Source organism: Heptranchias perlo, chromosome 35 (genome assembly GCF_035084215.1).
Source record: "Heptranchias perlo isolate sHepPer1 chromosome 35, sHepPer1.hap1, whole genome shotgun sequence".
Lineage (NCBI taxonomy): Eukaryota > Metazoa > Chordata > Chondrichthyes > Hexanchiformes > Hexanchidae > Heptranchias > Heptranchias perlo.
The window spans coordinates 4776753-4848841 of record NC_090359.1 but is presented as its reverse complement, the minus strand read 5'-3'; the positions used below and the strand labels follow the sequence as shown (position 1 = coordinate 4848841).

The window sequence follows — 72089 nt, the reverse complement described above, 5'->3', positions numbered from 1 at the left end:
GTACCTTGTCAAAGGCTTTGCTAAAGTCCATGTAGACCACGTCTACTGCAAAGCCCGCATCGATCTTCTTGGTTACCACTTCAAAAAACTCAATCAAATTCGTGAGACATGATTTTCTTCTCACAAAACCATGCTGACTGTTCCTAATCAGTCCCTGCCTCTCCAAATGCCTCTAGATCCTGTCTCTCAGAATACCCTCTAACAACTTACCCACTACAGATGTCAGGCTCACCGGTCTGTAGTTCCCAGGCTTTTCCCTGCCGCCCTTCTTAAACAAAGGCACAACATTTGCTACCCTCCAATCTTCAGGCACCTCACCTGTAGCTGTCGATGATTCAAATATCTCTGCTATGGGGCCCGCAATTTCCTCCGTAACCTCCCATAACGTCCTGGGATACATTTCATCAGGTCCCGGAGATTTATCTACCTTGATGCGCGTTAAGACTTCCAGCACCTCCCTCTCTGTAATATGTACACTCCTCAAGACATCACTATTTATTTCCCCAAGTTCCCTAACATCCATGCCTTTCTCAACCGTAAGTTGAAGTGAGAGTGTGGGTGTTAAAAAGTATCTGACTTGTGAGAGGAAATAAATCAGATCAGCCCAACCGAACTCAGTATTAACCATCCAATTGACAAATTTCAAATACAAGTGGTCTTTTTAACTATCCAAATGTTTCTGGTAAAAGTGCTGATCAGAAAACAAAACCATTTTCTGAGCTGCCCGCCTGAGTTAACAATGCAGCGTCTTGGCTGAATGGGTAGAAATTGTGTGCTGTTTTATCTCTCTCCTGACCACTGCCTGAGGCTGAAGCAGACTGTTCGAAAACTTGGCATTCTATTTGATTCTGAGCTGAACTTCCAACCCCACATCCGCTCCATTACTAAGACTGCCTACTTCCAGCTCCATAATATCTCTGGCCTCCAGTCCTGCCTCAGCTGATATGTTGCTGAAATCCTCATCCTTGCCTTTGTTACCTCTCGACTCGGCGACTAAAATACTCTCCTCTCCGGCCTCCCGCCTTGCACACTCCCTAAAATAGAGCTCATCCAAAATTCTTGCTGCCCGGATGTTAACTTGCACTAAATTCCCTTCACCCATCACCCCTGTGCTCGCTGACCGACATTGGCTCCTGTTCCGTCAAAGCCACATTTTAAAAATACTCGTCGTTGTTTTCAAATCCTTACATGACCTTGCCCCTCCCTTTTTCTGTAACCTCCTCCTACCCTACAACCCTTCGAGTTCTCTGCGTTCCTGCAATTCTGTCCTTTGCACATTCCCAATTTCCTTCGCTCCAACATTGCCTTCAGCTGCCGAGACCATAAGTTCTGGAATTCCCTCGCTAAACCTCTTCACCTCTCTCCGCCTTGTGACGCTCCAGAAAATCTCTCACTTTCACCAAGCTTTTGATCGCCTGTACCAATATCTCCTCATGTGGCCCGGTGTCAAATTATGTTTGATAATCGCTGATGTGGCGCCATGGGGCTTCTTACCACGTTATTGGCGCGATAGATAAAAGCAAGTTGTTGTTTTTAAGTATTTGAACGAGAGTACTCTCAGGTATCTGTCTCGTTGAGCATTGTACTCGAGGGACAGAGATATGTCAGTACCACGTATGCATAGATTGCAATGAAATTACAGCACAGGGATAGGCCATTCGGCCCAACTGATCAATGCCAGCTTTTATGCTCAACACAAGCATCCTCCCAAAATTTCGAATTTTATCAAACTGCTTCATTTGTGGCCTCTTAATTTTCAGAGTCCAAATACACGTCAGGGACCCTTTTCAAAATTCCAAGAAACGTGTTCAGGAGAATTCTAGCTTCTGTTGTACATGATGTTGGAAACATGGACAGTTAATCCATGAGTTCCACATCGCCTTGTCTGCGACAAACATTTTTTTTTCATTCGTGAGAACCAAATAAAAAAAGCACTTTATCAAGTGGCTAAAACGGTGAACCTTTCCCACACGGGAACTGGAAGAGGCCGCTCGACCTTTCAACGGATCATTAACTCTGAGCTGAGTCATTTCACCCGTTTACACCATGGCACCAGGCAGCATCTTTCCCTTCCCAATTTCCCAACACGACAGTTCAAAGCGACGAATATCTGCTTCACAAAATTAGGAATTTTGCATTTGTTTCTTTTCGATTTAAAGACCTGTGGCCCGCCCTTTCACCCAATCAATTGTCGCCAATCGCCCCACTCCCTCCTTAAAACAAGTAATACTGAAACGCTGTTTTAAAACTCTCATCTGCTATTGTAACACGGTAGGCCGGAGGATACTAAGAGTCCAGAGGGCAACACTAAAAATGCATTTACGAACACACCAATTGTATCGTCAACTAGAATGGTACAGATATGAGAGACTTCAGTCAGTGGAGGGAAGAGAGAAGCTGGGTATGTTCTCCTGAGAGCAGCGATGTTTAAGGGAAGGTTGATCAGATGTGTTCAAAATGATGAGGGGTTTTCATAGAGTAAATAAGGAGAAATTGTTTCCACTGGTCGGCGAGTTCGTAACTAGAGGACAATAATATAAGAAAATTGACAAAATAAACACGGGGCAGACGACAAGTTTGGTCTCTCGGGACAAGGAGTGGCCTGTACCGAGACAGAGGAGTGTGCTATAGCGGGACCCGGGAATGTGATATACCGTGATCTGGGGCTGAGCTATATCGGGACCCGGGAGCATGATGGATCGGGATCGGGGAGTTTGCCTTAAGGTGACCGGGGATCGTGCTGCATCTGGACCTGGGAGTGTGCTATTCCTGGATCCGGGGCCGTGCATTACCAGGACTCTGGATTGTCCTGTACCTGGATCCTGGAGTATGCTTATCCGGGACCCCGAGTGTGCTGTACAGGGTCCGGAGAGAGTGGTTTTCCGGGAGCGGGGAGTGTGCTGTGCAGAAACCTGGGAGCATACACTATTGGGACCCGGGAGTATGCTATGCTGGGACTTGTGATTTTGCCGTACCGGGACCGGGAATTTGCCGTATTGCGACAATGGAGCATGCTGTACCTGGATTTGGGACTGTGCAGTATGGAGACTTTGGACTTTATTGTACCTGGACCTGGGATTTTGCTGTAGCCGGACCTGGGAATGTGCTGCCCTGGACCCGGAAGTGTGCTGCACAGGGACCCGGGGGTGTGCTGTACCAGGACCGGGGAGCATGCTGTACCGGGGCGGTTCAGTGTGCAGTACCGGGATGCGGGAGTGTGCTTCACCGGTCCCGGGAGTGGAGCAATATTGATCTGCTACCGATCTATTTGTCCTCTTACAATCTCTGTAACGGTGGACCAAGTTATCACTGGGCTAAGTGTCTTTTAGTTCGATGAACAACCTGCTTTATTCAACCACAGGTAAAAGATACAGAACACTGAACACGATTAAATACATTTGATGCAATCAGTTCAACATCTGCACGGAAACTATGACAAATAAATAGAACACACTTGGACTAAGGCGCACGGGTTGATTTGAATTAACATTGATTCTTTTTCTCTATTTGTCGCAGTGACGCTGCACAGATTAATAACCTCCACAGTCTACCTGCTGCCTTGACTGTTTTCTGGTGTCTATCTTGGTATTCAAAAAGTCTTTCTCCAACGATTGGCAGGGATCAGAGAATCTTATCAACACTGAGATACTAAACATCCTCTGTTTGACCGGACTTTTTTCACAAATGGATTATTTTTTGGAAATAATCAAAACAAGAGGTCATTCCCAAAATACCCCGGACTGCGAGCTGAGCACAGGACTGTCTAAAGCAGCTAACCGCTATTGGGCAAGTGCACGGTCAAACCGCATCTGTCGACAGATCATGCCTGGGTCGTATCTGGTGAAGAATGGCTACATTAACTTACTGTTAAGACGGGACCAGAGCGTGAAATGTTTCACAAAATATTAAGAGTTAAAGATGCCCAATATTGGATTCTATAGAATATGAAACAAAATCCCTGAGAATGTTAGAAAGTGTGAGATCTTCTCATCTAATTAATTTGACCATCATTGCGAGGGGATATTTCACTCCATTCCTCAACTCCTCTCTGAATTTCCTTTGGGTCACTGCATAAATAAAAGTGTTCGTGCAGCAACTCAGGAGCTGGAGCATGAAGCCGATTTCTCCTACAAATGTGGGCAGGGGAACAGGATATCCCAAATAATCCAATCGTCTCAATACAGAACACACCATGAACACCACCCATAACAGGATGAAATTCCCCGATATAACAAACAGTACAATGATAGATTTCCTTCGGTTCTCCATCTCTGGGTCACTGGAACTCTCCCCACTGCTCGGACCCCGGATTCTCCTGCGGGCTCTGCTGGCCACTAAAATGTGTCTGACCGTTAATACATTGAACAGTACAATCAAAAGAAATGGAATGAATGGCGTGAAAATGTAATGCATTAATTCAATGACCGCCCAGGCCAGCGAACGAGATACTTCGGGATTCACGCTGCAAAACCAGGGACTGTTGGAAAGCCAATACTCATTTTGATACAGAAAATACCAGAAAATGTTCTTCAAGCCGCTCAGCACGGTCACTGTTCCGAGAACCACAGCCGCCGTCTTCTCGGTGCAATATTTAGTTTTCAGCTTCTGGCAACAAATGGCCACAAATCGATCAAAGGTGAAAGTGACCGTGAACCAGACTGAAAAATCCGTGACTGCATACAAAAGGACGGCGTGGATATTACACACTCTAATGACCCGCAGAAAACTAAATTGTTCCCAATAAACAATAGGAATCTGCCTTAACATCAGATCGATGATAACGACCAGTAGATCTGCCGCTGCCATGGCCACGAGGTAGCGAGTGACACATTTGGAGAGACCGCACTTTCCGCGAGACAGGATAACAATCGTCACCACGTTAACTGTAAGCAAGACGGAAATAGGGAAATGATTCACCAGACAAAGTGAAAAAAAACTAATTTGATGCGTTTCCAGTGAAATAAAGGAAGGATCAGATGATAGATCAGGGATATTAATGTCCTTCAAAATAAACTCAAATGCCCTAAGAATTTGCGGCTTGACTTTGCCTTCAGTGATGGAATCTGATTATTTTAGCTGTGACGGGTTTTGCAATCAGGGTAATGAATCGGCAAATACGTGAAGCAACGGGATCAAATGAAACATGGTTCAAAACAGAAATTTAATTTCGAATGAATACAGAAGTAACCAAATGGAAAGCTCGAGCCTCACCGACACCTGAGCCAGAGTGGGAAGGAAAAGCTGAGATGTTTGCATGTTTGAATTACAGTCTTTGCGCGTTAGCTGCTGGGGTGATACCTGGATTTCATGTCCCGAGGTGGGGAAGGGATATAAGCACCCGGGGTTGAAGAGGAATGATGGAATCGCTGATACCTTTTGTGAGGAATAGAGAGAAAACAACACCCATTGTTTTTGCTCATACACTGACTCTGGTCACTTGTTCAAGGCATTAAGAACATCATTGCAATTGCACAAATCACAACCGTCCACCCAATGTTTTAATATACATAAGGGATTGGAGTATAGGAACACAGGAATTGGTAGATCAAGAAACACCAAGGTCCATCGAGTGCACCTTCTACCTTCCCGGTAATCGCATGATGCAACGATAATGGAGTTGGCAACAAATCATAGCAATCAGTCTCTGTCAATTAATGTACAACAGACCAAGACAGGAGGAGAGGAAAGCCCCATGTTTGGGAACCATAGAAGCAAAATCACCTTTTTCCCTCCCAAGCATGTTAAACTAACCATACGTCATGTCTCATATTACTCATTTACTGTCCCCAAAAATTTATTTTCTGGAAGAAACCTCGCTAATGAATCAATACTAACTGCTTCCACTGCCTCCCGAGGGAGCCTGTTCCAGAGATTGGCCACTGAAACACAGAAATATTTTTTTTGCAGCTTACTTTTGACTTTATCCCCCAAACTCACCCTTCAATTGCAGGCCTTGCCCTCTACTGTCCTATCGTTGTGGACAAGGTGAAACGGAAACAGCCTGTCGTCGTCCACATTATCTCGTCTTGAGATAATTATTCCACTTTTCCTCTCCTGGTCAAAAATACTAAATATTTCAATCCCTGTTCGTTTTATATATTAGAAGTGAGGTCCAGTCTGATACTCTGCTCCCTGATTCCCAATGATCAATCATTGGATGAAAGGAGTTACAGTCACGCTTTGCTCCGTGATCGGCAATTAGATAGTCAGGGTCATGTGTGATGCTCCGCATCAAAAATACAAATGTAGAAAATGATAATATAATGTCGTTAATTTTGCAGGCAAGTTTTATAATTACATTAAAGGTAACATTTGTAACAAAGAGCATTTAAATTAAATTGTGGATTAATATGACTTGTAATATAATACACCATAGAATCATAGAATCATAGAAAGTTACGGCACAGAAGGAGGCGATTGGGCACATCGTGTCCATGCCGGTCGAAGCGAGTTAACCAGCTTAATCAGACTTTCCAGCACTTGGCCCGTAGCCATGTTGGTTACCGCACTTCAAGTGCAAATCTCTCCTGTTTAAATGAGTTGAGGGTTCTGCCTCCACCACCCTTTCAGGGAGCGAGTTCCAGTCTCCCATGATCCTCCAGGTGAAAATATGTCTCCTCAGTTCCCCTCGAATCCTTCATACCTATCTGTGATTACAAATCGATCTGAATTCTCGTCAAAAGTGTTAATCTTGCTCTTTCCCTTCAGTAGTGCGAATTCAATAAACTTCCAATTCATACAGGGATTAATGCACAATAAAATATTGAATGAGTTTCACTATCAGAATGCGATCCTTAAATTGATTGAGGGTCCCGATCAGAGAAACGAAGCACTGTACCTGACAGGCACGGGATTAGATTTTAATGCAGATTAATTATTAGAAATGAAACCATTAAATGATTTGAATAAAATAAATAGTAGCTCACTGAACCATTCTAATTTAACCATTCAGAGACAGTGACACCAATGTAGACCATGGAGCGGTGGAAAGCGAAAGAGTTGAACCAGATTGGATCATCAATGCATTCGTCATTTATCTGGTAGGACACATCTGTACAACTAAATAACTAACTATATCTGCCAAAATTGCAGACCGTGTGAGATAATAAAACATTTCTCACTTGTCAGTCGGACTCAGTATTTACAGCAGAATGCACACTTTTAATTAACAGAAAGATCCAGTCACATGACGTGTGCTGCAGTCTGAAAAAAGACCGGGATCTTAATAAGATCGCCTGGAATGTTACTAATAATGGCAACTAAGGGCACACTTTTCATTGAACTGACACCAATGAATGGGAATTCACATCAGTGGACCATGGGCCATTATCAAACACACACAAGAGTAACGGAAAGAAAGAAATAATTGCCCTTTAATAGCGTCTTTCACAATCTTAGAACCTTCCAAAGTGCTTCACAACCAATGAAGTTGGCAGTGCAATCACTGTTGTAATGTAGGGAAAGTAATAAAATAAAGAGATGAACAGGCGGACAAAGAAGCCGCGTGCAGATAAACTCGGCTTCCTGAAGTACCAGGTGCAGATAGTAACTTACCCGGGACACCGAACGCAGCCAGGATGGGGTAGTAAATCTTTTGTATGTCATTAAGCGCCCATAGAATCTGAAGCTTGATCATAAAACTCAGAGACATTATTTCCCCTCCAGTAAGAAGCGATGATTCAATGGTTGGTCCTGATGCTGGGATCAGTTCTCCGATTGACAACTGAGTGGATTTTCCTTAATTATAGCAGAGCGAATTCAACCGTTCGGAAAATGAGGTCCCGCGCTGACTGGGTTTAATTACAGTCACTGAACAAACACTCTGTTTACACAGGAGCTACTTCAGAACTTGTCTTCCTGGGGACGTGAATGTCCACGAAAAACCTAAATATATCGGTTGGTGATACTGGGCAACCACGAAAAACCTAGATATGTAGACTGGCTGCATCAACATACCCCTGTAAATCCAGATATATCAACTGGTAATCCCAGTAAACCCCGATAAATACAGATGTACAGGCTGGTGATCCCAGTAAACCCTGATCAACTCAGATATATTGGCTGGTGATCCCAACAAACCCTGATAAACCAGAAATACATGTTGTTGATCTCAGTGAACGCCGATAGACTCCTATATATAGGCTGGAAAACCTGATAAGCCCTGAAACTAATATATCCAGATATGTAGGCTCGTGTGTCAGCAAACTGTGATAAACCCAGTGATAGGAAACAAAGAGTCGTGGTGAACGGTTGTTTTTCGGATTGGACGGAGGTGTACATTGGAGTTCCACAGGGGTCGGTTCTGGGACCACCGCTTTTCTTCATATATATAAATTAATTAGAATTGGGTGTGCAGGCCACAATTTCAAAATTTGCAAATGACACAAATCATGGAAGGGTAGTAAACAGTGAGGAGGATAGTATTAGACTTCAAGAGGATATAGGCAGGCTGGTGGCATAGCGGACACGTGGCAGATAACATTTAACGCAGAAAATGCGAAGCAATACATATTGATAGGAAGAGCGAGGAAATGCAATATAAACTAGAGGGTATAACTCTAAAAGAGCTACAGAAAGAGGGAGATCTGAGAGTATATGTGCACAAATCGTTGAACGTGTCAGGGCAGGTTGAGAAAACGGTTTAAAAAGCAGACGGGATCCTGGGCTTTTTAAATGGAGGCATAGAGTACAAAAGTATGGAAATCATGATGAAACTTTATAAAAGACTGGTTCTGCCACAACTGGAATATTGTTTCCAGTTTTGGGCACCCCACTCTCGGAAAGATATGAAGGCCTCAGGGAGGGTGCAGAAGAGATTTCCCACAATGAGTTCAGGGGTTTTAGTTGCATGGTTAGGCTGGAGAAGCTGGGGTTGTTCTCCTTGGAACAGAGACAGTTGCGAGAAGATTTGATGGGCGTATTCAAAATCATAAAGATTCTAGACAGAGTAGATAGAGAGAAACTGTTCCCATTGGCGGAAGGAACAAGAACCAGAGGACATACATTTAATGTGATTGGCGAATGAACCAAAGGTGACATGAGGAAAAACATTTTTTTACACAGCGATTGGTTCGGATCCAGAATGCAGTGTCCAAGGAGGTGGTGGAGGCAGATTCAATCATGGCCTTCTAAAGGAACTGGATAAGTACTTGAAAGGAAAAAAAATGCAGGGCTGCGGAGACAGGACGTGAGCTGGATTGCTCTTGCATAGAGCTGGCGCAGATTCGATGGGCCAAATGGCCTCCTGCCGTGCTGTAATCTTCCTGTGATTCTATGACTCTATATTGTTCACAGTAATCGGTAATAAACTACGATATACACGGTGGTGATTAAAGTTAACCACAATCAATCAATATAAATATATATGTGTATATATATATATATATATATATATATATATGTATGTGTATATACATATATAGAAGTATATACATATGTTTCGGCTGGTGGCCCCCGCAAAACCTGATAATCTGAGGTAGAAAGCCTGGTAATCCCATTGAATCCAGTGATAAACCCAAATATATAGACTGATCATACAAGAAAACCCACAGATGAAGCCAGATACATCGGTGGTTATCCTAGTAAACCCTACAAGCCCGGATATATAAACTGGTGACCCAAGCAAACCCTGATAGACCCAGGTTTATAAGCTAATGATGCCAGTAAACCCGATTAACCGAGATATGTCGGCTGGTGATTTCAGTCAGCACACGAATCAACCCAAATATATAGATTTGTGAGCCCAGTAATCCGTCATAAACACAGATATAGAGGCTGGTGATCTCAGTAAACCCCGATAAACCGAGATAAATATGCTGGTAATGCCAGTGAACCCCGATAAACGTATATATATGTTGATGATCCCAGTAAACACCAATGAAGCCATATAAATATGCTGGTGATGGCAGGAAAGGGCCTTTTTAAACACAGATATATAGGCTGGTTATCCCAGCAAATGCCAATAAACGCCAATATGTAGGCTGTTTATTACAGCAAATGCCGATAAAGCCCGATATATACGTTGGCGATCCCATTAAATTCATCCCCTTCCGCCACCACCTCAATGAATTTCGAGCTCGACATTTTGCTGAGCTCTTCTTCCGTCGCCTTTGCCTCCGCGCCCACTTCTTTGGACAGTAATCCCCCCCCGCCCCGCACAGCGGACCGTTTCTCCCCTCTTCAGAATTCTCGTTCCACTTGGACCCCTTCCTCTGGCCTCTTACCCTCTCTTGAACTTTTCCTTCGGAACTGCCAGCGTGACATCGGCCGTTTGTAATTCTCTGCTTCTCCCATTCACTCTAACCTACCTCCACCTGAACTTACAGAACTCCGTTTTTTCAGGTCCAACCCTCAAATTGTCATTAAATCTGCTGAAAAGGGCAGCGCTGTTGTTGCGTGGCGACCAGACCTCCAACTTGATGAGGCTGAACGACAACTCTCCGACACCTCCTCCTACCTTCCCCTGGACTCCGACCCCACCGCCAAACACCAAGCCATAGTTTGCTGGACCGTCAATGACCTCATCTCCTCTGAGAACTTTCCCACACGTCATCAAACGTCATATTCCCCCAACCTATTTCCCACGATCGACGAACAGGACTGCCCCGGGAGATGCATCATTTCAGACTGTTCTTCCCACATGGATCTTATTTCTTCTCAGCTCGACTCTAATTTTTCTCCCCTTGTTCAATCTCTTCCGACTTACATCCGCGTCTCCTCCGACGCCCTCCGCCACATTAACAGCTTTTCGTTCCCAGTCCCGAATCATCTCCTTTTCACCATGGACATCCAGTCTCTCTACTCCTCCATCCCCCACCTTGATGGCCTGCGGACCTTCCGCTTCTTCCATCCACCACCACACTTCTCCGATTGACTGAACTTGTTCTTTCGTTGAACAACTTCTCCTTTGACTCCACTTAGTTCCTCCAAATAAAAGGTGTCGCCATGGAAACCCGTATGGGTCCTAGCTCTACCTGCCTTTTTGTGGGATACGTGGAACATTCCTTGTTCCAGTCCTAATCAGGTCCCAACTCTCAACACTTTTCCGGTACATTGATGACTGTATCAGTGCCATTACCTGCTCTCGCCCCGAACTGGAAAAATTCATTAAGTTTGCTTCCAACTTCCACCCTTCCCTCGACTTCACACGGTCCATCTCCGACTCCTCCCTCCCCTTCCTCGGCGTCTTCATCTCCATTTCCGGGGATCGGCTGTCAACCAATATCTGTTATAAGCCCACCGATTCCAACAGCTACTTTGATTACAGTTCCACCCACCCCGCTTCCAGTAAGGATTCTATTCTCTTCTCCCAGTTTCTCCATCTCAGTCGCACCTCTTCTGATAATGTCACCATACACACCGATGCTTCTGATATGTCTTCTTTTTTCCTCAACCGAGGACTCCCCTCCACTGTCGTTGACAGGGCCCTCGATCGTATCCATCCCATTTCGCGCAATTCTGCTCTCAACCTTTCCCCTCCCTGCCAGAACCATGATAGGGCCCCCCTTGACCTCACCTTCCTCCCCACCAGTCTCCACATTCAACATATCATCCTCCGCCATTTCCTCCACCTCCAGCGCGATCCCACCACCAAACATATCTTCCCCTCCCCTCCTCATTCAGCATTCCGAAGGAACCGCTCCCTCGTCCACTCTTCCATCACCCACAACGCCCGCTCTCCTCCCCACTGCACCTTCCCGTGCGAGTGCCGGAGATGCAATATCTGCCCTTTCACCTCCTCCCTTCCCACCGTCCAGGGCCCCAACCACTGCTTCCAAGTGAAACAGCAATTTAATTACACTTCTTTCAATTTAGTTATACTGTATTCGCTGCTCACACTGCGGTCTCATGTACACTGGGGAGACGAAACGTAGATTGGCTGATCGCTTTGCTGAACATCTCCGTTCTGTCAGCAAGCGTGACCCTGCCGGTTCTTGCCATTTTAATCCCCCGTCCAACTCCCACTTTGATCTCTCTGTCCGCGGCCTCTTATACTGTTCCAATGAAGCTCAAAGGAAGCTCCAGGAACAGCACCTCATCATTCGTTTCGCCACTTTAAAACCTTCTGATTTCAACATTGGTTACAATAATTTCAGACCGGAACCACTGCTCCCATCTTTTTATAAATATATGTATAATTTAATGGACTGCAGCTGCTGATCATGTTTCTGCTGTTGCCATTTACAGCTACTCCATACCGATCTTTTGCTTCTTAACTTGTCCCATTAAAACCCACCTTGCCTGGCACCATCATCGCTTTTGTCATTTAATCACTCTTACCCTCTATATCCAATCACGGACCTTCCCTTTTGTTCTTTCCTCCCCTCCTCTCTCTCCCCACTTTCCCTGGCTCTGTACTGGCTTAAAAACTTAACTCTTTAACATCTTCAAGTTGTGACAAAAGGCCTTCTACCTGAAAAGTTCACTCTGTTTCTTTCTCCACAGATGCTGCCTCACTTGCCGAGCTTTTCCACATTTTCTGTTTCTATTTCCGATTTCCAGCATACGCAATGTTTTCATTTTATGGCTTCGACATTGCCTTCCTGAGAAAAGAGCCAAATTACTTTGAATGGTGGGTGCTGAATGAATCAATGTCTGGTTTCCATGTTGTAATGGTGAGCACTCTGAACTCAATTCTTTTGTCACATGTGTTTGACACTTCGGGGCAAACATGTAAAAGACATCCAGGATTCAATCCCTGCTGTTGGTCAGTTCGCTGCCTCAATCAATGCGGATCGAGCTCCTGATTAGGATTTCCGTTCATTTGCTCAGCCAGTCTTTTCCTTTCCCGAATCAGCAGAAGAGAAAGTTGTTTTTTAAGCAATGCTGCTTTTCACTGCACCAAAGAATGTTGTTTGCAATTTTTCTTTGCAATTTGCATTCAGTAGGCAAACATGTCGATATTCAAATCATTATTTCTTGAAATGCAGGCATTGCTTGGATCGTGTTCATGACCGCGTGCAAAATTGACATATTCGTTTGACGCCCAACTTTATGCATCAGTGCTTTGCAATGTTTATACACTGATTATCTGGCAAGACTGTAATACGAGCTGCATTGAGCAGTGTGAAACAAAAGCAGCGACGAGTTAAGCGATAGATTTGACAGTAGCTGTGTGATTGGCTGAGCATCGATATTTAGCAGAGGAGAAAGAGAGGAAGCTGAAGGTATGGATGAGAAAGGGCAGAGCATAAGTGGGAGGGTGGAATTGTCCAGTGCTTGCAGTTTTGCTGGTGGGAGAGGTTTGCCAGTAGCCCCGAGGGTTCAGTGATGTATCGACATTGTCGGGCTGAGGAACGAACCCCCTGGGTACTGACCTCCCAACCCCGCCGCAGGGCACTAACACCGCAGGCTCTGACGCTGCACCTCGCTTCTCTGACACCCCAGAGCACTGACTCCTTGGACACTGATCCCCCGGGACATTGATCGCTAGACACTGTCCAATCCCCCCACGGACACTAAACCCGCCCTTTACACTGATCCCACCTCCCCACCCCCCACCCTCGGACACTGGCCACCTCCGGACATTGGCCACCCCCTCCCCCTGACATATATCAAGATGGAAAACTATAATTGGACAGAGACTTGAGAGACTGAGATTTTCCACTGGAGCAGAGAAGGCGACGTGGTCCTTTAAAAGGGATGACTGAAATAATGAGTTGTTTTGATGAAGTGGACGTGGAAAGAGTATTTCCTCTGTTTGGAGAGGCAACGGTTTAAAACATGTCAATTAGAGAGTTTGGAGGGGGTTAGGAGAAATTTTCTTTCACAAAGAGCACACAATGGAATGTTTTCCAACAGTTCCTGGGCAAGATTGACACAGTGGGATTAATTTTGGAACTTAGGAATAGGAAGAGGCCATTCAACCACTTGAGCCTGTTCTGCCATTAATTTAGATCATGGCTGATGTGTATCTTAACTCCATTAACCTTAGGAAGGATGTCATGGCACTAGAAATGGTACAGCCGAGGTCTACTAGATTGTCAGCAAGGATGAAGGACTTGAGTTATGTGGAGAGACTGGAGAAGCTGCGGTTGTTCTCCTTGGAGCAAAGGCGATTAAGATAAGACTTAATAGAATTGTTCAAAATCAAGAAGGGTTTTGAGTAAATCGGAAGAAACTGTTTTCAGTGGCAAAAGGTTTGCCAAACAGAGGACACAGATTTAAAGTACTTGGCATAGAATCAGAGACGAGATGAGAAGATTGTCTTTAAGCGGTGAGTTGTCATGATCTGGAATGCACTGCCAGAAAGGAAGTTGCAAACCGATACACAAATAACTTTCAAAAGGGAATAAATACTTGAAGATTAAAAATTTGCTGGGATATGGGGAAAGAGCAGCGGAGAGGGACTAATTGCATATCTCTTTCAAAGAGCCGGCACAGACAAAATGGGCCGAATAGCCTCCGTTTGTTCTGTATCATACTTTGATTCCATGATTCAATTCTGTGATTTATCCGTCTTGGTTCCATTTCCATTAAAAATTTTAACTCACAAAAATCTATCAATCTCAGATTTGAAAGTTTCAATTGACCTCCCTCATGAACTGCCTTTTGTGGGAGAGAGTTCCAAATTTCCACTAACCTTTGTGTGAAGAAATGCTTCCTGCCATCATCCCGCAATGGCCTAGATCTAATTTTAAGGTTATGCTGCCGTTTTCTCGACTCCCTCCCCGACCACCGAGGATAGGTTTCTCTCTACCTACCCCGTCAAATCCTTTAATCATCTTAAACACCTCACTTAGATCACCCCTTTACTTTTTTTTTTCATTCGTTCATGGGATGTGGACGTCGCTGGCAAGGCCAGCATTTATTACCGATCCTACTTGCCCTTGAGAAGGTGGTGGTGAGCCTTCTTCTTGAACCGCTGCAGTCCGTGTGGTGAAGATTCTCCCACAATGCTGTTAGGAAAGGAGTTCCAGGATTTTGACCCAGCGACGATGTCGGAACGGCGATATCGTTCCAAGTCGAGATGTGTTTGACTTGGAGGGGAACGTGCACGTGGTGTTGTTCCCATGCGCCTGCTGCCTTTGTCATCTAGTTGGTAGAGGTCGTGGGTTTGGGAGGTGTTGTCGAAGAAGCCTTGGCGAGTTGATGCACTGCATCCTGTGGAAGGTACACATTGCACCAACTGTGCGTCGGTAGTGGTGGGAATGAATGTTTAGGGTGGTGGATGGGGTGCCAATCAAGCGGGGTGCTTTGTCCTGGATGGTGTCGAGCTTCTTCAGTGTTGTTGGAGATGCATTCATCCAAGCAAGTGGAGAGTATTCCGTCACACTCCTGACTTGTACCTTGTGGATGGTGAAAGGCTTTGGGGAGTCAGGTGTTGAGGCACTCGCCGCAGAATACCCAGAATCGGACCTGCTCGTGTAGCCACTGTATATATGTCGCTGGTCCAGTTAAGTTTCTGGTCAATGGTGACCCCCAGGATGTTGATGTTGGAGGATTTGGAGACGGTAATGCCGTTGAATGTCAAGGGGAGGAGTTTAGATTCTCTCTTGTTGGAGTTGTCGTGCCTGAAAGTTATCTGGCGCGAATGTTACTTGCCACTTATCAGCCCAAGCCTGGATGTTGTCCTGGTCTTGCTGCATGCGTGCACGGACTGCTGCATTACCTGAGGGGTTGCAAATGGAATTGAGCACTGTGCAATCATCGGCTAACATCCCCATTTCTGACCTTATGATGGAGGGAAGGTCATTGTTGAAGCAGCTGAAGACGGTTGGGCCGAGGGCACTGCCCTGAGGAACTCTTGCAGCAATTTCCTGGGGCTGAGATGATTGGCCTCCAACAACCACGACCATCTTCCTCTGTGCCGGATATGACTCCAGCCACTGGACAGCTTTACCCCTGATTCCCATTGAATTCAATTTCACGAGGGCTTCTTGGTGCCACACTCGGTCAAATGCTGCCTTGAAGTCGAGGGCAGTTACTGTCACCCCACCCCTGGAATTCAGCTTTTTTGTCCATGTTTGAACCAAGGCTGTAATGAGGTCTACAGCTGAGTGGTCCTGGCGGAACCCAAACTGAGCATCGGTGAGCAGTTTATTGGTGAGTAAGTGCCGCTTGATAGCATTGTCGACGACACGTTCCAACACTTTGCTGATGATTGAGAGTAGACTGATGGGGCGGTAATTGGCCGGATTGGATTTGTCGTGCTCTTTGTGGACAGGACATACCTGGGCAATTTTCCACATTGTCCGGTAGATGTCAGTGTTGTGGCTGTGCTGGAAGAGTTTGGCTGGGGGCGCGGCTAATTCTGGAGCACAAGACTTCAGCATGACAGCCGGGATGTTATCGAGGCCCATAGCCTTTGTTGTGTCCAGTGCACTCAGCCATTTCTTGATATCAATTAGAGTGAATCGAATTGACTGAGGACTGGTTTCTGTGATGGTCGGGATACCGGGAGGAGGCCGAGATGGATCATCTTCTGTACTCATGGGAATATTAAAATAGACTAGGCAATCTGTCCTCATAATTTTACCCTTTAATAGTTACTGTCTTCTCGCCATTCAGATAATTCGAAAACACTCTGATCTGTCTTTCTTAGGTCCAAAGTGGATGGCATCGCACTTCTCCACATTGAACTCCATCTGCCAGTTTTGCGAACTCACTTCTTGTATCAAGGTCTCTTTGGAACTTTCTACTCCCATATACATTACTTATTGTGCCAACTAACTTGTTATCATCAGCAAACTTGGAAATAAGGCTCTCTATTCCTTCATCCAAGTCAGTTATAAATATAGTGAATAGCTGAGGCCCCGGTACAAACCCCTGGGAGACGCCATTTCGCATCCTGCCATTTGGAGCGTATATCCCTATCCCATTATCCCTACTCTCTGTCTGTTATTTTTTGTTAACATTCTCAGATAACGAATCTTATCAAAGTCCATATAAATAACAACTATAGACTCACCCACCATCAATCGATGGCGGTAACCCATCAAGAGGCGGATCCCTGCTGGAGGCCATTTCCACACTGACGGATTGTTGACGATCACTACGCCTGGACTGGAGGCTGTTGCTTTATCCGACGTTCCTGCTGACAGTGTTACTGACCCAGTGCTTGGTTAACTACTTTCTGCTTTTCTTTTGCAGTAATTACACGTGCAACAAAGAGCCCCCAGATCGATAATGTGTCCAAGAAATGTCCGAGACGGTTGACAATTTCGTCTGAGGGGTTGGGAAGTTCCTTTGATTCATCGCTTGCGTTGGTGCTTGGACTCATGTTAGGACAGCTCACGGGATGAAATGCCAGCCCCACATATCTCCTTTGCCGAGGATTAGTAAGTACTAGACGCGGTGTCACCGCGGGGCAAATGGGACTTTGCACACATCGATCAATTCAAATTCGAATGGCACAAAAGCGCTATTTTGTTTTCTTTTCCTTTATTGCCTTTTGTTCAATCCGATAGTAATCAATTAAACGCGGAAAGGTGATGAACCTGCTCCTCTCCCGCGAGGGATTAATCGAAAGGAGACAGGAAACAGAGAGCAGAGGTGAGTGTTTGTTTTTTGGATTGGAGGAAGGTATATAATGGTGTTCCCAAGGGTCGGTACTAGGACCAGTGCTCTATGGATGCATATACATATTTATATGGCTTGGACTTTTGTGTGCAGGGCAGAATTTCACAATTTTCAAATAACGCAAAACTTGTTAGTGTTCTAAGCAGTTAGGACGATAGTAATAGATTTCAGGAGGACATGGACAGGCTGGTGGAATGGGCGGACACATGGCAGATGAAATTTAATGCAGAGTGATATATTTTGGAAGGAAGAACGAGGACAGGCAATATTATCTAAACGTTACCATTTTAAAGGAGCAGATAGAACTGGCATATATGTGCACAAATCTTTGAAGGTGGCAGAACAGGTTGAGAAACCGATTAAAAAGCATACGGGATCCTGGGCTTCATAAATGGAGAAATAGAACACAAACGCAAGGAGGTTATGATGAACCTTTATAAAACACTGGTTGGTCCATAATTGGAGTATTGTGCCAAATCATAGAAACCTCACTTTCGTAACGATCTGAAGGACTTATAGTTGGTGCAGGAAAGTGCAGAACAGATTTACGAGAATGGTTCCAGGAATGAGGGAATTCAATTACGTGGACCGAATGGATAAGCTGGGGTTGTTCTCGTTAGAGAAGAGGAGGTTGAGAGGAGATTTGATTGGCGTGTTCAAAATCATAACGGGTTTAGATAAAGTAAATAATGAGAATTTGCTCCGATTGGCGGAAAGGTCAAAAAAACAAATGACACAGATTTATGGGGATTGGCAAGAAACAAACCAAGGTGACGTAAGGAAAAACTTGTTTTCCGCAGTGAGTAGTTTTGCTCTGGAATGATTTGCCTGAAAGGGCGGTGGATACAAATTCAATCGTGGCTTTGAAAAAGGAATTGGATAAATATTTGAAGGAAAACATTTGAAGGCTACGGGGAAAGAGCAGGGGAATGAAACTAACTGGATTGCTATTACAAAGAGCCGCACAGGATCGAATGTCCACCTTTTGTGCTGTAACGATTCTATGATTCTATAATAATTGAAGAAGAAATAAAACCGTCAAGAATAAACAATACATTCCGAATGTTTCATTGCAGCCAGTGTCAAAGAGAGGGAGTCGGCCAAATCAAGACTAGGCTTGCGTTCCTTGGAATATGGAAGGTTAAGAGTTGATGTGGCTGAGGCTTTTAGGATTTTGAAAGGAATTGATAGGGTAGATGGAGAGAAACTTTTGTCGCTCGTGGGGGAGTCTCGGACAAGAGTACATAACCGTAAAATCAGAGCCAGGTCATTCAGGAGAGGTTAGGAAACACTTTTACATGCAAATGGTGGTAGAAGTGTGGAACTCTCTCTCTCACAAAAAGCAGTAAATGTTAGCTGAATTAACAATTTTAAATTTGAGATCGATAGATTTTTGCTCGCCATATGTATTAAGGAATATGGAGCAAAGGCCGGTGAGGGGAGTTAGGATACAGTTCAGCCATGATCTCATTGAATGGCAGAACAGGCTCGAGGGGCTGTATAGCCGACTCTTGTACCTCTGTTCGTAAAAGAGCAATCAGAGCTGGGCATTCTGGGTAAGTCTATCTGCAAATTCAAGCAGGAGCATTCAATCCATTGTATATTGGAACTCTCTGGTCTAAGTTGTACATAAGAGACACAGGAGACCGTTGGCAACAATGAGAGCGGAACGAATTGGAGGCAACGTATTGACATGTGTAGAGAATTAGTTGGGAGGTGGGAGACAAAGAGTAGGGATAATCAGTACGCACTCCAATTGGCAGGATGTGACTAGTTGTGCCGACAAGAGACCTGTACTGGGGCTTCAGCGTTTGACTATATTTATCAATGACTTAGATGAAGGAAAGAGGGCCATGTATCTAAGTTTGCTGACCTCACGTGGGTGGTTGTTAGGACCATTGCTATTTTTGGATATCTATTAATGACCTGGGCTTGGGTATATTGGACACAATTTCAAAAGTTTGCGGAAGACACAGAGCTTGGAAATGTAGTGAACAATGTGGAGGATCGTAACAGACTTCCGGATGACATGGACAGACTGGTGAATTGAGTAGACGTACGGCAAATGAAATTTAATGCACACAAGAGTGAAGTGATGCCTTTTGGAAGGAAAAATGAGGCGAGGCAATCTAAGTTAATTGTTGCAATGTTTAAGAGGGTGCAAGAACAGGGAAACCTGGGGATGCACTTACACAAATCTTTGCACGTGGCAGGACAAGTTGATAACGCTGTTGAAAAAAAACCATCCGGGATCTTTGGCTTTAAAAAATAGAAGAAAAGTGTACAAAAGCCAGCAAGTTATGCTAAGCACTGACGCCCTGGATACTCAACACATCCCCGGACGCTGAACCCCACACCCAGACACTTCTCACCACAGTCAATGATCACCCCTGATAATTATCCCTTCCGGACACAGATCCCCCGCAGACACTGACCTCCTCACAGACATGACACCACCGTACACTGACGTCCTCCTGACACTGATCCCCCGGGATCATGATGCACCCCTGCTGACACTGACCGCCCCCACCCGAAACTGCCCCCCCTCCCACTCCCGGCACACAGAAAGCATCCAAGACAGTGACTCCTCCCATGCACTGTCCGCTTCATGTACTGACACCACTGGACACTGATCGCCCCAGTCAGTGACACCACACAGACATTGACACTCCGGACACTGATCATCCCCTGGACATGACCCCCACAGAAACTGATCCCAAGACGTGCTCTGGCCCTCAGCGCACTGACAGCGCCTGGACACTGATAACAACAACGGACTCTGTCCGATCCCCGCCCTCCTCTGACACTGTTCCTCCCCAGACAATGACAACACCCCGCACACTGACAGGCCCGCACACTGACCCCTCTACTGGACAATGATTCTTCCAGACACTGTTACCCCCCGGACACTGAACACCTCCCCCCACCCCGTACAGTTCTCTCCACGGACACTGAACGCAACCCCCCCCCCCCCACCAATACCTTTCTCCCACGAATATTGACACAACGGGCACAGTTCTCAAATGTGCACTGACTCATCCCGGGACAATGACGCGCCCCTGGACACTGACCCTACCCCCGCCCAGGGCACTGAACGCCCGGGCACTTGCCCGCATCCGCGGAATAATGATCCCGCGGCAGTCGCTAACAGGGCACTGACCCCGCCCCCCAACCCCACCCTCCCCACCCCGGGCATTGCCTCCACGCTGGACACTGAAATTCCCCGCAGGGCAATGATCACTAAGACACTGTCCTCTCCTGACACTGACCCCCAGACGCTGACTGCCCCTTCCCCCGGACACTGACCCTCCCAACCCATCTCAGACACATGCCAAGAATCGGAAACTATAACTGAGCGGAGACTTGAGATACCGAGACTTTCCACTGAAGCAGATAAGTCGAAATGCTGATTTAACAGATGTTTTAAATTATGAACTGTTTTGATGAAGTGAATAGGGAAAGAAGTGCTTCCTAACATCACCCCTGAAGGGCCTCGCTCTAATTTTAAAGATATGCCTCCTTGCGGTCTGAATATAGCTTATAAATTCCTTTTATCACGTTAAACACCTTAATTAAATCACCTCTTGATCTTCAGCACTCAAGGGAATACAACGTGGTCTATGCAACCTGTCCTCATAATTTAACCCTTTTAGCCGCGAAATCATTCCGGTCAATCTGTGCTGCAAACCCTCCAAGTTCAATACAGTTTATCCTTCCTGAGATGCTGTGCCCACAACTGAGCGAAGTGTTCCAGATGAAATCCAACCAGAGCTCTGTACAGCTGTAACATAATTTCCACCCCATTTTATTCCATCCTCTCTGAGATAAAGGCCAACCGCCTTTAAAACTATTGTTTGTATTTGTCCACTTGTTTTTGGTGATTTCCGGGTTTGACCCCCTAAATCTCTCTGTCCATCAACAGTTACTAACTTCTCGCCATTTAGACAACTAGAAAATACACTGATCTATTTTTCTTAGGTCCAAAGAGGATGACCTCACACTTTACCACATTGAACTCCAGCTGCCACAATTTTGCCCAATAATTTAATGTATCAATGTCCATTTACAAGTTTCTGCCCCCAACTACAATCTGCCAGCTAACTTGGTATCATCGGCAAACTTGGATATACAGCTGTCTATTCCTTCATCCAAGTCATTTATAAATATAGTGAATAGATGAAGCTCCAGTACAGATACCTGGGGGACACCACTCGTCACATCCTGCCACTTTGAGTAGGTATCTTCCACGGCATACTGGATAATTTCCTTTATTTGCCGAGGCGTAGAATATAAGAGCAGGTAGGTTATGGTGGAACTGTATAAAGCACTAATTAGGACTCAGCTTTAGCACTGCGTACAGCTCTGGTCACCAAATTATAGGAAAGGTGTGATTGCACAAGAGAGGGCACAGAGGAGATTTACGATGATGTTGTCTGGGCTGGATAACTTTAGCTATGAGAACAAATTGAATCGGCTGGGGTTGTTTTCTTTGGAACAGTGGAGGCTGAGTGGAGATTTAATTGACGTGTATGGAATTATAAGGGGCCTAGATAGAATGGATAGGGAGGACCTATCTCCCTTTAGCAGAGGGGTCAGTGACCAGGGGGCATAGATTTAAATTAATTGGTAGAATGAATAGAGGGGAGCTGAAGAGAAACATTTTCACCCAAATGGTGGTGGGGTCCGGAACTCACAGCCTGAAAGAGTGGTAGAGGCAGAAACCGTCAGCTCATTTCAGAAGTATTTGGATGTGCACTTGGCCTCGGACCAAGTGCTGGAAATTGGGATTAAGCTGGAAAACCCTTTTTTGGCCGGCACGGACACGATGGGCTGAATGGCCTCCTTCTGTTCCGTAACTTTCTATAAATATAGAGAATAGCTGAGACGGCGGTACAGATCCCTGGGGGACACCACAAGTCACATCCTGCCATTTTGAGTATATATCCCTATCCCATTATCACTACTCTCTGTCTGTTAATTTTTGTCAACAGTCTCTTATGCAGAAACTTATCAAAGTCCATATAAATAACATCGAAATACTCACCCACCATCAACAAATGTGGTGTACCCCATCAAGATGAATAAATATTTGAGAGGCCAGGGTTGTTTCCTCTGGAACAGAGGAAGCAGAGGGGAGATTTAATTGAGGTGTGTAAAATTATGAGGGACTGGATAGATTGGATTGGAAGGACCCATTTCGCTTTGCAGAGGGGTCAGTGACCAGAAGGCATAGATTTAAAGTAATTGGAAGAAGAATTAGAGGGGAGCTGAGGAGTAATGTTGTCGTCAAGAGGGTGGTGGGGGTTTGGAACTCACTGCCTGAAAGGGTGATAGGGGCAGAAAACCTATTTGCATTTAAAAAGTGCTTGGAAATGCACATGTAGTGTCGTAACATGCAAGGCTACGGACCAAGAGCTGGAGAGTGGAATTAGGCTGGAAAAGCTCTTGTTCGGCCGACTCAGACACGATGGGAAAAAAAGGCCTCCTTCTGTGCCTTAAATTTCGATAATTCTCTGACAATTCTCACTGAAGTGGAATCAGGAGAGATTTTAACGGCTGTTAATGGTCGGAGAGCTGTCGAAAGCAGAATTTTCTGAGATCCAAGAGTTTCGCTTCGATCGTGTAATGGTGAGCACGCTGGATATTGAACCCAGTGATCAGAGTTCAAATTTCGGTGGAACGTCCATTCTTGTTAACTCATCTGTTTGAAAATATGGGACAAATAAATAAAAGACACCGGGTTGCCAATCGCTGCTCCTGGACAGATTGCTGCCTTAATCAATGAGGGTTGAGCACCTTTTCCAGATTTCAAGTCATCAACTCAGCCTGACTATTATATCAGTTTCATAGTAGGTGCAGCTCTGGATGGCGCCATTCATCCGATCGTGCCAGTGCCGGCTATTTGGTAGAGCTATCCAATAAGTCCCACTCCCCTGCTCTTTCCCATAGCCCTGTAAAGTATTTCCCTTCAAATATTTATTCAATTCCCTTTTGAAACTTAGTATTGAATCTGCTTCTGCCACCCTTTCAGACAGTGTAATCCGGATCATAAGAACTCGCTGTGTAAAAAAATGTTTCCTCGTGTTGCCTCTGGTTGTTTTGCCGATCACCATAAACCTGTGTCTTCCGGTTACCGACACTTCTGGCGCTTGGGCGGTTTTTCTTTATTTACTCAATCAAAACATTTTATGATTTTGAACTCCTCTATGAAATCTCCTCTTAATCTTCACTGCTCTAAGGAGAACAACCCCAGCTTCTCCGGTGTCGCCACTGAAATCCCTGACCACTGGTACCATTTTATCCTCGGCACCCTCTCGAAGGCCTTGACATCATTCTTAAAGTGTGGAACCCAGAATTGAACACAATACTCCAGCTGAAGCCCAACCAGTGTTTTATAAAGTTTGGCAGAACTTCCATTCTTTTGTTCTCTATGCCTCTGTTAATAAAACCCAAATGCAATATGCTTTTTAACAGCCTTCTCAACTTGTCCTGCCACCTTCAAAGATGTGTGTACATACACCCCCTGGTCTCTCCGTTCCTGTGCCCCTTTTGAAATTGTACCATTTACCTGGAAATGTTTCTCCTCATTCTTCCTACCAAAATATATCACTTCACAGCTCTCTGCGTTAGATTCCATCTGCTATGTGTCTGCTCTTTTTCTATCAGCGAAAAGTGTTGGTTCCATAATGTAATGGTGAGCATTATGGGCTTTGAATCCATAAATCCTAGTCCAAATTTCGGTGGTGTCTCAATATGCTTGTTTTCTCAGCTGTTTGAAAATTTGTCACAAAAACAGCAAAAGGCCCCTGAAAGCCAATCACTCTTGTTGGGCGGTTAGCTGCCTTAATCAAGGAGGTTCCAATTCCATGTCTCGATTTCAGTTCATAAGTTCAGCCTGTCTTCCCATTTCCCAAATCAGCAGAAGAGAAAGTTGTTTGTTTTTCAATGCTGCGTTTCGCTGCATAAAAGAATGTTATTCACTGAACTTTAGTTTGCAATTTGCAACCATCAAGCTAACTTGTAGAATTTCAAAGCACTGCTTCTTGAAACGTACACATTGCTTGTATCGTGTTCTTGTCCTGCGGCAAAGTTTATGTTTTCAATTTACGCCAAACTTTATGCATCTGTGCCTTGCCAAATTGGCCTCGGGACAAACATATTTGATGGTTAAATGCTTGGCTGATAGCGTGGTGTGGGAAGCAGGTGTTTCAATTCTTGGGGCACTGGCACCAGTACTGGGGACAGTGGGAGCTGTTCCGTTTGGACGGCCTCCACTTAAACCGAGCTGGGACAATTGTCAGGGCAAATGGAATAACTGGAGCGGTAGATTGGGCTTTAAACTAACAAGTGGGAGGGAGGATTCAGGTAAGGGCAAATTTGTAATTCTAAAGAAAAATGTAAAGTCTGTAGAGCTGATTAGGTTGTTGCACCTGCATGCCAACTTTCTGTTTTTTCTTTGTACAATGACACCCACATTTATCTGAACACCCACATTTCATAGTTTTTCACCATTTAAAAATATTCTGCCTTTCTATTCTTTCCACCAAAGTGAATAACCTCACATCTCCCCACACTATACTCCATTTGCCACCTTCTTGCCCACTCACTTAACCTATCTATATCCCTTCGCAGACACGTTGTATCCCCCTCACAGCTTACTGTCCCACCTACCTTAGTATCGTCACCAAACTTGAATACATCACACTCGGTCCCATCATCTAAGTCATAAATGTCGATTGTAAATTGCTGAAGCCCCTGCACTGATCATTTAGGCACCCCACTAGTTACAGCCTGCCAAACTGAAAATGGCCTGTTTATCCATGCTCTCTGTTTTCTGTCCGTTAACCAATCCTCTATCCGTGCTAATACATTAACCACAATCCCATGAGCCCTTATCTTGCAGAACAACCTTTTATGTGCCACATTATCGAATGCTTTTTGAAAATCCAAATATATTACATCCATCGGTTCTCCTTTATCTTCCCTGCTAGTTACATCCTCAAAAAACTCTAATAAATTTGTTATACACGATTTCCCTTCCATAAAACCATGTTGACTCTGGCTAATCATATTATGATTTTCAAAGTGCCCTGTTACCACTTCCTTAATAATGGATTCCAGTATTTCCTGACGACTGATGTCAGGCTTACTGGCCTGTATTTCCCTGTTCTCTCTCCCTCCTCTCTTGAATAGCGGGTATACATTTGTTACCTTCCAATCTGCTGAGACCGTTCTAGAATCTATTAAAGTTGGACGATTACAGCCAATGCATCCATTATCTATGCAGCCACCCGTTTTAGAACTCTCGGATGTAGGCCATCAGGTCCATGGGATTTTTCAACTTTCAGTCAGATTAGTTTCTCTAGTACTTTTTCGCCACTGATATTAATTGTTTTAAGTTCCTGACTCTAATTTGCCCCTTGGATCACCACTATTTCTGGTATGTTATTTCTGTCTTCGAATGTGAAAGCAAAAAGACATTATTTGTTTAACGTCTCTGCCCTTTCCATATTCCCCATTATAATTTATCTAAGGAAAAAATGTTTACTTTTGCTACTCTCCACCTTTTTGCATACCTGTAGAAGCTCTAACAATCTGTTCTTATATTTCTTGCAAGTTTACACTCATATTATTTTTTCTCCCTTTTATTCAATTTTTTGCTCTTCCTTTGCTGGTTTCTAAAACTCTCCCAATCCTCAGTCTTACTAATATTCTTTGCAACATTATCAGCTTCTTCGTTTAATCTAATACTTTCCTTAACTTCTTTCGTTAACCACGGATGGATCGCTTTTCCGGTGGAGTTTATAGCTGTCAATGGAATGTATATTAGTTGAGAATTCTGAAATATTTCTTTCTGTCACCACTTAGCTACCATCATACCTTTTAATCCAATTCTCGCAATCTACCATAACCAACTCGCCTCTCATGCTTGTCGTATAGTAATTGGCGTCATTTAAATTTAATTCTCTAGTTTGGAACTTAAGCACGTCACTCACAAACTCAACGTGAAATTCTATCATATTGTGATCACTCTTCCCCAGAGGATCCATTACTAAGAAATTAATAATTAACCCTGCTTCATCCAACACTACACGTTCTAATAGTTCTAAAAACACTGGTTTGGCCACAACTGGGGTATTATGTCCAATTGTGGACACCACACTTTCGGAAGGAAGTGACGGCCTTAGAGAGGGTACAGAACAGAAGTACTAGAATCGTTCCAGAGTAAACAACTCTTTTGCTTCTAAACATTACGACCGGAGTTGGCCGGTTGTGTTCCAAAATCCATCTGTTGTGTTCCAAAATGCATCTACTTATTAGCTCTGTGGAAAATTAGGTTTCTCTGACCTACTGTACTGACCTACAACAGCAGGTGAGTTTTAAAGCAGCCATTTGCTCATACTTGCTAATATTATGGAGGGAGCGGGGTGGGTTTAATGGGTTGGCGGTGGTGGCATGGGGTGGGGGATGAGGGTGGCAATAAGCTGATTGGGTAAAGGGCTTGCAAGAGATGTTTAAATTTAAATTACCAAACATACATCTCCTATTTTAGTGAAGAAGGTATTTATTGGTTTGATGCATCGAGTTGGGAAAATTCGACAGTGAAAGATTTTGCCTGGTGTCATGATGTAATGAGTGAAATATTCAGTTTACAGTTGTTGATCCGCCATAAGGTCGAGCGGCCTTTTCCAGTTACTGTGTGGGACAAGTTGAGCTTTTTAGACACTGGGTGAAGTGTTATTTTCTTTAACTTGGTGCTCACGAACGACAACACATTTGGTGCAAAGGGGAAGATGTGTAACTTAAGGGTTACTGAGCTACACACTCGATCACCTCTCCATTTCTATGGTCAGAGCCCTACTATAAGGCACAAAGAGAAATGAGATTATTCGCAGTTAAATTTAACAGTGGCAATGAAGCAAAGTAAAATCTTTATGATTGATAATGAAATGAGCTGAGATATTGAGCTGTAGATTTGGAAATGCATCGCTTTAACCTGCTCAGGAAGTAGTTAACTGCTAAGAGGCTGAATTTCTTTATAATAAAATCAGCATGTCTGGTGTTAAAATAATGCACCATTTTGCTGTGCGACACAGAAACACTGTAACAGATTGAAGTAAACTCTCTGCCTCCACACAAACACACATACACAGGCACACTCGCGGACACGCGCGCGCGTGCACACACACACACACACACACGCACAGTTCATTGCTGTAGTGAAATGGTCCATCCGCAGTAAAATCTCTGTCGATATCTCAAATGAACTCCTACTGATCCATCACTCACAGCTCAGTGCTCCTCATTCAGGCTGCGCCACTTTCTTAAAATTTTAATAATTAAATAAAGTGAGGATTTCCCAGTAGGAATTAACTGCGCAACAGCACTTTCTCAATTCTTATCACCACCTCCAAATTAGCACGGTCAGGATTATTGAATTCGGACTCCCCCCTGCCCACATTACATGCTCTGAACCTCCACCATTCATTTTAACGAGTGCAGCCTTGATCTAGTTTTAATTTGCCCTGGGCATTCACTGCGCTCAATCTCTGTTTTGTTTTCCTCGGATTTGCAGTGAAGTGGAGACAAATGTCGGATTAAACCAGCACCTGTCGTTTTCCAATAACACGGCAGATTCCAGTTCTTACACAGTTCAGGAAATTATCCATTATTTAAATTATGAACTAAGCACCGCATCTTCTTCCAATGCTCTGGAAGATCATGCAACGTGATTCTGTACTGACAAATATCTTCATATCTTCTTTGTGCAAGTTGTCCGCCTAAATTCAGAATCAAGAGGCAAAGGGCTCGTCGAGGATTTGAACCCCAGACCTCTCGAATATTCTCAATGCAAAATCCCGAAACGAAAAGTTAGACTACTGGACCAACGATGGAGGCCACTTCCCTGTCATTATCTAGCCATTTTTACCTGAGCTAGTGTATAATTGATTGGTGCTGATTTGTGCTTTTAGTGGCGGTGAGCAGAGAGTATGAACCCAGACACTGGTGACTTTGCATTCCCGACATTACAACAGTGACTATACTTCGCAATTACTTCATTGATTGTGAAACGTTTTTCGACATCCTGTTGTCTTGAAGTGCGCCACATGAAAGCCAGTTGTTCGTTTCTTTAGCGAGAGTGTCAGTTGCCGAATATAATGGATTCGTTCTTCCCAATGTTAAATTGGAAACATTGCTGTTTATCCAGGACTGGATGTGGGTGAATAGACTGAAGGCCGAGAGGGCTGAGGGTGGTCAGAGCCTTCGTTATTTCCTCCCTTGCTTCTATTAACAGCCTGAGATACACATCATCTGGGCCTGGCGATTTATCTCCTTTTAAAAATGTTAATATTTCCTCTCTCACTATGTTTATCCCATCCTATATTTCACGCTCTTCTTCCTCCTCTGCATCGTTCCCCTCTTTTTTGAAGGATGACGCAAAGGATTCATTAAGAACCATACCACATCTTCCACCTCCACAAATAGGTTACATTTTTCGTTGTAATTGCCCGCATCAACCCTCGCTATTGCCTCATCAAAAAACTCAATGAAGTTAGTCCAACACGATTTGTCTTTAACAAATCCGTGCGGGCTTTCCGTAATTAATCTACTCATGTTCAAGTGACTGTGAATTCTGTTCCAGATGATCGATTCTAAAAGCTCCCCCACCACCGAGGTTAAACTAACTGCCCTGTCGTTGCCTGGTTTATCCTTACATCCCTTTTTAAAGAAGGGTGTTGCATTTGCAATGCTCCAGTCCCCTGGCACCATCCCTCACCACCCCCGTAACTAAGAATGATTGGAAGATTATGACCAGTACGTCCGTAATTTCAACCCTTACTTCCCTCAGCAACCTTGGAAGCATCCCATCCAGACCATGTGACTTATCTACTTTAAGTACAGCTAGCCTTTCTAGTGCCTCTGGTATCAATTTTCAACATATCCAGTATATCAACTGCCTCCTCTTTTACTGTGACTTTGGCAGCATCTTCTTCCTTGGTAAAGACAGATACAAAGTCCTCATTTAGTACCTCAGCTATGCCCCCTGCCGCCATGTGTAGATCTCCTTTTTGGTCCCTAATCGGCCGCACCCCTCCTTTTACTACTTGTTTACTATTTATACGCCGAAAGAAAACGTTTGGATTCCCATTTATGTTAGCCGCTATTGCATTCTCATACTCTCTCTTTGACCTTCTCATGTCCTTTTTCACTTCTCCTCTGTACTTTCTATATTCAGCCTGGTTCTCACTTGGATTATCAACCTGACATCTGTCATAAGACCCCTTTTTCTGCTTCATCATCTTCTCTCTCTCTTTCGTCATCCAGGGAGGTCAGGCTTTGTTTGTCCCACCTTTCACCTCGGTGGGAATGTACCGAAAATATACTCGAGCCATCGCCTCCATAAAGGCCGCCAATTGCTCGATTACAGTTTTACCTGCCAATCTTCGATGGTAGGCTGAAAGAACATTGGGATCTTAAATAAGATCGCCTGAAATGAATCTAATGAACACCACAAAGGACACACTAACCATTGAAATGAAACCAATGAATGGGCGTTCACATCAGTGGAACATGGGCTATTATCAAACACACACACGAGCGATGAATGGATGGCTGAAAGGATGGACGAATGGATGGATGGATGCATGGATGGATGGATGGATGAATGGATGGATGGATGGATGAATGGTTGGATGGATGCATGGATGGATGGATGGATGAATGGATGGATGGATGGATGAATGGTTGGATGGATGCATGGATGGATGGATGGATGGATGGTTGGATGGATGAATGGATGGATGGATGGATGAATGGTTGGATGGATGCATGGATGGATGGATGGATGGATGGATGGTTGGATGAATGGTTGGATGGATGGATGGTTGGATGAATGGTTGGATGGATGCATGGATGGATGGATGGATGGATGGATGGATGAATGGTTGGATGGATGGATGAATGGTTGGATGGATGCATGGATGGATGGATGGATGGATGGATGGATGAATGGTTGGATGGATGGATGGATGTATGGATGATTGAATAGATGGATGGATGGATGGATGTTTGAATGGATGGATGGATGGATGGATGGGTAGATTGTTCAATGGATGGATGGATGGATGGGTGCATGTTAAATGGATGGATGGATGGGCGGTTGGTTTAATGGATGGATGGATGGATGGATGGATGGGTCGATGGTTGAATGGATGGATGAATGGATGGATGGTTGGTTGGATGGATGGATGGATGGATGGATGGATGGATGGAATGACGGCAGGAAAGAAAGACAGAAAGAAAAATGAATTAATCAAAGAAAGAGTCCCCCATTGCTATTTCGCCTATCACAACCTTTGGATGTCCCAAAGCGCTTTACAATAAACAAAGCATTTTTGAAGAGTAGTCATTGCTGTAAGGAGGGAAAATAGTAAAAGAGAGTGCTGGACTTGGGGACTAAGATGCCATGTATAGTTAAACTCGGGTTCCTGAAATATCAGGTGCAGATCTTAACTTATCCGGGAAACCGACTGAGGCCAGAATGGGCAAATAAATCTTTTGAATATCTTTAATGTCCATAGAATCTGGATTTTCATTAGAAAACCAAGAGATATTATCACCTATTCTGTAATAACCGATGATTCGATGGTCGGTGTTGATGCTGAGAGCAATTCACCAATTGACACATTGAGTGGATTCTCCTTATTTGTGGCAGAGAGAATCCAACCAGTCAGAAAATCAGGTCCCGTGCTGACTAGGTTTAATGGCAGTCACTGAACAATCAGATGAAGTGAACACCTTTCACTACAAGAACTTGTACGAGAGCAGTGGAATTTCCAATCAGATAAAGCCAATAAGCAGGTTAAATGTCACACCATCATAAACTCAGACAAGTCCCACAATCTAAGAAGAATTTCAAAACCATAGTCAAACCATTTCTTCCAGCTTCCGTGTTGAATAAAATGAATTGAAAGCCGGACACATCAATTCCAGTTTATTCTGTCAGTCAGAATCTTTGTGTTGTGCATTATTGGTCACTATTAGCGTGAGAGTGGGGTTGGGTCGGTGATAGGATGTGGGCAGCATAGTTTCGCACGATCAGAATTTCATAGATGGTAATGCATGGGAAGCCGATCAGAACAACATTGGAAAAGACAATTATGAGGATGAAAAAGACACGTAGGACAGTTCCGTTGGTGTATGGGATGAGATCAGGATTGAGGCAGGAGATGTTCCCGAGGTGGAAATGGTCAATTTTGCTGATCGAGTTTGTGATGAGTCTCCTAGATAGGATGGACTCGGAGAGGATATGGAGACAGATGGGAGAAACTAGAGAGAGACAGAGATTCAGGAGCAGAGTGTGTGTGTGGATGTGGTTGGGGGAGGGGTGTGCGTGAGTTTGGGGTGATGCAAGAAGGGTGGGGTAATGAAGGAGAGTTGGATTGGTGTGTGGCGAGCAGGGGAACGCATCAGAGGAGGCTGAACGAAAGGTTAATGACTTGAATCACCAAGGAATCCGTGACCACCTTGAATTTGTTCAAAAAATAACCATGAACACGAATGTGACTCGAGTGAACCGTTCTCTGGAAGAAATACCTTCAATATGAGTCACTGATTCCAATTAACATTTTCATTAGATCTAATGAAGCTCATTGTGTTGGAATAACTCACTTCATTTGCCTCTGATATATTTAGAGAATGAACCCAGTAATTCCTATTAAATGGAGACACTGTCCCCACACAGCCTCTTATTCCTTTTCCACATTATGCAATACGCACTGTTTACATAGGAGCGACTTCAGATTTCGATGTGCTAGCGACTGAGCCTATTAGACATGAGACTGTCAACTAAATACTCAAATATGTAGTCTGGTGATAAACCCAGACATATAATCTCGTGATCCCAGTAAACCCGGATAAACACTGGTAATCCCAGTGAAAATATCGATAAAACCTGATATATTGGCTGGTGATCCCAATAAACTATGATAAAACCGGATACATATTCGGTTAATCCAGTAAATCCTGTTAAATCCAGATATGCAGGCTTGAGATGCAGGAAAAACTGCAAACCCAGTAAAAATATCGATATAACCTGATATATTGGCTGGTGATCTCAATAAATCCGGATAAATCGAGATACCTAGGCTGGTGATCACAATAAAATCTGATCAACCGACAAATATAGTGATCCCAGTAAATCCTGACAAACCCAGATATATAGGCTCTTGATCCACTTCAACAAAGATCAACCGAAATATATAGACAGGTGATCCCATTAAACACTCGAAAACACAGATACGTGGGCTGGTGATCCAAATTACCCACAATATAACCCGGTATATAGGCTGCTGGTCCCAGTAAACCCTGATGAATCCAGATATATAGGCTGCTAATTCCATTAAATCCTGATACACACAAATATATCGGTCATTTCAGGAATTCCTCACCATCTTTGCCCTTTGCAATGTAAACGTCAATAAACCAAGATATATAGGATGGTGATACCAATAAATCAATATGCACCCATATATATGGGCTGGTGATCGCAGTAAACTCCGATAAACCAGGTATATAAGCTGGTGATCCGAGTAATTCCACATACTATCATTTATGTGAGCTGTTGATCGCAGTACGCACTGATAAACACAAATAGATAGGCTGGTGATCCCAATTATCGCAGATATATAGGCTGTTGATGGCAGTAAATCCTGATAAACCCACATATATAGGGTGTTGATCCCAGTAAACCCTCATCAACACAGGTATATCAGCTGGTGATCGCAGCAAACACTGATAGACCGAGATACATGGGTTGGTGATCGCAGTAAACTGTGATAAAACCAAATATGTCGTCTGGTGATCCCAGTAAGTCCTGATAATTCCAGATATATATGCTGGTGTTTCCTGTAAACCACAATAAACCCAGATAGATAGGCTGCTGAACCTGGAAACGCAGATATACGGCTGGTGACCGCAGTATACCCTTGAATCACCACTTAACCTTTTAAAATCTAAGGAATTAAAAACTTGTTTATGCAATCTCTCCTCATAACTGAACCCTTGGATCTCTAGTAAAATGCTGGTGAATCTGCGCTGCACAATTTCCAAGGCCAAAATATCCTTTCTCGTGTGTGGTGCCCAGAACTGTGCACAGTACTTCAGAGGTCATCCAGCCAGGGCTTTGTACAGCTATAGCAAAGCATCCTCCACTTGAGATTTTAGCCCTCGAGTAAAAAAGGCTAACATTCCTTTAAAAGCTTTGATTTTTTTTGTACCTTGACTTTAGAGAACTGTGCTCATGGACTCCAAAATCTAATTGGACCTCACTGTTCCTAAATTTTCGCTATTGATAAAATTCACGGATCTATCCTTTTTTTTGTCCAAAATGGACGATCTCACATTTTCATATGCTGATATCCATCTGCCACAGGTTTGCCCACTCACTTAATCTATCTATGTCTCTTTGTAACTGTATGCTTCTATCTACAATTCTTACTATGAACAATCTTTGAGTTACTGACAAAGTTGGATATATGGCTCTCTATTATGTTATCTCAGTCATTAATAATTATAGTGAATAGTTCCTGCACTGATCGAATACATGTCAATTCGTGTTTCTTCGCATTATCCTTATTCTGTGTCTTCTACCGCCTAACCAATCTCCTAATCGGGTCAGTAGTTTACGTTCAATTCCAGGAGCTTTAGTTTTAGCTAACAATCTCTCCTGTTGAACCATATCGAATGACTTCTGTAATTCGATATAAAATGCATCCATAGACATTCGGCTGTCTACTACTGTAATTACTTCCTCAAAAATTCAATTACTTTCATAAGACATGACCTACCCTTTACAAATCCATGTTGGCGCTCGCTAATCACGTCACATTTCTCCGAGAGCTCAGTCACACTTTCCTTAATTATGGATTCCAACACCTTACCCACAACTTATGTTAGACTAATAGATCTATAATGTCCTGTTTTCTATCTCTCACCTCTCCAACATTAGCAACTTCCCAATCTGAACGGACAATTCCTGAATCGAGAAAGCTTTGCAAGATTATTGCTAAAACATCTTCAATTTCCTCACCAACTTCATTTGAAACTCTCAGGTGGAAACCATCATATCCTAGGGATTTGTCAGTACTTTCGTGCCTGTGGGCCGGATGCTGCTGTGAATGGCAAAAGGAAGGCACCAGCCGTTCGTTAGAATTGCACTTGACCACAGATTTTCTAGGAGCTTTTGCACGGCAAGGTCCTGAAAATTAATAATCCAGGAACCACTGTGCCCTCTACAGGGCATCTGCGGCCTGTGTGAACAGGACAAGCATCTGTGTATTTTCTTAATCAATCAGATTGATGCATCGTTATCAAGGGAGCAATCAGAACCAGGAAGTACAAGATAGATTATTGAATTCAATGTTAAATCAGGCACAGAAACCAAAATCAAGAGAGGGTAAAAAGATTGTATTATGAGACAGGGACAAAAGAGGCAATAACAAAAAGTGAAAAATAATTCATTTAATTATTTTTTTAACGTCCATCAATAAATACATTCAGAAGTACATATACTCCACAGTTGTAAAAGTTAATTTTAAGTGTCAGAGAGGTTGTTCAGCAGTAATTAAGACTTACCTCGCCGTTTAAAGCGACTTCGACTTGAAATGACTTGACTTTCCTTTTGTTGGCGAGTTTAGTCTGAAGCTGCAAAATCAGTACAGGAACTTCAGGTGGTTCAATACGTTAGAACGGGGAGCCAAACGGCGAGGCATCGATTTGGTGCAGTTTTTGGAGGAGCATCTCATTTCCGACAGTAACTTCTGCATTTGCGCTTGTAACTGCGCATGTGTGCTCGCCAGCAGCAGCTTTCCGATTTCCATATAAATACGTTGAGCCTTGTGAGCCTCAGTGAAATGTTTAGACCACAATCCGGCCCATTATTGTTTCTCATATTGTTTTCTTGATTACCTTAACATTGGTGAGTTCCAGTCCTTGATTCATCATTAGTTTCCCTGGAATGTCAGGTGTATTATCCTCTTCCTCTACTGTGAAGACTGACACAAAGTAATTATTGAACAAGTCTGCCATTTCCTTATTTTCATTTATTTTTCTTCTCATCTAATTAATTTGACCATCATTGCGAGGGGATATTTCACTCCATTCCTCAACTCCTCTCTGAATTTCCTTTGGGTCACTGCATAAATAAAAGTGTTCGTGCAGCAACTCAGAAGCTGCAGCATGAAGCCGATTTCTCGTACAAACGTGGGCAATGGTACAGGATATCCCAAATAATCCAACCGTCTCAATATAGAACACGCAGTAAACACCACCCATAACAGGATGAAATTCCCCGATATTACAAACAATAAAATGATGGAATTCCTTCGGTTCTCCATCTCTGGGTCACTGGGACACTCGCCACTGTTCGGACTCCGAAGTCTCCTGCGGGCTCTGCTGGCCACTAAAATGTGTCTGACCGTTAATACATTGAACAGTACAATCAAGAGAAATGGAATAAATGGTGTTAAAATATAATGCATTAATTCAATGATCGTCCAGACCAGCGAATGTGCTACACCGCGTGACACACGGCAAAACCATGGACTATTAGAAAGCCAATACTCATTTGTGTACAGAAAATACCATAAAATGTTCTTCAAGCCGCTCAGCACAGTCACTGTTCCGAGAACCACAGCCGCCGTCTTCTCGGTGCAATATTTAGTTTTCAGCTTCTGGCAACAAATGGCCACAAATCGATCAAAGGTGAAAGTGACCGTGAACCAGACAGAACAGTCTGTGGCTGCATAAAGCAGGACGGCGTGGATATTACACATTCTAATTACCCGCAGAAAACTAAATTGTTCCCGATAAATAATAGGAATCTGTCTTAATATCAGATCGATTATAACGACCAGTAGATCTGCCGCTGCCATGGCCACGAGGTAGCGAGTGACACATTTGGAGAGACCGCACTTTCCCCGAGACAGGATCACAATCGTCACCACGTTAACTGTAAGTAAGACAAAATAGGAAAATGATTCAATAGAATCAGGAAAAAAAAACTAATTTGATGCGTTTCCAGTGCAATAAAGGAGCACGTTATAGAACAGGGACATTAATGTTCTTCACAATAAACTGAAATCCGCCAAGAAATTTGCAGCTTGGCTTTGGGTCCAATATTGGAATCCGATTATTTTAGCTGTGACGGGGCGTCCTGGAGACAGGGTTTCTAATCAGAGCAATGAATCGGCAAATAATGAAGCAATGGGATCAAATTCAATATGTTTAAAAACAGAAATTAAGTTTCGAATGAATACAAAGCAACCATTCGGAAAGTGAGATCCTAACTTGCACCTGAGCAAGACGGAGAGGAAAAGATTGGCCGTTTGCGGGGATTGAATTGCAGCGTGTGTGTGTTAGCTGCTGGGGTGATACAAGTGACTTCAATGTTCTGAGGTGGGCGGTGATAGAAGAGCCCTGGGAGGAGGAGGAATGGTCGAATCGCTGGTGCCCTTTTCAACGAATAGTAAGCGAACAACACCCATTGCCTGTGTTCATACATTGATTATTGTCACTTGTTCAAGGCATGAAGAGCATCTGTACAATGACACAAATCAAACTTTCCCATCCAATGCTTGTAATGTGCACAAGAGATAGGAATGTAGAAACATGCAAATTGCTAGAAGAAAAAAAAACACCAAGGTCCATCGAGTTCGCCTTCCACGTACCTGCAAATCGCATGATACAATGACAATAGAGTTGGTGACTCATCATAGCAATTTATCTCTATCAATTAATATACTAAAGACCGAGACATAAGGTGAGGAATGACCCAGTGCTGGAAACATTTGAGAACCATAAATCCAATATCACCTTTTCCCTCCCAATCACGTTACATTTACCGTACGTCATGTCTCATATTACTCCTCCACTGTACACAAAATGTTATTTTCTGAAAGAAGCCTAGGTAATTTGTCTTTGAATGAATCAACACGAACTGCTTCCACCGTCTCGTTAAGCAACCTGTTCCATAGATTGGTTACTCAAACACGGAAATATTGTTTCTGCAGCTTAGCTTTGAATTCACCTCCGCCACTCCCCCCACCACCGCCCCCACCCCCTCCCACACCGTTCAATTGCAGACTGCGTCCTCTGGTTCTACTGTTCCGGACAAGATATAACAGAAACAGCCTGTCGTGGTCTATATTATCTAGTCAAGAGATAGTTGTTCCACTTTTCTGCTCTTTGTCTAAAATATTATATATTTTAATTCCTGCCTGTTTTATATAATGGAAGTGAGGCCCAATCTGATACTCTCCTTCTTGATCCCAAAGGTCAATCATTGGATGAACGGAGTTACAGTCACGCTAAGCTCCATGATCGGCAATTGGATATTCAGGGTCATGTGTGATGCTCCCCACCAAAAATACAAAGGTGGAAAATGATCGTCTAATGTAATCAATTCTGCATGCAAGTTTTCGAATTACATTGCAGGTAATACTTGTAAAAACAATAATTTACTTTAGAAAGTGGAATAATATGACCGGCAATATAATACATCAACCTGCGATTTCATATCAATCTGAATTCTAGTCAAGTAGTGTTAACCTTGCTCTTTTCATTCGGTGGTGTGAATTGAATAAGCTTCCAATTCATACAGGGAATAAGACACATAAAATATCGAGTGAGTTCACAATCAGAATAGGCTCCTTAAAATGACTGTGGATCCTGATCAGAGATACGAAAAACTGTACCAGACAGGCACGGGATTAGATTATCAATACAATTTTTTTTTAGAAATACATGCTTTAAATGATCGGAATAAAAATAAACAGCAGCTCACTTTACCTTTCTAACTGAGTCACTCAGAAACAGTGACACCAACGAGAAGATGAAACGATGGAAAGCGAGAGCGCTGAACCAGATTGGATCATCAATGCATTGTCATTTATCTGGTAGGAGCGATTTGTACAACAAAAAAACTAAATATATCCTGCCAAAACTTTTCTCACCTGACACTCGTACTCAGTATTTACAGCAGAATGCAAACTTTTAATTCAGAGAATTAACCAATCACATGGTTTGTGCTGTATTCAGAAAGAACACCGGGACCTTAATAAGATCGCCTGAAATCTTACTTATAATGACCATTATGCACACAATTTTCATGGAAATGACACCAATGAATGTAAATTCACATCAGTGGAGCATGGGCCATTATCAAAGACACACAAGAGCAATGGAAAGAAAGTAAGAAAGAATTGAATTTTGCTGACGCCATTCACAACTTCACTGTTGTAATGTAGGGAAAGTAATAAAATAAAGAGCTGGACAGGCGGACTGAGATGCAACATACAGTTAAACTCGGCTTCCTGAAGTACCAGGTGCAGATAGTAACTTACCCGGGACACCGAACGCAGCCAGGATGGGGAAGTAAATCTTTTGTATGTCATTAATCGCCCATAGAATCTGGAGCTTGATCAGAAAACTGAGAGACATTGTTTCCCCTTCCGTCAGAAGCGATGATTCGATGGTTGGTCCTAATGCTGGGATCAATTCTCCGATTGACACATACAGTGGATTTTCCTTAATTATAGCAGAGAGAATTCAACCGGTCAGAAAATCAGGTCCCGTGCTGACTGGGTTTAATTACAGTCACTGAACAAACAGATGAAGTCAACAACTCTCACTCCAAGATCTCTAACAAGAACAACATAATTTCCATTCAGATAAAGCCCCGGAGGCCAGGTTAAATGCTGCACCTTCTTCCAGGCATACAAGTACCACAATACGTTGTATTGTCCGCAATTCGCGTTGGATTGGGATTAGGTCGCTGATACGATATGGGCAGTTGAGTTTCGCACGATCAGAATTTCATGGATGGTAGAGGATGGGAAGCCGATCAGAAAGGCATTGGAATAGTGGATTAAGGAGGTGAAAATGAATAATTACACTAGCATTTTGGGTATGTTAATGGACTAGTAATACAAAGGCCTTGACCAATAATCCGGAGAGATGAGTTCACATTCTGCCAGATCAGCTGAGGAATTTAAATTCTGTTAATTAAATAAAATCTGGAATAAAAAAACTAGTGTCAGTAATGGTGACCATGAAACTTTACAGTTGTGGTAAAAACCCACCTGGTTCATTAATGCCTTTAGGGAAAGAAAGCTGCAGTCCTTACCTGGTCTGGGACGTTATTTGACTACAGACACACAGCAGTGTGATTCATTATTAATCCTGGTACAAAAAAATCATAATAAGAATCAAACCGGGCAGACCACCAGTCGTCGGACCACTAAGCACAGGACACGACAAAGACAAAGGCAAACCAAGCATAGTCGACCCTGAAAAGTCATCCTCACTCACACCTGGGCACCTGAGCCAAAATTGAGAGAGCTGGCCGACAGACTATTCAAGCAAAAGCCTTTCATTGCCATTCTCACAGAATTATACCTTTCAGCCAACGTCGCAGACTCCTCCATCACCATCCCTGAGCTTATCCTGTTCGACGGCCAGGTCAGACACAACAGAGGTGGCAGCACAGTGGCATACAGTAAGGAGGATTGTCCCTGGGAGACCCCAACATTGACTCATGGCCACACGAAGTCTCATAACATCGGGACAAATATGGGCAAGGGTACCTCCTGCTGATTACCACCTACCACCCTCCCTCAGCTGTTGAATCAGTCCTCCTCTATATTGAACACCACTTGGAGGAAGCACTGAAGGTACCAAGGGCACAGAATGAACTCTGGGTGGGGGACTTCAATGTCCAGCACCAAGACTGGCTCGGTAGCACCACTACTGAGCGAGATGGCCGAGTCCTGATGGATATAGCTGCCAAACTGAGGCTATGGCAGGTGGTGAGAGAACCAACACGAAAGAATAACCTGCTTGACCGAATCCTCACCAATCTACCTGCAGCAGATATATCTGTCCATGTCAGTATTGGTAGCAGTGACCACCGCATAGTCCTTGTGGGGACCAAGTGCCGTCTTCACACTGACGACACCGTCCATCGTTAAATGATTCAGAGCAGATATAGCAGCTCAAACCTGGGCATCCATGAGGCGCTGTTGGTCATCTGCAGCAGCAGAATAAGTATTCCACCACAATCTGAAAACTCATGCCCTGTCATATTCCTCACTCGACCATCACCAACAAGTCAGTGGATCAACCCAGGTTCAGTGAGGAGTGTAGAAAAGCATGCCAGGACCGGCACTAGGCGTACCTAAAAATAAGGTGCCAACCTGGTGAAGCTACAACACAAGACTACATGCATGATAAACAGTGGAAGCAACATGCTACAGACAGAGTTAACCGATTCCACAATTAATGGATCAGGTCAAAGCTCCACAGTCCTGTCACATCTGTTCGTGAATGGCGGTGGACAATGAAACAACTAACGGGAGGAGGAGGCTCCGTGAATATCCCCATCCTCAATGATGACAAAGTCAAGCACGTGAGTGCAAAGGACAAGGATGAAGCGTTTGAAACCATTTTCAGCCAGAAGTACCGAGTGGATGATACATCTCGGCCTCCTCCCGATAGCCTCACCATCACAGAAGACAGTCTTAAGCCAATTCGCTTCACTTCACGTGATATTAAAAGGCTGCGTGCACTGGATACAGCAAAGGCCCTGGGCCCCGACAACATTACGGTTGTAGTGCTCAAGTGTTGTGCTCCAGAACTATCTGCGCCTGCAGACAAGCGACAACACTGGCATCAACCCGACAAAGCGGGAAATTGCCCAAGTTTGCCCTGTCCACAAAAAGCATGACAAATCCAATCTGGCCAATTACTTCTCTATCAGTCTACCCTCAATTATCAGCAAAGTGATGGAAGGTGTGGTCCACAGTGCTATCAAGTGGCACTTACTCATGAATAACCTGCTCACCGATGCTCAGTTTGGGGTCCACCAGGACCACTCTGCTCCAAACTTCATTACAGCCTTGGTCCAAACATGGACAAAATAGCTAATTTCCAGAGGTGAGGTGAGAGTGACTATTCTTGACATCAAGGCAGCTTTTCACCGAGTGTGACATCAAGGAGCACGAGAAAAGGTGAAGTCAATGGGAATCAGGGGAAAACTCTCCAGTGGCTGAAGTCATGCCTAACACAAAGGGAGATGATAGTGGTGGTCGGAAGCCAATGATCTCAGCCCCAGGCCATCGTTGCAGGACGTCCTCAGGGCAGTGTCCTAGGCCGTAGCATCTTCAGCTGCTTCATCAATGACCTTCACTCTATCATAAGATCACAAGGCTGTTCGCTGATGATTGCATAGATATCTTTCAGATTATGATGCAGTCCGTCACCACATGTAACAAGACCTGGACAACATCCAGGCTTGGGCTGATAAGTGGCAAGTAACATACGCTCCAGGCAAGTGGCAGGGAATGACCATCTAAAACAAAAGCGGATCTAACCACTTCCCCTTGACATTCAACGGCATTACCATCACCGACACCAGCACCATGAACTTCCTGGGGGTTTACCATTGACTAGAAACTTAACTGGACCAGCCATATAAATACAGTAGCCACAAGACCATGTCAGTAGCTTGGAATTCTACGGCGAGTGTCTCACCTCCTGACTCCTTAAATCCTTTCCACAATCTACAAGGCACAAGTCAGGAGTGTGATGGAATACTTCCATTTGCCTGGATGAATGCAGCTCCAACAACACTCAAGAAGCTCGACACCATCCAGGACAAAGCAGCCCGCTTGATTGGCACGCCATCCACAACCCTAAACATCCACTCCCTTCACCACCGGCGCACCGTAGCTGCAGTGTGTACCATCTACAAGATGCATCACAGCAACATGACAAGGCTTCTTTGACAGCACCTCCCTAACCCGCGTCCTCTATCACCTTGAAGGAGAAGGCAGCAGGCACATTGGAACAACACCATCTGCACGTACCCCTCCAATATCACCGCTCCTTCATCGTCACTGTTACAAATTCCTGGAACTCCTTATCTAACAGCACCGTCACCACACGGACTGCAGCTGTTGATTAAGGCGGCGCACTACCACCTTCCCAAGGGCAATTAGGGATGGGCAATAAATGCTGGCTTTGCCAGCGATGCCCACATCCCATGAATGAATAAAGGTAAAGACTCGGATGAGAGTTTCATTGGCGGATGACATCAGATCGGGATTGCACCAGTTGATCAACTCAAATTGTAAATGGGCAATTTTTGTGACCAAGCTGGCGGTGAATCTCCTGGATACGATGGGATCAGGTAGGATATGGGGTCAGATGCGTGAAACTAGAGAGAGACAGAGATTCAAGAGCAGAGATTGTTGGACGTGATGGGGGAGGGATGGATTGGTGGATAATGGCTGGTAATGAGCAGAGGGAAGCATCAGAGGCGGGGAAATGGATGGTTGATGACATTCAGGATCAAGAAATCCACGAGCTCTTCGCAATTGTTCAAAGAATATCCAGGTGCAAGGGAGGGACTCCGCTGAACCATTCTCTCCATGAGTGTTCTCCATGAGACAAAATGGGATAGATTCAGAACAGATCCAGCAGCTCAAAACTGGGCATTCATGAGGCTCTGTGGGCCATCAGCAGCAGCAGAATTGTATTCCAGCACAATCTGTAACCTCATGGCCCGGCATATTCCTCGCTCTACCATTACCAACAAGCCAGGGGATCAACCCTGGTTCAATGAGGAGTGTAGAAGTGCATGCCAGGAGCAGCACCAGGCGTGCCTAAAAATGAGGTGCCAAACTGGTGAAGCTGCAACTCAGGACGACATGCATGCTAAACAGCGGAAGCAACATGCTATAGACAGAGCTAAGCGATTCCACAACCAACGGATCAGATCGAAGCTCTGCAGTCCTGCCACATCCAGTCATGAATGGTGGTGGACAATTAAACAACTCACGGAAGGAGGAGGCTGAGTAAACATCCTCATACTCAATGATGGTGGAGTCCTGCACGTGAGTTCAAAAGACAAGGCTGGAGCGTTTGCAATAATCTTCAGCCAGAAGTGCCGAGTGGATGATACATCTCGGCCTTCCCCCGATATCTTCACAATCACAGAAGGCAATCTTCAGCCAATTCGATTCACACCAAGTGATATCAAGAAGCGGCTGAGTGCACTGGATACAGCAAAGGCTAAGGGCCCTGAAAACATCCCAGCTGTAGTGTTGAAGACTTGTGCTCCAGAACTAGCTGCGCCTCGAGCCAAGCTGTTCCAGTACAGCTACAACACTTGTATCTACCCGACAATGTGTAAGATTGCCTCGGTATGTTCTGTCGACAAAAAGCTGGACAAATCCAATCCGGCCAATTACATTCCCTTCAGTCTCCTCTCAATCATCAGCAAAGTGATGGAAGGTGTCGTCGAAAGTGCTGTCAAGTGGCACTTACTCACCAATAACCTGCTCACAGTTGCTCAGTTTGGGTTCCGCCAGGATCACTCGGCTCCAGACCCCATTGCAGGCTTGGTCCAAACATGGACAAAAGAGCTGAATTCCAGAGGTGAGGTGAGAGTGAATGCACTTGACATCAACTTGACCGAATGTGGCACAAATAAGCCGTCGTAAAACTGAAGTAATTGGGAATCAGGGGGAAAACTCTCCAGTGGCTGGAGTCATACATAGCACAAAGGAAGCTGGTAGTGGTTCTTGGAGGCCAATCATCTCAGCCCCAGGACATTGCTGCAGAAGTCCCTCAGCGCAGTGTCCTATGCCCAACCATCTTCAGCTGCTTCATTAGTGACCTTCCCTCCATCATAAGATCAGAAATGGGGATGTTCGCTGATGATTACACAGTGTTCAGTTCCATTAGCAACCCCTCAAATAATGAAGCATCCGTGTCCGCATGCAGCAAGACCTGGACAACATCAGGGCTTGGGCTGATAAGTGGCAAGTAATATTCGCGCCAAACAAGTGCCAGGCACCGACCATCTCCAATAAGATAGAGTCTAACCACCTCCCCTTGACATTCAACGGCATTACCATCACCGAATCCCCCACCATCAACCTTCTTGGGTCGTTATCATTCACCAGAAACTTAACTGGACCAGCCATATAAGTACTGTGGCTCCTGGAGCAGGTCAGAGACTGGGTATTCTGTGGCGCGTGACTCACCTCCTGACTCCCCAAAACCTTTCCACCATCAACAAGGCACAAGTCAGGAGTGTGATGGAATACTCTCCACTTGGCTGGATGAGTGCTGCTCCAACAACAGTGATGAAGTTCGACACCACTCAGGATAAAGCAGCCCGGTGGATTGGCACCCCATCCACCACCCTAAACATTCTCTCCCTTCAACACCGGCGCACTGTGGCTCCAGTGGTGTACCATCCACAGGATGCACTGCAACAACTCGCCAACCTTCTTCGACAGAACATCCCAAACCCGAGACCTCTACCACCCAGAAGGACAAGAACAGCAGGCACATGGGAATAATACCACTTGAACGTTCCCCTCCAAGTCACACACCATCCCGACTTGGAAATATTTCGCCGTATCTTCATCGTCGCTTGGTCAAAATCCTGGAACTCCCTTCCGAACAGCACTGTGGGAGATCCTTCACCACACGGACTGCAGCGGTTCAAGAAGGCGCCTCACCACCACCTTATCAAGGCCAATTAGGAATGGTCAATATATTCTGGCCTCGCCAGAGACGTCCACATCCCATGAACGAATAAAAAAATCAAGGAGATTGTGAATAATATGACTAAGGGGTGTGTAAACAGTATGAATCAGGGCATGTTGGAACAGTGTGACTCAGGGAGATTGGGAACAGTGTGACTCAGAGCAGTGTGAAGAGTCAAAAACAGGGAGAGTCGGAACAGTGCGAGTTTGAGGGAGTGGGAACAGTGTGAATCAGGCGCAGTTTGAACGGTGTGAATGTGGGCGATGGTGAATCGTGTGAATAAAGGGAGTTAGACCAGTACGACTCGGGGCAATATTAACAGTGTGAATCGGGGGAGTGTGAACAGTGTGAATCAGGGAGAGTGTGGAGTGTGTGAATCATGTTGAGTGGGAACAGCGTGAATCAGAGAGAGTGTGAACTGTATAAGTCAGAGCGCGTGTGAACATCGTGAATCAGGCGGAGTGGGGAAATGATGATTCAGAGACAGAGACAGTGTGAACTTTGTGGCTCAGGGAGAGTGTGAAGCGTGTGAATAAGGGGATTGAGAATCGGGGAGAGTGGGAATAGTGTGAATCGGAATGAGTGGGAACTGTGTGAATCAGTGAGTGAGAGCAGTGTGAATCGGAGTGAGTGGTAAGAGAGTGAATCAGAGAGTGTTGGAAATTTGTTAATCAGAGAGAGTGGGAATAGTTTAAATCGGAGTGAGTGGGATCAGTGTGAATGAGAGTAGGAACATTGTGAATCAGGGAGAGTGGGTACAGTGCAAATCAGAGAAAATTTCAATAGTGTGAATCAGGGATCGTGAAAACAGTGTGTATCAGGTTGAGTGGGTATCCTGTGAATCATAGCGAGTGTGAACAATGTGAATAAGAGTGTGTGAACGGTGTGAACCAGAGTGAGTGTGAACAGTGTGAATGAGGGGAATATGAACAGCACAAATCTGTGGGGGTTTCGAACAGTGTGAAGCAGGTATAGAGTGAACAGTATGAAACAGAGAGATTGTGAATCTGGGGGTTTGGGGACATTGCGAATCAGGCAGAATGTGAAGAGTGATAAACTGAGAGAGCGTGAACAGGATCAATCAGGGAGTGTGAGCAGTGTGAATCAGGGGGAGTGTGAACTGTATGATCCAGAGAGAGTGTGAACGGTGTGAATCAAGGAGACTGTAAAACAGCGAATCATTGAGGGTGGGAACAATGTTTCTCAGGGGTATTGTGAAAAGTTGACTCAGGGCCATTGGAACAGTGTGAATCAGAGAGAGCGGGAAGAGTGTGAATCACTGGTATTGGGAACAGTGTGAATCGGGGAGACTAAGAACAGTGTGAATGAGGGGGAGTCTGAACTGGGTGAATCATATGGAATGGCAACATTGTGAATCGGGAGAGTGGGAATGATGTGAATCAGAGTGAATGTGAAGGTTGAATCGGGGGGAATGTGAAAAGTGTGAACCAGATCGATTGCGAAAAGTGTGAATCAGAGAGAGTTGGAAGAATGAAGAGTGGGAAGAGTGAAGATTGGGAAGTTTCAGCGAGCACCAGGGTTGAAATCGGCGATATTGGACCAGCCTGTTAAACCTCCCGCCTGTTTTTCCTTGTAAGGAAATCGAATGTCTCTCTTCTACACATCGCTGAAATGTTTGAATCCCAGCCATGGTCGAGGATCCCAGCCATCCCCTGTAGTTGGGTAATCAGGGGTTCACACCGTTCACATACTCTTATTCACATTGTTTGCACTCGCTATGAATCACAGGATACCCACTCACCCTGATACACACTGTTTTCACCATCCCTGATTCACACTATTTTTAAAAAGTATTTGGACAGTTACATGGGTAAGATGGGCATAGAGGGATATGGGCCAAGTGCAGGCAATTGGGACTCGCTTAGTGGTATAAACTGGGCGACATGGACATGTTGGGCCGAAGGGCCTGTTTCCATGTTGTAAACTTCTATGATTCTATGATTCTAAACGGTTCCAGCTGTGATATTATCTGTAAGGAAATTTTGTGAAGACCGAAATGAAATTTGGCATCGGAGTAAATTGGAGGAGTGATCTCCTGATTCCCAGCACGGTTACCTCATGGTGTCAGGTTTATTAATGCGGAGAAATCAACAGGTAATGTGCTCTGTGCTGATCGTGTGATCGTATTAGGCACTGATAATAATGATTGATTATCTTTAATGGGATGTGTTTAAATGCTGCGATGCATGTCAGCATTGGCAATCTGTGCAGCTGCTGCTAAATCGAGAGCTTCCCTCTGATCGAAACAGCAAGCTCCTTCCTTAAAACTCCCACAGCAACATCCAATTCACAGCAAGGGGTCGCAGACATTCCCAGCATGACTAACCGAGCGAATGACCACTGATATAAAGGCAAGCACAAAGGGTTCGTCCAACATTTTCCACAAAGTCTCTGGTCTTGTAAATACGGCCCAGGTTAGTGACCTTGTACTTTACAACCGCCTCAACAATGATCAATTCAGGCAAATCAGTAAAGCTGCAATGAGATTAGTTAATCTTTCCGAGACCGTAATTACTAATGTTCAAGGTCACATTAATATTATTGCAGGGATTTTAATCGGATATCTTGGGGATTTCGCTGTTTCGATATTTGTGGGGTGTTTCCGTTCCCCCCGCCGCCCAGTTGGATGTCTGTGGGGTGTTTCCCGGGTCTCACACGTTAGATGTTTCTGGGATGTTTCCCGGGTCGCCCAGTTAAGTGTTTGTGGGTGTTTTTTTTTTATCTTTATAAATATAATTTATTTCATGAAATTGAAAGATACACAAAAGTTCAATGCAAAAAGTCACAATTTCAAGCAATATGGTTCCAACCAATGTGAAGCAGATCGTACACAATATGATCTCATTTTTACAATTCAATTTCCAGTTCATATCTTCTCAAACATTCTCTACGATAGAAAGTGGGGTGACCATGCACGGTGGCCGGTCCACACAGGGCCTTTGCATCGGTCGCACCTTGCCTCATTATGTCTTGCAGTGTGTTGACCTCGGAGTGTGCCAGTCGGCTACATTGGGTCGTGGACAGCTCCTTCAGCTGGAACAACTGCATGTATCAGGCGGAACAAAGGGCCTCCTTCAACGAGATAATGGCCTTCCAGCAGCAGTTGATGTCTGTCTTGGTCTTTGTCCCGGGAGCAGCCAGTGGAGCACAACGTCCTGTGTTACCGAGCTGTTGGGGATGAACTGGGACAAATACCAACGCATCTCTCTCAACACGAATGGGCAGTCCATCAGGAGGTGGGTGATGTTCTCGTACCCGCCGCAGCTTCGTGGGCGGCTTGCGGTGGTGCTGAGTTCCCGTGCGTGTTGGAACGACTGCACGGAGAGGGCCGTTCTCACCACCATCCAGGCTACAGCCTGGTGCCTAAGTTCTGGTGAAGAGACGTTCTGCCACATGGCATCGACGTCGGGGAACTGCCCGATCAGATCCATCATCTCCTTTCCCTGCAGAACGTTCCGTGCCGACCACCGTCTGACGGCAAACTGGTCGAAGGGTTCCTCCTCAGTCACTTCTCCACCTGGTGGTGGGGGATGTTCAAAGTGGATGGGACATCCTGCGTCTGCTCGGCCAGCGTGGCCAGACCCAGCCTTCTCAGTGTGTTGGACAGGTAGATACTCAGCACGTAGTGACACTTGGTGTTTGCATACTGGGGCTCGACACACATCCTGAGGCAGCCACACACAAAGGTGGCGACCAGGGTCAGAGCGGCATTGAGATCGCATTTCCCCCCTTTGTCTGGGAGCTTGTACATGGTGTCCCTACGCAAGCGTTCTACTTTGGACCGACAGAGAAAGTGGAAGATAGCTCGGGTGACTGTGACTGCATATTGGCGGGGAATGGGCCAAACCTTGGCCACGTAGAGCAACACCGCGAGTGCCTCACACCTTATCACTTGGTTCCTGCCATTTATGAAGAGGGCGCACCTCGCCATCCCCCACATACCAGGCTTATGTTTGGCTTTGGCGACCCACTCCTCCCAGTTCTTGTTGCAGGCCTGCGCCCTGCCTCGCCCCACCCCCCGCCTCACCGAAACTGATCCCCAGCACCCTCCGATAGTCCCTGACGGTGAAGTGGACAAGTGATCGGGTCTCTCCAGTTTGAAGTTTGTGGGATATTTCCCGGATTCCCCAGTTATAAGTTTGTGGTGTGTTTCCAGGGTCTCCCCACTTGTGTGAGCGGGATGTTTCCTGCGTCTCCCAGTTCGATATTTGTGGAGTGTCCCCCACGGTTTCCTCAGTTAGATGTTTGTGCGGCATTTCCTGGAACTTCCAGTTTGGGGCAAGTGGGGTAATTCCCGACTCTCCCCAGTTAGATGTTTGTGGTTTGTTTCCCGGCTATCCCCAGTTCGGTCATTTGTGCGGTGTTTCGCGGGTTCTCCATTTATCTGTTTGTGGGGAATTTCTGGCGTCTCTCTAGTTACATGTCTATGGGGTGTTTCCCGGGTCTCCTCAGTTAGATATTGAATAGAATCTTAGAATCATAGAAAATTCAACCGGAAAAGAGCTATCCAGCCGAATCGCACTCTCCAGCTCTTCGTCCGTAGGCTGGTAGTTTATGGCACTTAACATGCACATCCAAATACTTTTGAAATGGGATTAGGGTTTCTGCCTCCACCAGCCTTTAAGGGAGTTAGTTCCAGTTGCCACCATCTCTGGGTGAAAAAAAATCTCCTCAACTCCACTCTAATCCTTCCACAAATTACTTTAAATTTATTTCCCCATGTTATTGAGCAATATGCCCAGGGAAACGGGTTCTTCCTGTCCAATCTAGATAGGCCCCATATAATTATATATTCCTCAATTAAATCTCCACTAAGCAACCTCTATTCCAAAGAAAACAACCCCAGCCTATCCAATCTTTCCTCATAGCTAAAATTCTCCAGTTCTGGCAATACCCTCGTGCAATCACATCTTTCCTGTAATATGGTGACCAGAACTGCACGCACAACAGAAGATGAGGCCTAACTTGTGTTTCATACAGTTCGAGCGTAAACTCCCTGTTCTTTTAATCTATGCCTCCGTTAAAAACTTAAAGTATCCCGTCTGATTTATTAACCACCTTATCAAACCGTCCTGCTACCGTCATGACTGTGTGGACATGCAGTCAAATGTCCCTCTGTTCCTCTACACATCTCAGTGTCCTTCCAATTATTGCATATTCCCTCGCCATATTTGCCTTCCCCAAATGCATTGCCTCACAGTTCTCCAGATTGAATTCCATTTGCTACTTTTCTGCCCAGCTGACCAGTCCATTGACATCTCCGTGGAAACTGTAGCTTCCTTTCTCACAATCAGCCACGCGGTCATTTTTTGTAGCATTTGCAAACTTCTTAATAATGCACAGTACAATTAACTCGAGAGAAATCACAAACACCAATGCACCTGGTACCGATCCCTGTGGAACTCCACTGGAAAGAGCCTTCCAGTCACAATAACACCCTACCATTCCTCCCACTGAGGCAATTTTGGATCCAACTTGCCACTTTCCCTTGGATCCCAAGGGATTTTACATTTCTGACCAGCCTGCCATGTGGGACCTTGTCAAAAGCTTTGCTAAATTCCATGTAAACAACTTCAAACGTGCTACCCTCATCGACCCGCCATGTCACATCCTCAAAAAATTCAATCAAGTTAGTCAGACACGACCTTCCCTTAACAAATTCATGCTGACTGTCCTTGTTTAATCCGTGCCTTTCTAAATGACGATTAATACTGTCCCTGAGAATTTTTTCCAATATTTAGTCCACCACCGAGTTTAGGCTCAATTGCCGGCCTTTACTCAGTCCATCACTTCCTCCCTTCTTAAACAATGTTAGATTGTTAGCAGTCCTCCAGTCCTCCGGCGCTACACCTGTAGACAGAGCGGCTTGGAAAATGATGGTCAGAGCTTCTGCTATTTCCTCCCTTGCTTCCATAACAGCCTGGGATATATTGCATCAGGCCCTATCGATTTATCGACTTTCAATTACGCTGAACCGCATAATATTTCCTCGCTCGCTATCTTCTGTCGCAACCAATATTTCACACTCCTCCGCCTTAACTACAAGGCCTGTATCGTCTCCCTCTTTCTTGAAGATAGACGCAAAGTGTTCATTATGAAACATACCCACAACTTCCGCCTCCACACACTGGTTACCTTTTTGGTCTCCACTAGGCCCTACTCTTTCCTTAGTTATCCTCTAGCGCTTTATGTATTTATAAAACACCTTTGGGTTTTCCTTGAGTTTACTTGCAACTATTTTTTTTCATGTTTCCTCATTGTTTTCCTGATTGCCTTTTTAATTTAACCCATTCACTTAATATACTTCTCAAGGCTTTCTGCAGTTTTGAGCTCTCGGTGTCTGACATAAGCTTCCTTTACTGCCTTAGCATACCCTGTATGCTCCTTGATATCCAGGAGGTTCTAGATTTGTGAGTCCCTCCCTTTTTCTTTGTCGGAACATATTTGCTCTGAAGCCTCACAATCTCCTCCTTGAATGCGTCCCACTGCTCTGACATTGTTTTATCTTCAAGGAGCTGTTTCAAGTCCACTTTGGCCAAATCACATCTCAGCTTTGTAAAATTGGCCTTTCCCCAATTGAGAACTTTTACTCCTGGTCTACATTTGTCCTTTTCCTAAACTACGGTAAATCGATTTGAATTTGGCTACTGGTTACTTGCAAACATCTCCCACCAGCAGAACTGCAAACACATGACAATTCCATCTCCAAACTTCCACTTTGACTCGACCCTTTTTCATTCATACCTTCAGCTTCCCCATTTCCACTCTGCGAAATATCGATGCTCAGTAAATCACACAGCGACTATCAAATCTATCACTTCCTGTTTCACACTTCTCATTTCAGCACGTATTACAGTCTTGCCAGATATTCAGTGTATAGACATTGCAAGGCACTGATGCAAAAAGTTTGAAGTGAAAACAAAATGTAAACTTTGCCCGAGGACACAATGCCTGCATTTCAACAAACAATGCGTTGTATTAATGTATATTTGCGTGCGAAATGGGGATTGCAAAGAAAAGTTCAGCAATCACCATTCTTTGGTGCAGTTAAACGCAGTAATAGAAAACAAATAACTTTCTCTTCTGCTGATTTGGGAAAGCAAAAGACAGGATTGAGATTATGACTTGAAATCTATACAAGCAGCTCGATACTCAATGATTGAGGTAATGAACTGCAGACCAGGAGAGATTGGATTCCCAGGTGCCTTTTACTTGTTTTGGCCCAATGTTGCAAACAAATGGGACAACGACAAATGAGGTTCTACCGAGATATGGGCTCGAATCGGTGGATTTAGAGACCAGGGTGGTCATATTACATCATGGATGCCACTCACTGCATCACCCAGCACTGACCATTCAAAGACACTTGGATATTTTCACAACACTGCCGTGTCGCTACATCACGGACCTCTGGGGTTTGCTGCCAAACCTCTCCCATCAGCAAAATTGCAAGCACTGGTCAATTCCAACCGACCACTTTGACTCGGCCCTTTTTCATCCATATTTTCAGCTTCCCCAATTTCCCTTCTGCTAAGTATAGATTCTTATCCAATCACACAGCTATTGTCAAATTTAGGGATGTCTTACTGTAGTTGTACAGGGTCTTAGTGAGACCACATCTGGAGTATTGTGTGCAGTTTTGGTCTCCTTATCTGAGGAAGGATGTCCTTGCCACGGAGGTAGTGCAACGAAGGTTTACGAGACTGATTCCTGGCATGGCAGGACTGACGTATAAGGAGAGATTGGGTCGACTAGGCCGATATTCACTGGGGTTTAGAAGAATGAGAGGTGATCTAATCGAAACATATAAAATTCTAACAGGACGAGACAGACTAGATGCAGGGAGGATGTTCCCGATGGCTGGCGATTCCAGAACCAAGGGTCACAGTCTCAGGATACGGGGTATGCCATTTAGAAACGAGATGAGGAGAAATTTCTTCACTTCGAGGGTGGTGAAACTATAGAATTCTCCTCCGCAGAAGGCAGTGGAGGCCAAGTCATTGGATGTATTCAAGAAGGAGATAGATATATCTTAATGCTAAAGGGATCAAAGGATAGGGAGAAAAAGCTGGAACAGGGTTACGAGTTAGACGATCAGCCACGATCATTTTGAATGGCGGAGCAGGCCCGGAGGGCCGAATGGCCTACTCTTGCTCCTATTTTTTATGTTTCTGTGTTTATCGCTTCCCTCGTCGCTGCTTCTGTTTCACAGCTCGTCTTGTTGGATAATCAGTGCATATACATTGCAAGGCACTGATGCATGAAGTTCGGGGTGAAATGAAAAGAGCTCGATCCTCACTGATTGAAGCTGCGAACTCCCCAGCAGCAGGAATTGGATTCCCCGTGCCGTTCACTTGTTTGCCCTGCGTTGCAAACGAATGGGAGAAAATTCGAGGTTTTACCGTGATTTGAATTTGGATCGATGGAGTCTAAGTCCAGAGTGTTTACCATTATACGACGGAGCCCATTCATTACTTCAGCCAGCAGCCACCAGTCAAAGACACTTGATTATTTTCTTTGCACTGCCGTAATGCTGCATCACTGACCCCGAGAGGCTACTGGAAAATCTTTCCCAACAGCAAAAGTGCAAGTTCTAAAAAGAAAAAGTAAACATTGCCCGAGGACACGATCTAAGCAATGCCTGTCTTTGAAGAAACAATGCTTTGGATATGTTTGTCTGCTGAACGCAATTGCAAAGAAAAGTTCAGAAAACTCCATTGTTTTGTGCAGTGAAACTCAGCAATGGCCAAAGAACAACTTTCGCTTCTGCTGATTTGGGAAAGCAGAAGAACGGTTCAGCAATCGATCGAAGCAGCGAACTTCGATCTTCGATTAGATTTCAGCTGCCTTTAATTTTTCAACCCAACAATTGGGACAACAACACAACGGGCGCCAGCGAAATTTAAACTCGGATCGGTAGATTCAGAGTCTAGATTGCTCACCATTCCACCATGGAACCCGTTGATGATCTAATGCAGCAACCACCATTCAAAGACACATGGCTCTTTTTTTCAGCACGGCCATGTTGCTGCATCATTGACCTCTCGAGGCTGCTGCCTACCCTCACCTTTCAGCAAAACTGCAAGCACTGTCAATTCCAAGCTGCCAGTTTGACTCGGCCCTTTCCCATCCAAACCTTCAGCTTTCACCCTTTCCCCTCTGCTAAGTATGGATGCTGCTCCAATCACACAGCAACTGTCAAAACTATCGTTTCCACCGTCGCAGCTTTTGTCTCACACAGCTTAGTGCAGCCCGTTTCGCAGTATTGCCGAATAATCAGTGGATAAATATTGCAAGGCACGGATGCATGAAGTTTGGCATAAAAACAAAATGTAAACACTGCCCGAGGACACGACCCAAGCAATTCCTGTATTTCATGAGGCAGTGCTTTGAATTTCCATGTGTTTGCCTGCTGAATGCAGATTGCAAAGAAAAGTTCAGCAGACACCATTCTTTGGTGCAGTGAAGCGCAGCGTTACACAACAAGTAACTTTCTCTTCTGAAGATTTGGCACAGCAAAAGACAGGCTGAGCTTCTAGAGACATAGAAAGGTACAGCACGGAAGGAGGCCATTCGGTCCATCGAGTCCTGCCGGCTCTATTCAAAAGCAATCCAGCAGGTCACACTCCCCCGCCATAACCCCGTAGCCCTGCAAATGTTGTCCTTTCAAGTACTTATCCAGTTACATTTTGAAAGTCACGGTTGAATCTGCTTCCACCACCCCCTCAGGCAGTGCATTCCAGATCCAAACCACTCGCTCTGTAAAAATGTTAACTCTCATTTCGCCTTTGTTTTTTTTTTTGCCAGTCACCTTAAATCTATGTCCTCTAGTTCTTGACCCTTGCGCCAAAAGGAACAGTTTCTCTCTATCTATTCTGTCCAGACCCTTCATGATTGTAAATGCCTCTGGCAATTCTCCTCTGTCCCAAGAAGAATAACCCCAGCTTCTCCAGTGTATCCACCTAACTAAAGTCCCTCATCCATGGAATCATTCTAGTAAATCGTATCTGCACCCTCTCCGAGGTCACATCTTTCCCTAAGTCTGGTGCCCAGAACTGCTCCAGTTGTGGTCGAACCACTGATTTTTTAAGGTTCATCATGACTTCCGTGCTTTTGTATTCGATGCCTCTATTTATAAAGCCCAGGATCCCGTATGCTTTTTAAACGCTTTCTCAACCTGCCCTGCCACCTTCAACGATTTGTACACATACACCACAAGACCTCTCTGTTCCTGTACCCGTTTTAGAATTGTGCCCTTTGGTTTATATTGCCTCTCCTCGTTTTTCCAACTGAAATATATCACTTCGCATTTTGCTGCGTTAAATTTCACCTGCCAGGTGTCCGCCCATTACACCAGCCTACCTATGTCCTCTTTAATTCTACCACTATCCTCCTCACTGTTCACTACACTTGCAAGTTTTGTGTGATCTGCAAATTTGGAAATTATGCACTGCACACCCATTCATTAATGTATAACAAAGAGGGCAGTGGTCCTCGCAGTGACCCCTGGAGAATACCACTGTACACCTCCCTCCAGACCGTAAAACAACCGTTCACCACTACTCTCTGGTATCTGTTCCTTAGCCATTTTTGTATCCATGCTGCTTTTGCCCCTTTTATTCCATGAGCATCTGTCTTGATGACAAAAATATTATGCGGCACTTTATCAAACGCTGTTTGAATGTCTATACAAGTCTATACACAAATCGCATTGCCCTCATCTACCCTCGCTGTTACCTCACCAAAAACTCTATCAAGTTAGTTAAACAAGGTTTGCCCTTCATAAAAGGCAAAATGTATGCAAGGAGCTCGATTCTCATTGACTGAAGCTACGAACACCCCACCAGCAGGGATTGGATTTATGTTGCCTTTTACTTGTTTGCCCTAAATTTACAAAGGAATTGGACAAATATCGAGGTTTCACCGAAATTTGAATGATCTTTGCTGGTGTTAAATTCCAGAGTGCTCACCATTACTCTATGGAACCCATTAATTAGTTCAAACAACAACCACCATTCAAAGACACTTGTCTCTTTTCTTCGTACTTCCATAATGCTACATCACTGACCCCTCGAGGCTACTGGCAAACATCTCCTATCAGCAAAACTGCAACTTCTTGTAAAGAAAACGGAAACTTTGCTCGAGGACACGATCCAAGCAATACCTGCCTTTGAAGAAACAGTGCTTGGAATTTCAATATGTTTGCCTGCTGAATGCAGATTGCAAAGAAAAGTTATGCAAACACCGTTATTTGGTGCAGTGAAACTCAGCATTATAAAAAAACAACTTTCTCTTCTGCTGATTTGGAAAAGCAAAAGAGCGGTTGAGCTTATAAACTGAGAACGATAGAAGCAGATCTAACCTCATTGATTGAAGCTGCAAACGCCCAACCAGCAGAGATGGAATTCAATGTCCCTTTGATTTGTTTGGCTAGCAGTTGCAAATAAATGGAACAGCAGCAAATGAGGTTCCACCGAAATTTGAACTCGGATTGGTAGATTCAAAGTCTAAGAGTGCTGACAATTACACCATGGAACCCGTCCATTAGCTCAGCCAGCACCAGCCATTTAATGATATTTTGCTCTTTTCTTAGCACTGTCAGAATGCTGCAGCACGAACCACTCGAGGCAACTGGCAAACCTGTTCCTTCAGCAAAACTGCAAACAGTGGACAATTCTAACCTGCCACTTTGGCTCTGCCCTTTCTCATCCATACTTTCAGCTTCCCCACTTTCCCCTCTGCTCGGCATAGATGCTTAGACAATCACACAGCTACCGTCAAATCTATTGCTTCCGTTTTACACTGCTCAGCGCAGCTTGTCTTGCTGGATAATCAGTGCATAACCTTTGCAAGCCACCGTAGTCGTATGTCACATCATCAGCGAATATCATCGTATCAGCATAAATCGTACTTTCAGCGTATACCATAGTATTAGCGCATATCATAGTATCTGCGTACATCATATTATCTGAGTATATCATAGTATCTGTGTGAAGCATAGTATCAGCGTACATCATAATATCTGCAAACATCATGTTATCAGTATATATCATAGTAACTGCGTACAGCATAGTATCAGATTATATCACATCAGCAACGTATATCATAGTATCACCGCATGTCGGAGTATCAGCGTATATTATTTCATCAGCATATATCATAGAGTCATGCCTACAGTATATTATCAGCGTATATTATATTATCAGCGTACATCATGTTATCAGTATAGATCATATTCTCTTCTACTGTTTTCTGCATGCAAGATTTATTGTCACCCTCTTTACTTTCCTTGTTGTTTGCAGTCGAGGTGGTTTCACGTTGCAGACATAATCGCCAGAGGCCAAACTCTGTGGTGGTGCCGTTGGTCGAGCTCGAAGCTCCTGGCCGGTTATGTTCATTGTCTCAGGGTGCAACCACCATTCATCTGCAGTTTCCAGTGTTGTGGTGCGCATCCTTTCCATCTGACCTTTCAGTTCTCATCCCTTGTATGATTTTAATTGATGGATGTCGACCCATCAATCTCCTGCTTCTCGGTTTTGGCCTCGTGTACATTATGAACACTGGGTCCGACTTTGTCTGTTATCGGATAGGAGCTTTCAAATTTGAGTTCCCAATTAACTTGAGATGAGTAGATGGTCTCCTATGTTAAATTCCGTGGTTTTGGGTTCCTGATGTCTGGCGGGACCTACTCGGGCATATTCTAGATTCAGAGCAGCTTCTATTGGTCCAATTGTTTCTGCAATTTATTCATTCGATTGTCCATTTCCACCCCGTTTCGTCGAGGCTGGGACATTAGGCCCGCCAACCGTACTTCCGGCAGGTGCATTTTGCGACCAATCATTGTCACTTATTGAATGTACCCGGTACTTTTACCCGGTGCACCTCAAATAGCCAGAACAATCATTGGCAACAGGGTATTCCATCGTGTGCCTCATTCGGATGGAACCTTTATCAATCGGTTTTTAATCGTGCGGTTCTTTCGCTCCACATACCCTGAAGCCTGGGGATGTGAAATCTGGTATCGATGCCCAAAATCTTGCGACTTTCATCACCTGCCCCGTGAAATGAGTGCCTTAATCAGATTTAATTGTGTTGGACAGACCCCATCGGGGGAAGACGTGCTCAATGAGGACTCGAGCCGTTTGGCTGCCTGTAGCCTTATTTACTAGAAAGGCTTCTGCGCATTGGAAAATAAGGTACCACCACCAAGGCATACTCTTTGCCTCGAGAGGTATTTTTCAACGGTCCAACATAATTAATCTGCAATGTATCCCATGGCCCCAATGTGACTTTATATGCCACATTGTTACCTTTGTTTTAAGTCCTGATTGATATTGTGCACCTATTGTGCATTGGTTCACGACTGCTGTCACATCTGCTGTGATATTCGGCCAGCTCATCGTTTCAAATGGTCGTTGGACCAAGCTCTCCCCACTCTGACATCCGCCAGACGAATGTGTCCATCGGATCATCTCTTTTCGGATTTCTGTGGCGATGATCATTCAGTTCCGATAATGCACCAATATATCTGTCTCCAGACGGATGTAATCCCCATTTTTAGCGCATCCCCGAGGCCACGGGACTGTGCCCTGTACGGCAAACTGCAGCTACTGGGTCCAGGAGTTTGACAATGCTAATTGTATGAACGTCAATGCAATGAGTCTAGTGAGTAAGACGGATGAGCTGAGGGCACAGATAGACACGTGGAAATATAATATCACAGCTATTAATGAAAAATGGAATAAAGAAGGGCAGGAGTAGCAGCTCCTCATTCCTGGTATAGAGGATTTTTTGACGAGATCTCGACGGGATAAAATGGAAAGGCGTGGCAATTTTGTTTAAAGAAATAATTACATCTGTGAGGAGAGATGATATGTTAGAAGGATCATCAAATGAGGACATATAGATTGAGCTAAGGAAAAAAAAGGCGGTCTTACTGCTGGGAGTGTGCTATAGATCCCAAAACAGTCAGAAGGAGATCGAAGAGCAAATATGCAGGCAAACGTGTGAGAAGTGGAAACATAATAGGGCAGCAATAGTAGGGGATTTCAACTAACCTAATATTAACTAGGATAGATTCAGTATAAAAGGAATGGAGGGCGCAGCATTCTTATATTGCATTCAGGAGAACTTTTTCGCCAGTACGTCGCAAGCCGAACAAGAAAGGGGTCAGTTCTGGAATTAGTTTAGGGAATGAAGCTGGGTAGGTGGAAAGAGTAGCAGTGGGAGGGCATTTTTGAGGTAGTCATAATAATTCAGTTAAATTTAGAGTAGCTTTGGAAAAGGTCGAAGATAGAACAGGAGCAAAATTTCTCAATTGGGGAAAGACCGATTTTCCAAAGCTGAGATGTGATTTGGCAAAAGTGGACTGGAAACAGCGACATGAAGGTAAATCAATGACAGAGCAATGGGCGGCATTCAAGGTGGAGATAGTGAGGATTCATAGCAAATATGTTCCCACAAGAAAAAGATTGGCCCTCCCAAATCTAGAGCCCCCTGGATGTCAAGGAGCGTACAGAGTAGGATAAGGGATAAAGGGAAGCTTATGTCAGATACTGAGAGCTCAAAACTGCAGAAAGCCTAGAGGAGTATAGTAAGTGAAGGAGCGTGAAATTAAAAAGGAAATTAGGAAAGCAAAGCGGGGGCATCAAAAATATTGCCAAATAAAATCTAGGAAAACCCAAAGATGTTTCTTCAACACGGAAAGAGCAAGAGGATAACTAAGGAAAGAATAGGGCCTATTCGAAACCAAAAAGGTAACCTTTGTGTGGAGGGGGAAGACGTCAACGGCAGTCAGCATTAATTTGTGAAGGGAAGGTCGTGCCGGGTAAACATGATTGAATTTTCAGAGGATATAACAAGGCGGGTCGATGAAGGTAGCGTGTTTGATGTAGTCTGCATGGATTTTAGCAAGGCTTCTGACAAGGTCCCACATGGAAGACTGGCCAGAAACGTAAAAGCGCCAGGAATCCAAGGGAAAGTGTCAAGTTGGATCCAAAATTGACTCAGTGGCAGGAATCAAAGGGTACTTTTATGATTGGAAGGCTCTTTCCAATGGACTTCCACTGGGGTCAGTACTCGGTACATTGCTCTTTGTGGTATATAAGGACTTGAATGTAGCGGCATGATCAAGAAGTTTGCAGATGATACAAAAATTGGCCGTATGGTTGAAGGTGAGGAAGGAAGCTGTAGTCTGCAGGGAGATATCAATGGACTGGTCAGATGGCCAGAAAAGTGGGAAATCGATTTCCATTCACAGAAGTGAGAGGCTATGTATTTGGTGAGGGCAAACAAGGCAAAGGAATACACAACATATGGCTGGATACTGAGAATTGTGGATGAACAGAGGGACCTTGGACTGCACGTCCACAGATCCCTGAATGTAGCAGGATGGCATAAACATGGTTAAGAATGCATCCGAGATATTTTCCTTCATTTGCCGAGGTATAGAATATAAGACCAGTGAGGATTTGCTGGAACTGTATAAAACACTATTTAGACCACAGCTAGAGCACTGCGCACAGATCTGGTCACCACATTTTTGGAGCAATGTGACTGCACTAGAGACGGTGCAGAGGAGATTTACGAGGATGTCGCCGCGACTGAAGAATTTTAGCTGTGAGGACAGATTGGATAGGCTGAGCTTGTTTTCTTTGGAATATAGGAGGCTGAGGGGAGATTCAGGTGTATAAAATTATGAGGGGCCTTGAGAGAGTGGACAGGAAGGACCCATTTCCCTTAGCAGGGAGGTCAATAACCCGAGAGCATAGATTTACAGTGATTGGTAGAAGGATTAGAAAGCATTTGAGGAGAATTGTTTTCACCCAGAGGGTGGCACGTTCTGGAACTCACTGTCTGAAAGGATGATGGAGGCATAAACTCTCATTGCATTTGAAGGGTAATTGGATGTGCACTTAGAGTGTCGTAACATACATGGCAACGGAACAAGAGCAGGAAAGTGGGATGAGGCTGGAAAACTATTTTTCGGCCAGCACAGATACGATGGGCCGAATGGCCTCCTTCTGTGCCATAAATCTCTATGATTCTCTGATTCCAGGGATTTTTGTTTTGCAAATCTACCAAATTTCACTGTTTGCAAGCAACTCAGACGGGCGGCATCCAAGACCGTCGTCTGCTGGAAAGCTTTAGCCTATGAATCAGCTTTCCCATTTTCTGCCACCATTGCCTGTTGTTAGAATGTGCCTTCACTTTTACAATCACCACCAAATGCGTTCGATTTCAGGCCAGTTACAAAGTTTTTTGTAAAAGCTCAACGGTGGTTAACAGCTTTCCATCTGCTGAGCTGAACCCTCGTTTCTCCTAAATAGGTAAATAATAAGTTTGCGACAAACAAGTAAAATGACTGTCGGAGAAAATGTTCCCCTCCATCCATCTGAAGGACAGAGGTCACTGTGTCTAATTCACTTGCTGTGCTGATCGGCCTTCAGTTAAATGAACGGATTTCTCAATTTCTAGATCGACCACATAAACACCAAGTCCGGATACAGGCCTGTTTGCGGTCATGGTGCACGACCCATCCAACAAAACATACAAGTGGGGATGCTAAGATTTGACCCTGACATGTTTCGGCATCTTGGAGGGTGCACTCATGAGGTTGCCCTGGAATCAGCAGGCCAGCTGCTCGGCACAGGATGGTGCATGTGACGCACTTTTAAATTCCGTTCCTGTAACCCAAGCATCAAGTGAGCTATTCGGGGTTACTGGACACCGTACCGTCTTTCAATGCTCCTGACAGTAACAACTCGGTGTGGGTGTGGGCGATCTGAACTCTCATTTTATCCAATCCAGTGTTATGGGCAAATTCATGTGTGGCCAAGTGGTCAGTTAGAAGGTGTGTCGGATTCCGGTTCTTCAACTGCGAATCGGAAGGGTTGAATCGTAAGAAAGACACAACAGGTACTCTTAGTTAAACTATGTTACTTGATTACTCAGCAGTATGCAAACAATACCTACACTTGCTTGGTACACTTGCTTGGGACACTTCCTTGGTACATTTCCTTGGTACAAGTCCAAACGATTGATTTATTCTTTTGAGCTCTTCCAGATCTTTGTGTGGGGCATTAACCCACCCGACTGCAGTGCAGCTGCTTACTCTCAAAGTCCTTTATGTCCCCTGGGTCAGTCATATGACCGGGCTGATATCCATCTGTCTTTTATATGATATCTTCCTGTTCATCCACCCTTGGTGCGTCATGCCGTGCCGGCCATCTGCTACCCCCCCCCCCCCGCCCCCCCACACCGCCCCCGGGTTCCTGGCAAGTATAGTTTTGACCAATTCTCAACGTGATTTCAATTCTTGTCTTAAGGTCCAGCACATACCCATTGGATTCAGTGATAGCAAATTCAATCAACAGTGATTAAATGTAAGAGACAGAATCAAGGACACTTTGGAGTTCCATAGCTTTCTTATCGAACAGTCTATGAATTCAATAGATCTTTTGGTTCCTAAGCAATTATAACAAAGATGAGTATGAGATAGAATCATCTGCTGAGGATTTCAAGGACAAGGTATTATCTTCGTTTGCTGCAATAGTTCCATTGTCTAACCACAAGGCTTACTGGCTTGTTTTTGGTCAGGCAACCATACGTTCAAATCAAGTCCACATCATTATTACACATACGTGATTGTATATGGTTTCTTCACTCACTGCACATCCAGAAAACGGTAGAAGTTATACTTGGGGTCTTTAAGTCTGGGACTGCGACAACAGCTTGCTTCAAACCCATGATCGCTTCTTCCCATAGGAGACACCTTTTAGGCTGGAAAAATAGGCTTGTGAACAGAAATCCAAAACCTCCAGCCTCCCCTGAAATATATATATATATATATATATATATATATATATATATATATATATATATATATATATATTAAAGAATGATTAGCCACTCTTATCCTCACACACATAAGTAGTTAAATCGCACATGTAGTATTTAGGTAACAGCAAAGCATGATGGGATACTTGACCATCATGGGAGCAGCTTGTAACCCACACTGTAAAAGTTGACAAAGGAAGGTTTGTTGGATTTGTGGCTACCACCTCGCTTATCTCCAGAAAACACGAAGGACTGTTTACCCAAGGCCGAAGCTGACATTGTTTATCCTAACTAGCTCACTTCGGATGATTAAGGGAGGAGCGATGGATGTCTCCAAGGTTACCCCAGCACAAAAGGGAGTCAGGGATGAGCAGCTGCTCAGGACATTGTGAAGACCCTCTGTGCAGTCTCAATGTTTGGGACTTATGTGTTTATTGATAAGTGTCCTCCTCAGGAATGTGAGATTTTTAATGTCATGGGATGACCCAAGGTAGCCCCTGACAAGTGAATGGCAGACTATACCACCAAATGAAACCCACTGTAGTGAGGTAAACATGTACCCTCACCTTTCACAGCAGGTGGGTGTTGCTTATTGAAAGGTATAAACATGTTTGTAGTGCTGATGTTCCTTTCAGAGTTTTGGTGCTGGCTTGAGGAAGCTTACCACTCTCCATTTGTGCAGAAAGCTTTCTAATAAAATTCATCTTTGTCAGCAGTTCCGTCTCCGTCTGGTTTTGCTGCAACAATTCGAGTCACTTAGTTGGTGTCAGAAGTGGGATACTGCGCTGCAGGTAGGCGAAAGGATCATGTATTGGAGGGTGCGTGGTATCGTGAGACAAGTTAGCCCTGTGCACGAGACAGAGGGTGCCCCTGTATAAAGCCCTCAAGGGTGAGGCCGGTAGCCTATGGTAGGGACTCGGCTCATCATTGGAGACAGGATTGGCAGTGGCACTTGCCGCAGTATTAAAATTATCCACGTAGTAAATTTCCACACGGAGACCACGGATTGACGGAATTGACAAGACCTGTAGGAAGATAAGATATCGTGTATAAGTGTTTGTTTGCTTAGAGTATAAGTTTATGCCGCTATTCCGATACAGTATAAGTTTGGATTTTGAGAGTCACGTGGTGATCGACACGGACAAGGGTGGTTGTTTATCTCAAACACCGAGCCTGAGCCTGAATTAAGAGTATGTAGTCCCACGTGACGGCCAGGATTTAGTAGGTATGGGGAACGACAACCACCACAGGATCGTGATCAATGAGTGTGTATAAACTAGACTATAAGCTGATACGTTTGTGACGATTAAAGCATATGATTAGAGTAAAATAAATTCAAGTATAAGATAAAGCATAAGGATATAGGTAACGATTGACATGAGCAACGACGGGGAACCCCTTCCTCCGGACGTCCCCGCTATGCCCACCAGTGTTGCTGTTGCAAAACGAGTCCAAGAGGCGAATTTAAAATATCAAAGTTAAATGATCAGGAACGGATGGAAGGAAACGAGTCCAGTAGTTGATCAAATAAAGTGGTGGGCGGGGCAAAAGGCTGCTAAACAAGCTAATTATGTGACCGTTCTTCTCGCCAGTTGGGAAGATCAGATCGGACCTTTAATCGTGGACAAATGGGGGAGGCCATCTCCTCGACAGGATCTTATGAGACCTGGGCAAGAGGCTAAAGTTCGAGTTTTCAGTCTCTTGGATCTGGAAGTGCCAGCAACGGAGGAGTTAGGCGATTTAAAGGATTGGGGGGATTGTTAAGGCAATGGAGTCTCAGCAGCACAAAACGCCGCAGCTCGATTGCCCACCTGAATGTGACCGTATCTGCCCTTCGGCAGCGGTACAACCTGGAAATGGGGAGCCGAAACTCATGGCACCTGTCCGATTAAATCCAAACCCAGCCGCAGGGGCAGCAAATGGGGAAATGGGAGGCAGGGGCACACTGGGGGAATCTCAGCCTTTTACACCACAGGAGAGATCCAGCGTGATCCTTCTCATTCCCGACTGAAGCGACATAATCCCAATGTCAACGTTTGGGCAGAGATACGAAGCGCAGCCCGACATTTTTATCTGTCTTTTCAGGACATAAAAGACATCATTGAGGTTAAGTGCCCCTCCGCTTTTTTATTGGGCGTTTCCCCCTTGGGATTTGCAGGTCCCAGCCACTATGGCCGAGTATAACTCCCAATTTGACGGTCCAAGGACCCGGGTTCAAAATGGATTGGGTGACGGCACTGGCACCTGGACGGAACTCACGGCCCTATGACAAGACGCGGGGGAAGACCCCAATGCGTATATTGACCGGGTAATTGAACGATATGAACATTGGGGACAGACCAACGTCATCCCCGCCAACCGCAAAGATCCAAGATTAAAAGATAGCTGAATTCGGGGACTGGATGAACCATATCAAACAGCGCTGAGGATGGGGGCCAGTCCACAGGCCACTGAGGCAGGGCTTCGGGAATTGACTAGTCGGCTTTTCGGGTTCCATCTGACAGACAACAACACTCACCGCCAGGAACACAACCCATTCGTCCTGCCGTGGACCCCGCATCACACTCGCCCAAAAATGAAAACAGAACCAGTAGCAGTAGCCCGAAAGGATCGTGCCTGCTATAATTGCCAGGAAACAGGCCATTTATATCGAGATTGCCCCGTGAAAAGTAAATCATGCACCAATTGTAGACGCCTGGGGCACAGCCAAACCATTTGTTATGGAAAGGTGGGGGGGGGGGCTTGAATGGAAGGACAGGTGCACCGGGGGAACACTCAGGGGTCGCAGAGACCACGAAAGGGGGCTTTATCCCACCGTAAATTGGAGGGACTGCGAGCTCTCCTCCACCCATCTTCCACTCATCAAGGATAGGACACATATCAGCGGGGTGAGTGGGGAGAGCGTAATCCTTCGCCAGAGCATTCCAATCCCCCTACAGCTATCCCCCGGAGAACGAACCTGGTGGGTCTCGCTCTGGGTACGTCCCACTAACGAGGGTCTGATTTTGGGAATGTGCATCTTGCACCAGATAGAGGCGAACCTGCTTCTAAGTGACCACTCACTGCAAATAGCGGGGGGGGGGGGGGGGGAGGTGGCGGCAGGGGGGAGGTTTCCCTTTTCAGCAGGTTATACCCAACAGTGTCGAGCACAGGTCCTCCGACCGATTGAGCGTGCTTGGGCGGAGGAAGGGCTATGGGGGAAAGATTGCGCAGCTTACCACCTCGCATGGGCTACCAACAAGCTAATTGCGGTAGGGCACAGATGGACCTTTTCAGGGTCCACGGACCCATCCACGAGGCTCACCGGCAGTATCCCCTTCGGCTGGACGCCGAACGTGCCGTTGAGTCAATAGTGGGAGATTTGTTGGAGACCGGGATAGTGATTGAGACCCGTTCCCGGACCAAATCCCCCGTATGGCCTGTACAAAAGCCAGATGGGTCCTGGAGGCTGAACAAAGACTATACGGCCCTGAACAAAGTCACAGACAAACTCCACGCTCTAGTACCAATCCCCGCTACCATTTTAAACGGCCTCCACCCAGGCCTGTCCATATTTACGGCACTGGACATCCAAAACGGGTTCGAGACCTGTCCTCTGGACGCTGGGTCCCGGGACCGTTTTGCCTTTACTGTGCGGTCCACTCAATATACCTGGACCCGGCTGCCCCAGGGATTCCACAATTTCCACTCTATTTTTCATGAGAGTCTGGAAAAGGCTCTCCCGCCGGCAACGGTGGATGCCCTCTTGCAAACCTCCGCCTGTCTCCAGTATGTAGACGACAGTCTAATCGGAAGCCCTTCACCCTCAGATCATTCAGACACCCAGCGGTTTTGGCGCCATGCGACCCAGTATGTGGTCCACACAGCGTTTCGACGAGCCCTGATACAATCCTACCATGAACCCGCACACCTGGGAGGGTACAAATTATACTACCTCATAGCTGACACCTGGTGGTGGCCCAGCATGGCCAGTGAAATCCACGAGTGCGGAGTCGTATGTCTCCAAACGGGAATTGGGGGTCACGTACGATTACGTATGGGACACGCCCGATGGCCCAGGGGACCATGGACACATTTACAGATGGATTTCACTGGTCCCCTCCCTCCCAGTGGCCGGTATAGCCATGCTTTTGTCATCATCGACTTTTTCACTCGCTGGGTGGAGGCTTTGCCGACCAGGAGCAGTGCGGCCGAAGGAGCACCAAAAATCCTAGCCATGGAGGTCATTCCTCGCTGGGGAGTGCCCCACCAGATAGATTCGGATCAGGGAACTCATTTTACCGGCAAGACAATGAAACAGGCTTTGGCTCTTTTCGGGGTCCGACAGCAGTTCCACATCCCCTACCATCCTCAATCGTCTGGATTGGTAGAGCGAATGAACCGCACGCCAAAACAATCCATCACTAAAGCCATCCTGCAGACCGGTAAAGGGTGTAACACCCTCCTCCCCGCTAATCTTTGGGGATTACGGGCCACGCCAGCCAAAAGCACCGGCATTACAAGATTCGAACTAATGACTGGGCGGGCCATCGTGTTACCGCAAGACGCACCCCCACAGGGCACAGGGGACACCTCCGAGTTCCAAAACACCCTCTTGACATACCTGCGTCAGCTCAGTGAGACCAACCAGGCTAATCATTTCCGGGTTCAGCATTTACAGGAGGCACAGGATGCGAAGAAATTGGAAGGGGTTTGGAAAGCACCCCACTGTGTGTGACAATGGGTGATGGTTCAGCGACCGGTTCGAGGTACTTTTGAGCCACGATGGGATGGGCCGTACCAGGCCCTCCTCAGTACGGGAACCTCAGTGAGTTTGCAAGAGAAATTGGATGTAAGGTGGAGACACTGAAGCCAAACTAAGCCGGTGATGGCACCCGGGGAAGGGAGTTCCCCTAATCCCGAAACGAAAACCTTTGTTCGGTGGACTAGCTCTCTCGAGGTCAGTGTCTCCCTCCTCAAGCGGATTGCTGCAGCATGAACGGATCGGACTGGATTGGAACATGACGTGTGGAGGTGTTAACAGATGCCTGATGAATCGTTAAGAATAATGCGGATCAGCTCTCTTGTTTTTCCAGGACCAAGGTCAGAAGATCGAGTCAATTGTTTAGGATGTTATGTATCTCTCTCTCTCTTCCTTTCAGGTACACGGGCTCGCCCCAGTACTGTCTCCGCTACCGGACATGTCGACTTACCAACGCTCCGTGCTATTGGCTACCCGGCTGGAATTTCACCCCACCTCGTCCCAGGACACGCCCCTAAAATTTTGAGCTCAAGTCATTCTTTTTATTTTGTTTTCCCCTTCTCCTTCTCCTCCTCTCTGTTTCTTTCCCCTTTTTCCAAGGTTTATCGGATCCCTCTTCGACTACCCCGGCCCAGCACTGTTCCATGAACCTGGGATAGTCGCGACTTTGACATTATGAATTGGTCTGTATCAGTGATGATAGGATTGTTGGGACTGCTGGTTTAAAGGCAGGCAGCTGCTGACTCGGAGTTAGAATGGTGCGGGGACGAGTTTGGCCCACACACGTGCTATATGGGTGATAATCGAGGTGGGGTATGTGTTAGTTACGATACCGGGGAGCAGAGGGCCATGTGCTGCCAGAACAGCCAAGGGATTTGGCCTCACTCATGTACCCGTACCAGGGTTGAGTGTTTACAATACGGAGCGAGAGAGGGGCCGAACGGTCCTACCCCACCGATAATTCACTGTTATTGGGGTCATGATCCGGACCAAACTATTGCTGTCACCCCGGCATTCGATCCATTGATCTGTCCGGCTATGGAAAAGGGGCCCGACAGCAGACTGGTATTCACTTTGACCGAAAACGTGTTGTTTGACAACATACAACATGAATTAGTTTCAGTCGTCCTGAACCTGACCGTCGCCGCCCTATCCGCATGTTGTTCGGTACTGACACAACAAATGTATCAACGCCTCATAACACAGGTGCTGAGACAAGGTGCGGTCCGCAGTGCTGGCGGAAAGAACAAAAAGAGCAGGCGAGTGTGGCGACGGAGGAGGGACTTTCTTAATGACGCAGCCACAATCTTGAATACGGGCTACTCAGTTGTTAACACTATCGACATGGTCACCCTAGATCTGAAGATTCGCAGTCTCAGCTCGCAACTAAAAGCAATTCTCAGACAACAAAATAGCGACGGGTATCGGGAGTCAAGGGAAAATTAGATGTTAACCATACACCTCCAGGATATAGCTACCGTGTTAGAAATACACGCCCAGACAATAAATAAAATAGTTAAAGAAGAATATAACGCTTCACATCAGGCAGCGGCAAACGATGCTTGCTGCACATATGGTATCTGGGTGGTTGAGCAGACTCGAGAGAACCGAGAACAGATATAGGGTGGGGAGGTACACTTGTGTATCACCAACCAGCAGTTGAAGGGGACATTGGCCCGCGGGCATGCTGGAAAGGGTACACCCGAACGCCTTTTGATTAACCTTAATATGACTACCTGTCAATTTCGGGCCATGATAAGTGTATACCCCACCCAAGTGGAGTGTAAACCAGAAGGGGGAGGGCTCCTGGGTCTGGTTCTGGTCATCCCGGTCCTGACCCTGGAGACGAGGGGGCGAGAGGTGTTTCCGGTGCAGAATATTGGTGTAATAAAAGACAGCATTCATATATCTCATCTCAATGTGTTAGCTCATGCAGTGATGATAAACGGAAATTTGGTGGGAACCAAATTGGAAGGATGTGTCACTCGACATGCCACCATGGTCTGGTCCACATACGATCAGCCGAAGCCCGCAAGCCCAATGCGGATTTAACAACACTGACCTGGAAATTAACCGCACCATGGAGGCATTGGACAAAAAACCCACTGAAGTGGCTTACGCCGGAAAAGGCAAATATTGTGTGACGACTCATTTAAGCTCGTTCGAGTCTGCCTACTTAAGGTGTGCCATCCCAATCCAGAGTTTTGCTTCACCCCGAAAATTCCAGTACGAATTGGACATGAGGAGCTGGTGGACATAAACCAGGACAACACGACCTTTCTTCAAGTGTCCGAAGACATTAGGAACGATGTATGGAACTACATCAACACGTTTGGATATCCAATACCTCCATTGCCCGAACACCTGAGACAGTTACGAGAGAAGGTTCAACATTCCCAGCAGATGTATTACACCATGCAACAGCGGAGCAAGGAGTTGAGGAAAGACATCGACGCGATCAAGGTGACCACGTGGTGGGGTGACTTGTGGGCCTGGGGACGAAACGTACAGATTCACCAATGGATCCGACTAATTTCCCATGTTTGGTCATGGTGCAGTTGATACTGGTTTCTATTCTGCTATGTATGACATGTAAGAAATGGAAGCGGGCTGCGGCAAAACATCTTGCCGGACAGGAGGTTAAAACAGTTGGCGCATGCGCCCCCTCCACCACCCGTGTTTCAGACGATTTCAGCCGCTTGTGGGAAAAGTCAAGTGTGAGGGTGACGAGAGCAGAGGAGATTGAATCTGGAATGGTGTTAATGCAAATGACTAATTACCCTCTTTTGATGCATACCCGGTGCCTCGACGGGCGGCCGCCTCGACAGGGCTCATGCCGGATCAGATGTGACCAATAGAGGATTCCCCTGTAATAGCCAGTGGGCTGGGGAGGGGAGAGGGGCAGTAAATTAGGTTGATTATTATGCAAAACCTCAGTCACTTGCGCTCTTGCTTTTGCCCTGAATAATTCAATTTCCAAACCCAATGTAAAGGTGTTTTTCGGGGGTTGGAATGGGGGACTGTTGGACTGGAAAAATAGGCTTGTGAAGAGAAATCCAAAACCTCCAGCATCCCCTTACCTAACCTGATATACATACACATATATTATAAAGAATGATTAACCACTCCGATCCTCACATACACAAGTAGTTAAATCGCAAATGTAGCAATTAGGTGGCAGCAAATCATGATGGGATACTTGACCATTATGGGAGCAGTTCGTAAATCACAGTGCAAAAGCCGACAAAGGCAGGTTTGGTGGATTTATGGCTACCACCTCGCTTATCTCCAGAACACATTAAGGAATGTTTACCCAAGACCGAGGCTGACATCATTTATCCTAACCAGCTTACTTCGGATGAATAAGGGAGGAGCGGTGGATATCTGCAAGGTCACCCCAGCACAAAAGGGAGAAAGGGATGAGCTGATCAGGACTTGTGAAGACCCCCAGTGTAGTCTCAATGTCTGGGACTTATGTGTTTACTGATAAGGGTCCTCCTCAGGAATGTGAGATGTTTAATGTCACGGGACGACACAACGTAGCCCCTGACAAGTGAGTGGCAGACTGTACCACCCAATGAAACCCACTGTAGTTACATAAATATTTACCCCCACCTTTCACAGCAAGTGGGTGTTGCTTATTGAAATGTATAAACATGCTTGTAGTGCTGATTGCACTTTGACAGTTAGGTGCGAGCTTGAGGAAGCTTACCACACTCCCTTTGTGCACAAAGCTTTCTAATAAACTTTAAATTTGTCAGCTGTTCCGTCTCCGTCTGGTTTTGCTCCAAAAATTCGAGTCCAACAACGGGAATCAGGTGAACCTTAGGAGATTACAGTTAGGGCCTCTGCAATGATGTCACCTACTTCCTTTAAAGTTCTGGTATGGAAACCATCTGGTCGCTCGATCTGTCACTCTTTAGTGCCATTATTTTCTTCATTACTGCTAATTTGCGAACGTTAATTTTGGTGAGTCCCCGTCACTGATTCAAACCTAGTTTCCTCGGGGTGTCCAGCAATGCTATCCTCTTCCTCTACTGTAAACAGTGATGCAAAGTAATTATTTAACATGCCCGCCATTTCCTTATTTTAATTTACAATATCCCCATTGTCAGTTTTTAAGAGGCCCACATGGCTTTAGAAATTCAAAGCACTGTCTCTTGAAATGCAGGCATTGTTTGGATCGTGTCCTCGGGCAAAGTTTACATTTTGTTTTACGCCAATCTTCAAGCATCAGTGCCCAGCAATATTTATTCACAGATTATCCGTCAAGACATTCATTGGAGATGCGCTGAGCAGAGTGGAACAGAAGCAGCGATGAGGGAAGCGATAGGTTTGACTTGCGGCT

The 72089-nt window shown here is 45.1% G+C and overlaps 2 protein-coding genes across 2 annotated transcripts; both read right to left on the bottom strand.

Moving 5' to 3' along the window:
- Positions 1-3987: 3987 nt before the first annotated feature.
- On the bottom strand, positions 3988-7651 carry LOC137301991 (probable G-protein coupled receptor 139). Its single transcript, XM_067971705.1, has 2 exons — positions 7555-7651; positions 3988-4883 (listed from the first exon to the last, which is right to left on the bottom strand). Exons 1-2 carry the CDS (start codon positions 7649-7651, stop codon positions 3988-3990), a joined length of 993 nt encoding a protein of 330 aa, XP_067827806.1.
- Positions 7652-35636: 27985 nt separating this feature from the next.
- Positions 35637-39021, bottom strand: LOC137301990 (probable G-protein coupled receptor 139). Its single transcript, XM_067971704.1, has 2 exons — positions 38925-39021; positions 35637-36532 (listed from the first exon to the last, which is right to left on the bottom strand). The coding sequence occupies exons 1-2, from the start codon at positions 39019-39021 to the stop codon at positions 35637-35639; spliced, it is 993 nt and encodes a 330-aa protein (XP_067827805.1).
- Between the last annotated feature and the right edge of the window lie 33068 nt (positions 39022-72089).

Excerpts from the sequence above, each read along its gene's own strand:
- LOC137301990 (XM_067971704.1), bottom strand. The coding sequence starts at position 39,021 with ATGTCTCTCAGTTTTCTGATCAAGCTCCAGATTCTATGGGCGATTAAT. Across the intron at positions 36,533-38,924 it reads GGCTGCGTTCGGTGTCCCGG|TTAACGTGGTGACGATTGTG; the intron begins GTAAGTTACTAT and ends TCTTACTTACAG.
- LOC137301991 (XM_067971705.1), bottom strand. The coding sequence starts at position 7,651 with ATGTCTCTGAGTTTTATGATCAAGCTTCAGATTCTATGGGCGCTTAAT. Across the intron at positions 4,884-7,554 it reads GGCTGCGTTCGGTGTCCCGG|TTAACGTGGTGACGATTGTT; the intron begins GTAAGTTACTAT and ends TCTTGCTTACAG.